Source organism: Pomacea canaliculata, linkage group LG7 (assembly GCF_003073045.1).
Source record: "Pomacea canaliculata isolate SZHN2017 linkage group LG7, ASM307304v1, whole genome shotgun sequence".
NCBI lineage: Eukaryota > Metazoa > Mollusca > Gastropoda > Architaenioglossa > Ampullariidae > Pomacea > Pomacea canaliculata.
Window position 1 is genome coordinate 8819854 of NC_037596.1, and position 72089 is coordinate 8891942.

Consider the following 72089-nt stretch of genomic DNA (forward strand, 5'->3'; position numbering starts at 1 on the left):
GTTACTGAAAGAATTAACAGTGTAATAAATTTTAGTAAATTAAGTCTGGTGTTAGATGTAAAATTTCGTAGCTAACAAAATTGTAACACATTCTTGCGGCGAAAAAAAATGCCATGGGAATGCCATGAAACAGTTAAAAAAAGGTGAGAAAACATACAAAAACAATAAAATAGATCATCTACCTCATTTAGACTACACAATGGACATGTTCTTATATCTCTTGATATCTCTTCATATCTAACCCTAAATACTTAACCTAAATTTATCAAGTGACCTCTCAAAGCAGGGGATACATCTATTGAATAGTTCTCAATTCCTAAATCTCTTATCAATATACGGTAAGTTACACAAGTATTGTTTGAAGACATATTTTGTTCACAGTCTTAAAAAGACTGAGTATTTAAACGCAGCACTACTATCTTTTAAAATTAACAGGAGACAAACAGCCAAGATGTCAGAACACTCCCAAATACAGTTCAAGCCACACCTGGTGGAGGCGGTGGAGGTGGCTGCGGAGCACCAACAGATGGTCCTGTAAATCACACACACACAATACAAACACACACACACAATACAAACACACACACACAAGGAATATCTGTGTTCATATACCAGTCTGTCAGGGCGTGCAATCAGGCATTAGTAAGCTATGTGTTATATGTAAATGGTAAAATCAAGAAACTGGAAAAAACTTACAGACGATTCAGTTTCAGTTGTATAGCGTTTAATCTGTTTCTTTTTTTGAAGTTTAATAGAATATTGACTATTTGTTATCCTTGTTAGTAAAAATGAATGAAGACCAATCGTGTCGGACTTACCTACGGCTCCAGCAACTGCCCGGATGTTGTATTGTTTATCTTTAGTCTTTCGTGAAGGAGATCCTCCTTCTAAAATGTATTGAACAATTTATAAAAATACAGTAATACATTAATTTTTACGTTTTTTTCCTTAATTTAAATAGTTTATTCTACGCAAAAGACACTTGGACAGGCAGACTCAAAAATTGTTATGCCCGCCCCCAAAGAACACACACATATAAACACGTATACACACACATTCTCTTTTTCTCTTTTCTATCTTTTAAATCGCACAAAGTAAAGGTGACATCAAAAGCCGAACAAATGAGGAAGAAGCTGGAGGTGCATGGCAATTGAAGAGCTGTTTGTCTGCAAACTTGTTGTTGAGATCGAATCAGATAACTATCAATGTAGCTTGCTGATGTCTTGAACTTGGAATGAAGCAGGAAATCATATACCACAGTATCGGTATGTGAAATATGCTGGGGAAGGAGGATGCCACAACAAAATTTGCGAGATTGGAATTCTTTTTCGTGGTTTTAGTCATACGAAAATTGCTTTTCATACATACCGTAGGTAATTGATAGCAAATAAAAGGAGAAGACTATAAAAATGTATCAACGATTAATACACTAAAACGAATTTGCTTTTAATAACAATGTGTTACACAAAAATTTTGACTAAATTTTATCAGTGTCTGTCGGAGAAAAATATAATGCGGATGTCTTCAGAAGGCAAACAAACAAAAAGAAGAAGAAAAAGAAAAAGAAGAAAAATTTCTCGTTGCTTCGTAGCTTCACATTTCCTGCCAACAGAGCTAAAGAGTGCTGTGAGAAATAAAACAAAGCATTTGACTGGAAGGTTAGATAAGAACACAGAGGCTAAGGTCATGCACAAGTTATTACCTGTTAGATAATGTGTTGTTAGTAATCCGACACTAGTGACATGATCATAGCTGTGTTATAAGCTACAAACTATAAATGAGAAAATAAATCTGTCAATATTTACACTACATGTGTAAAGAACAAATTGTGACACAGTAAAAGACTGGTAACAACGGTATTTTGTTTCTGCTGATTTGTTCACTACATGATATCCCTCAAAAGGAAGACAACAATAATAAGTATAAAACAACATTTAGACACAAGTATAAATATAAAATTATATTTCCGCATATACGATTGAATTGTTCACATGAACTGAGAAAAAAGACAAATAAAATATCCTCTGTAGGCTTAGTATAATGAATCGCTAGAGCGGCACCTGCGGTTGGAGAAAATTAAACAAGGTTACTTACCATCTTTACATGAAGCACAAGGAGGTAAGTATTATGTTGTGACGTGCCGGGAAGTCGCCATTCATAAGAAAGAGCCAACATTCATGTATTAATTTTCTCATTAATGTATAATAATATTGCTTTAATTAGCATTTTAAATTATTTTACATTCAATAAAATGCCAAATTACTGATAAAATGTAAGATATATGTACAGTTACCACATGGTATAACATCTCTATTTGTGTTAAGAAGAGCGGGGTGTTTAGAGAGGAGGAGGAGGCAGAGGACGAAAGAATGAAACGGATGGAAATGGTGATGTTAGAGAAAAGAACACTTACCGTCTATACACGAGGACCGAAGTATCATGTTGTAACGTGCAGGGAAGTCGCCATATAAAAAACAAGAAAAATTAAAATATTTAAACTTCTCTTTCAGATTGAAATGATGTTTCTGATTATCGTTTACGTCTTCAGTTACGGTATAGAATGTGAAAGGAAAGATAAACCGCAATCAACGTGTCAAATAAGAGTAAACAATAAATATATTAATATTTCTTTTCAATGTTGAAAGTGCTTTTGTTATTGTTACTTACCAACACTTTATTTACAGCAGAATTTCGAATTCAAGGAACTATAAAGCCAGTGACTAATCTAAAACAGTTCTGTACACCTTACATTATGATGTGTACACAGAAGAGCACAAGTCTCGTGATTCTAAAGTTTGTCAGGTGTTATTAATCATTCCCCAATATAAACGAAAAGGACAGCCACTTACACAATATCGTACTATTTACAGTATCAAGCCTTCAGACAAATCCAGATAACTATAAATGAGAAAATAAATCTGTCAATATTTACACTACATATGTAAAGAACAAATTGTGACACAGTAAAAGACTGGTAACAACGGTATTTTGGTTCTGCTGATTTGTTCACTACATGATATCCCTCAAAAGGAAGACAACAATAATAAGTATAAAACAACATTTAGACACAAGTATAAATATAAAATTATATTTCCGCATATACGATTGAATTGTTCACATGAACTGAGAAAAAAGACAAATAAAATATCCTCTGTAGGCTTAGTATAATGAATCGCTAATGTCTCAGGCAGATCATTGTTTTTATTAGTTTGTTTCTTGAAAGAATAGGTGGCATGTAGTTGTACCTCATGTCCCTGGTGTTTGTATGTGTGTGTGGTATATGGATTAATCAGGCAGTCAGACAGTCGTCCCTTGAGCGGGACCTGCGGTTGGAGAAAATTAAACAAGGTTACTTACCATCTTTACATGAAGCACAAGGAGGTAAGTATTATGTTGTGACGTGCCGGGAAGTCGCCATTCATAAGAGAGAGCCAACATTCATGTATTAATTTTTTCATTAATGTATAATAATATTGCTTAATTAACATTTAAAATTATTTTACATTCAATAAAATGCCAAATTACAGATAAAATGTAAGATATATGTACAGTTACCACATGGTATAACATCTCTATTTGTGTTAAGAAGAGCGAGGTGTTTAGAGAGAGAAGGAGGCAGAGGACAAAAGAATGAAACGGATGGAAATGGTGATGTTAGAGAAAAGAACACTTACCGGCTATACACGAGGACCGAAGTATCATGTTGTGATGTGCAGGGAAGACGCCATATAAAACAGAAGAAACATTAAAATATTTAAACTTCTCTTTCAGATTGAAATGATGTTCCTGATTATCGTTTACGTCTTCAGTTGCGGTATAGAATGTGAAAGGAAAGATAAACCGCAATCAACGTGTCAAATAAGAGTAAACAATAAATATATTAATATTTCTTTTCAATGTTGAAAGTGCTTTTGTTATTGTTACTTACCAACAGTTTATTTACAGCAGAATTTCGAATTCAAGGAACTATAAAGCCAGTGACTAATCTTAAATAGTTCTGTACACCTTACATTACGATGTGTACACAGAAGAGCACAAATCTTGTGATTCTAAAGTTTGTCAGGTGTTATTAATCATTCCCCAATATAAACGAAAAGGACAGCCACTTACACAATATCGTACTATTTACAGTATCAAGGCTTCAGACAAATCCAGATAATTCCATCATTCTATTGATACTTCAGTTTGGTCGAATGAATCCTACTACAGTCACAATGAAGTAAATGGAATACACGTCCAGCCGATAAAAAATTCCATAACATGCAATATCATCTCTTTACAATCGCTGGAATAAGACAAAAGTCTAGTGGGGGACGGACTGACTACCGTGTTTAAAGGTCATGTAGACTGCCAGACTGCCTATCCATTGTAATTGTAATTTTCTGACCTTGTGCTTTCTGAAGAGTATAATACTTCTGAAATGAATACACTTCCTTAAGAGGAGTGGAGTGCAAATAAATATGCACAAAAAGCAAACTGAAGAAAAAATTAAACTAAATATCAAGTGGGTGTTAAACGTCTACCACATTTGCAAAGCTTTAAAAAAATTAATGGAAAGTCTTCCAGCTATGTGTCAGTCATAAACTTTGGTATATACCATCGACGATGTGAATATTTTGTTATCTGTGGCTTCAAATAAGAAAATGTAAAAGAAACTTATTAATACATCAGCTAAGCATTGGTAATTTTTGCAAGACGCTATGTTCTGATGGTTTCTCTTTGTGTTTAACAGAGTAAGTCTTACACATACAGAACGAGAGAAAAGTAAACAAGGTTACTTACAATCTTTACATGAAGCACAAGGAGGTAAGTATCATGTTGTGACGTGCCGGGAAGTCGCCATTCATAAGAAAGAGTTAACATTCATGCATTAAATTTCTCATTTGTGTAAAATAATAATGCTTCAATTAGCATTTAAAATTAGTTTACATTCAATAAAATGCCAAATATTAAGATAAACGGAAGATACATTAAGATAAATGTAAAATTACTACATTGTATAACATCTCTATTTGTGTTTAGAAGAGCGGGTAGTTGAGAGAGACAAAGAGGCTGAAGACAAAAGAATGAAACGGATGGAAATGGTTATGTTAGAGAAAAGAACACTTACAGGCTATACACGAGGACCGAAGTATCATGTTGTGATGTGCAGGGAAGACGCCATATAAAAAAGAGCAAACATTAAAATATTAAAACTTTTCTTTTATTGTAAGAGCTAGTTTCTAACTGTCGTTTACGACTTCAGTTACAGCACAAAGAATGCGACAGGAAAGATAAACAGCATGAAACATGTCAAATAAGAGTAAACAATAAAGATATTAACATTTTTTAATGTTAAAATAGCTTTTGTTATTGTCACTTATCAACACTTTATTTACAACAGATAAAATGCGGGAATCACGAGAAACAGAAACATTGATTCCTCATAATTACGCTTTATACAATCTACATTTAATAAAACGGTGAAATACCTGTAAAAAGCAAAAGTAAATGAAACTTTCTGTATACAGTAAACAAGGGAAACATTTAAAATGAACTTGAATAAGATGGAATATGAGATTTCTATCTGTTGCGTGTGTTGTATGAGTTTTCCAGTTTCTCAAGATTTGTTAGAAATTGCTTTAATATAAAACAAATAGTTTCGAGTTAGAAAAAATAGTCAAGAAACGTTAAAAGTATTACTTGGAAAAATGCAGCTAGTAAATGTGTTTTTGTCTACAAGTGATCACTAGAGTTCCGTGCATCTCGTATCATCGTCAAGACTGACGAGGTGCTGACGAGGGTCACGTGAGTATTCTTTGCACCTAATTCCCACTCCCATCATGCTACAGATGACCGAATAACAACTTTACTGATAGATTTTTAAAGATCACAAAAACAGAGACAGATGTTGACGTGATTTCCTACGGTGTTAATGAACATTAAACGCCCTCAGTAGCACGCGTGACAACGTATATCGTAACTGACACAGGACACAGTCAGGTGGTCAGGGGGCAAACGAGGTCACTGAGCTTTATGGATGAGATTTTAGGGCCTGAAACATCACATTAAAACCACCAGAAAGACGGTAACAGGGGTTAGCGTGTTTGTACGTATGGCGCAAAAGTGCTTGTGTACTTGTACAAGAATACAAGTTAGAACAATGTGTGAGGAGAGACTAAATACATGGAATTCATTTTGAATTTAAGGATATATAAAGCCAGTGACTAATCTTAAATAATTCTATACACCTTACATTATGATGTGTACACAGAAGAGCACGAGTTTCGTTATTCAAAAGTTTGTAAGGTCTTATTAATCATTCCCCAATATAAACGAAAAGGACAGCCACTTACACAGTATCGTACTATTTACAGTATCAAGCCTTCAGACAAATCCAGATAACTATAAATGAGAAAATAAATCTGTCAATATTTACACTACATATGTAAAGAACAAATTGTGACACAGTAAAAGACTGGTAACAACGGTATTTTGGTTCTGCTGATTTGTTCACTACCTGATATCCCTCAAAAGGAAGACAACAATAATAAGTATAAAACAACATTTAGACACAAGTATAAATATAAAATTATTTTTCCGCATATACGATTGAATTGTTCACATGAACTGAGAAAAAAAGACAAATAAAATATCCTCTGTAGGCTTAGTATAATGAATCGCTAATGTCTCAGGCAGATCATTGTTTTTATTAGTTTGTTTCTTGAAAGAATAGGTGGCATGTAGTTGTACCTCATGTCCCTGGTGTTTGTATGTGTGTGTGGTATATGGATTAATCAGGCAGTCAGACAGTCGTCCCTTGAGCGGGACCTGCGGTTGGAGAAAATTAAACAAGGTTACTTACCATCTTTACATGAAGCACAAGGAGGTAAGTATTATGTTGTGAGGTGCCGGGAAGTCGCCATTCATAAGAGAGAGCCAACATTCATGTATTAATTTTCTCATTAATGTATAATAATATTGTTTAATTAACATTTAAAATTATTTTACATTCAATAAAATGCCAAATTACAGATAAAATGTAAGATATATGTACAGTTACCACATGGTATAACATCTCTATTTGTGTTAAGAAGAGCGGGGTGTTTAGAGAGAGGAGGAGGCAGAGGACAAAAGAATGAAATGGTGATGTTAGAGAAAAGAACACTTACCGTCTATACACGAGGACCGAAGTATCATGTTGTGATGTGCAGGGAAGACGCCATATAAAAAAGAAGAAACATTAAAATATTTAAACTTCTCTTTCAGATTGAAATGATGTTCCTGATTATCGTTTACGTCTTCAGTTGCGGTATAGAATGTGAAAGGAAAGATAAACCGCAATCAACGTGTCAAATAAGAGTAAACAATAAATATATTAATATTTCTTTTCAATGTTGAAAGTGCTTTTGTTATTGTTACTTACCAACAGTTTATTTACAGCAGAATTTCGAATTCAAGGAACTATAAAGCCAGTGACTAATCTTAAATAGTTCTGTACACCTTACATTACGATGTGTACACAGAAGAGCACAAGTCTCGTGATTCTAAAGTTTGTCAGGTGTTATTAATCATTCCCCAATATAAACAAAAAGGACAGCCACTTACACAATATCGTACTATTTACAGTATCAAGCCTTCAGATAAATCCAGATAATTCCATCATTGTATTGATACTTCAGTTTGGTCGAATGAATCCTACTACACCTTAAAGTGAAGTAAATGGAATACACGTCCAGCCGATAAGAAATTCCATAACATGCAATATCATCTCTTTACAATCGCTGGAATAAGACAAAAGTCTTGTGAGGGACGGACTGACTACCGTGTCTAAAGGTCATGTAGACTGCCAGACTGCCTATCCATTGTAATTGTAATTTTCTGACCTTGTGCTTTCTGAAGAGTATAATATTTCTCAAATGAATACACTTCCTTAAGAGGAGTGGAGTGCAAATAAATATGCACAAAAAGCAAACTGAAGAAAAAATTAAACTAAATATCAAGTGGGTGTTAAACGTCTACCACATTTGCAAAGCTTTAAAAAAATTAATGGAAAGTCTTCCAGCTATGTGTCAGTCATAAACTTTGGTATATACCATCGACGAGTGTGAAATATTTTTGTTATCTGTGGCTTCAAATAAGAAAATGTAAAAGAAACTTATTAATACATCATGCTAAGCACTATGGTAATTTTTGCAAGACGCTATGTTCTGATGGTTCTCTTTGTGTTTTAACAGAGTAAGTCTTACACATACAGAACGAAAGAAAAGTAAACAAGGTACTTACAATCTTACATTAAGCACAAGCGAGGTAAGTATCATGTTGTGACGTGCCGGGAAGTCGCATTCATAAAGAAAGAGTTAACATTCATGCATTAAATTTTCTCATTTGTGGTAAAATAATATGCTTTAATTAGCATTTAAAATTAGTTTGCATTTCAATAAAATGCCAAAATTAAGATAAACGGAAGATACATTAAGATAAATGTAAAAATTACTACATTGTATAACATCTCTATTTGTGTTTAGAAGACGGTAGTTGAGAGAGACAAAGAGGCTGAAGACAAAAGAATGAAAACGATGGAAATGGTTATGTTAGAGAAAAGAACACTTACCGTCTATACACGAGGACCGAAGTATCATGTGGTGATGTGCAGGGAAGACGCCATATAGAAAAGAGCAAACAAAAAATATTAAAACTTCTCTTTTATTGTAAGATTAGTTAGCTTTCTAAACTGTCGTTTACGAAATTCAGTTTACAGCACCCGTAGAATGCGACAGGAAAAGATAAACAGCATGAAAACAATGTCAAATAAGAGTAAAACAATAAAGTGATTAACATTTCTTTTTGATGTTAAAATAGCTATTTGTTATTGTCACTTATCAACACTGTGTATTTACAACAGATAAAATGCGGAAGCACAGAAACAGGAAACATTGATTCCTCATAATTACGTCTTTTATGACAATCTGACATTTAATAAAACGGTGAAATACCTGTAAAAAGCAAAAGTAAATGAAACTTTCTGTATACAGTAAACAAGGGAAAAATTTTAAATGAACTTGAATAAGATGGAATATGAGGCTTTCTATCTGCTGCGTGTGTTGTATGAGTTTTCCAGTTTCTCAAGATTTGTTAGAAATTGCTTTAAATATTTCAGAAACGTTAAAAGCAGGGTTGTCCATGGGACATATTTTTCTATCCCGTCCCATCCCGTCCCATGGCCAATTTATGCCTGTGTCCCAGCCCGTCCCATCCCACGGGATTTCCCATGGGATTTCCATGGTATTAACATCCTGATGGACAAACTTGAAAACCACTTTTTCGGCTTTTGTTCTTATAATTCCTGCTACTTCACATACAAATAGATGATTCAGAGGAAAGATTTAAATCCTTGATAGAATGAAATAACAGTAAATTTATTTTGCAATATCAAGTATCGACTACCATGGGAAATACAAATGTGTGCTGTCCCATCCCATCCCATCCCATGGGACGTTTCCCATGGGATTCCCATGGGATTCCCATTCCTATGGACAACACTGGTTAAAAGTATTACTTGGAAATATGCAGCTAGTAAATGTGTTTTTGTCTACAATCGATCACTAGTCACTAGAGTTCCGTGCATCTCGTATCATCGTCAAGACTGACGAGGAGCTGACGAGGGTCACGTGAGTATTCTTTGCACCTAATTCCCACTCCCATCATGCTACAGATGACCGAATAACAACTTTACTGATAGATTTTTAACGATCGTAATTACAGAGACAGGTCTTGACGTGATATCCTACGGTGTTAATGAACATTAAACGCCCTCAGTAGCACACGTGACAACGTATATCGTAACTGACACAGGACACGTCAGGTGGTCAGGGGGCAAACGAGGTCACTGAGCTTTATGGATGAGATTTTAGGGCCTTAAACATCACGTTAAAACCACCAGAAAGACAGTAACAGGGGTTAGCGTGTTTGTACGTATGCGGCAAAAGTGCTTGTGTACTTGTACAAGAATACAAGTTAAAACAATGTGTGAGGAGAGACTAAATAGATGGAATTCATTTTGAATTTAAGGAAATATAAAGCCAGTGACTAATCTTAAATAGTTCTGTACAGCTTACATTATGAAATGTACACAGAAGAGCACAAGTCTCGTTATTCAAAAGTTTGTAAGGTCTTATTAATCATTCCCCAATATAAACGAAAAATATTTAAACTTCTCTTTCAGATTGAAATGATGTTCCTGATTATCGTTTACGTCTTCAGTTACGGCACAGAGAATGTGAAAGGAAAGATAAACCGCAATCAACGTGTCAAATAAGAGTAAACAATAAATATATTAATATTTCTTTTCAATGTTGAAAGTGCTTTTGTTATTGTTACTTACCAACACTTTATTTACAGCAGAATTTCGAATTCAAGGAACTATAAAGCCAGTGACTAATCTTAAATAGTTCTGTACACCTTACATTATGATGTGTACACAGAAGAGCACAAATCTCGTGATTCTAAGTTTTGTCAGGTGTTATTAATCATTCCCCAATATAAACGAAAAAGGACAGCCATTTACACAATATCGTACTATTACCAGTATCAAGGCTTCAGACAAATCAGATAATTCCATCATTCTATTGATACTTCAGTTTGGTCGAATGAATGCCTTACTACAGTCACAATGAAGTAAATGGAATACACGTCCAGCCGATAAAAATTCCATAACATGCAAATATCATCTCTTTACAATCGCTGGATTAAGACAAAAAGTTCTTGTGAGGGACGGACTGACTACCGTGTTTAAAGGTCATGTAGACTGCCAGACTGCCTATCCATTGTAATTGTAATTTTTCTGACTTGTGCTTTCTGAAGAGTATATATTTCTCAAATGAATAACTTCCTTAAGAGGAGTGGAGTGCAAATAAATATGCCACAAAAAGCAAACTGAAGAAAAAATTAAACTAAATATCAAGTGGGTGTTAAACGTCTACCACATTTGCAAAGCTTTAAAAAAATTAATGGAAAGTCTTCCAGCTATGTGTCAGTCATAAACTTTGGTATATACCATCGACGATGTGAATATTTTGTTATCTGTGGCTTCAAATAAGAAAATGTAAAAGAAAACTTATTAATACATCAGCTAAGCATTGGTAATTTTTGCAAGACGCTATGTTCTGATTGGTTTCTCTTTGTGTTTATACAGAGTAGGCTTACACATACAGAACGAAAGAAAAAGTAAACAAGGTTACTTACAATCTTTACATGAAGCACAAGGAGGTAAGTATCATGTTGTGACGTGCGGGAAGTCGCCATTCATTAGAAAGAGTTAACATTCATGCATTAAATTTCTCATTTGTGTAAAAAAATAATGCTTTAATTAGCATTTAAAATTAGTTTACATTCAATAAAATTTCAAATATTAAGATAAACGGAAGATACATTAAGATAAATGTAAAATTACTACATTGTATAACATATCTATTTGTGTTTAGAAGAGCGGGTAGTTGAGAGAGACAAGGAGGCTGAAGACAAAAGAATGAAACGGATGGAAATGGTTATGTTAGAAAAAAGAACACTTACCGCCTATACACGAGGACCGAAGTATCATGTTGTGATGTGCAGGGACGACGCCATATAAAAATGAGCAAACATTAAAATATTAAAACTTCTCTGTTATTCTAAGAGTTTGCTTCTAGCTGTCGCTTACGACTTCAGTTACAGCACACAAAATGCGACAGGAAAGATAAACAGCATGAAACGTTTCAAATAAGAGTAAACAAAGGTATTAAAATTTCTTTTTAATGTTGAAAGTGCTTTTGTTATTGTCACTTACCAACACTTTATTTACAGCAGATAAAATGCGGAAATGACAAGAAACAGTAGCATTCATACGTGGTAGAAACATTTAATGAAGCTGTGATATACCTAGTAAAAAGGAAAAGTAAATGAAACTTTTTGTATACGGTAAAAAGGCAAAAGATAAAAATTCATTTAAATAAGAACATAAACTTTGTAAATGATTGTATTTTGTGATCTTGGTTTTCTAACGACGTAAGTACTACACATTAATTTCCGTTACTCGTTTAAGAGTGGAGTACTATTAAACATGTACAACTAGCAAACTGAATAGAAAAGTAAAAGAAAATATCACATCAGCACCATCAGGTGAACAAAGAAAACGCCAACGACACTGTAGCGGCTTTAACATAGGAGTGTGTGTGTGTGTGCTTGTTTGATGAAGTGTATTTGCGTGCATGCGTCTGTATATCTGCATCTGTGTGTATGTACAGAAAAATAAAGGTGGGAACAGTCGTGAAATTGAAATACATGTGAAGATATCCCGTCATTTCGTTACAAAAAAGAGTAACACTCACCTTCAAATCGGTGACCTGCAAGCCATTCTACATCATCGGCAAAAATAATAACAGGTATTTATTTACCTGTTTGTAGCTTAGTACATGTTATGAAAGGATAATATCACTCTGTATTATGTGCATGGAGTAAGGGATGTGCAATAAAAAGTGAAAAGCATTACATTGTGTGAAATGTGCTTGTAATATTTGCTGTAAATTCAAGATTCTTGTTCTGCGAGATTGTTTCTCCTGTGGAACCTCGGTTAACGAACACAATACGTTTTGGAAAGCTGTTTGTTATCCGAAGCAAATTTTTTCATAAGAAATAAAGGAAATAGATTTAATTGGTTCCCAGCCCCAGTTGGCTCGCTAATATTTGAAAGTTACAGGCTATATTAGTATATGGGTTTTTTTTTTTTTTTGATGAGAACAGTTACAATACAACATAAATGGAGTTAAATAAATATAAAAACATTAAAGCATTTCAACATCAGAAAACTTGCCCTTTTCATGTAGGGGGTGGATGGAGGTGTGGGGGGTAAGGGGTCAAATTACTGCTTGGATTCCCCCTCTATGAGCACGTGACAATGTAAAATTGGGGTTGACCTCCCTTTTCTGTCGCTTTGAGGTTGAAGAAAAAAATCTTGTCCAGTGTCTGCTCCTTCTGCCTTTTTGTAAAACTCTTCGGTAATACGACATCACATTATCATTGAAGATGTTTAGTCTCCTCTTGCCTATCGCACTGTTAGGGAAAGACATTTCTACAAACATTTGCAATTCCCTCCACTTCGCGTTAAAAAAATTCTCCCAGAAGTCCTTAAGAGTTAAGTTGGTATTATTCGTTACATCGATTGCTGGCCGCTTCCTTGTCATTACCTCCCTACTATTAATTGCTCTTAATCTTCTTTTGAGTCATGATTGAGGATTATCTTATTAAAATAAAGCACAAAAATCACTAAATAAGAAAGATGCACACAGATAAGGAACGACCGATCGTAACTGTGTCTCGAGCACGAGTGATGACATGCTGGTCGGTCACATGTAGTTCACGTGGCTGTTCGTTATCCGAAATTTTGTTCGTTATCCGAGACAAATTTGTAACGAAATTGTTGTTCGTTATCTGAAATATTCGCTATCCGAGGCGTTCGCTAACCGAGGTTCCACTGTGCTTCGAATAAAAAGTAAATAAGCGCTACCCTGAAATCATCAAGTTTACCAAAAAGAACCGCAGCCTTCAGTGTGTTAACTTGTTTGTGTGCATGAATTTGTCTGTGTGTTTGCGTGCGTACATACGTGTTTGTTTATGCGTTTTAGAGAAAAATAAATAACGAAAGAAGCCCTGCAGACTTGTAAATGAGAGGCCATCGTGTAATGTCGTCAATAAGTAGAGTAATACTTACGGCCACTGTCACTGTCACTGTCACTGTCACTGTCGCTATCACCTGCCAACACAGACAAAATGGTAAAAGCTAGAATTTATTTTTTACTTTCCCCTCCGAATACGCTATGTTTGTTTGCAATTTTATTTTATTAAAGTATTGTTTATCAAATTCGAAGCATAATCTTCTCCGTTATTGGTAATAATAACAACATACTTTTGAGACCTTGCGTTAGAGACCAAAAGAAACTATTAATGATAATTAATCTCATCGACAGCTTAGTGAAAACATTTTGTGGAGACATACGATGGAAGTAGATGCGAGTGTCATTAGCGACTAGCTGTTGTTGTGTTAGACAGTCTGTCCCTATTTGTGTTTAAGAGAGTAAGGTTTACACACACACACAGAACAAGAGAAAATTAATCAAGGTTACTTACGATCTTTATATGAAGCACGAGAAGGTATGTACACTGGCTCAGGTTGTAACGTGCCTGGAAGTCGCCATTCATAAGACAGATCAAACATTCATGTATTAAATTTCTCATTCGTTTAAAATAATAATGCTTTAATTAGCATTTAAAATTAATTTACATTCAATAAAATGCCAAATTAAAGATAAAGCGCAAGATAAATGTAATATTACTACATTGTATAACATCTCTATTTGTGTTAAGAAGAGAGAGGTGTTCAGAGAGAGAAGGAGGCAGAGGACAAAAGAATGAAACTGTGATGTTAGAGAAAAGAACATTTGCAGTCTATACACGAGGACCGAAGTATCATGTTGTGATGTGCAGGGTAGACGCCATATAAAACAGAGCAAACACTAAAATATTAAAACTTCTCTTTTAGTTTGAATGTTTCTGATTATCGCTTACGAATTAAGTTACGGCTAATAGAATGCGAAAGGAAAGATAAATTGGTAATGATAACAATATACTTTTGAGACCCTGCGTTAGAGACCAAAAGAAACTATTCATGATAATTAATCTCATCGACAGCTTAGTGAAAATATTTTGTGGAGACATACGATGGGAGTAGATGCGAGTGTCATTAGCGACTAGCTGTTGTTGTGTTAGTCTGTCGCTGTGTCCATATCTACGACAGTCGGTAGAGGAGGAATGTCTTTAGTTTGCGCAGATGGCAGAAGCAGTTGCAGATGAGAGCATTGACATATACAGGTCAATAAGATATCAACAAAACAATAACTAAACAACAAATAAAATACCCCATCTGGAAGATCGTGGGAGGACAACAGCGTTAGTCTGATCTGTGAAGTAATAAGACATCTTTTGAATAAACCTGTTTTCTTGAGGTTTATGACTAGATCAACAGACAACACCAAATCGAAGACATCTAACAAGAGTATTTATACAATTATTGTTGGCATGAAAGCAAACATAAAAACAAATACATTTCCACATCATCAAAATAAAAACCACACATGTTGTTTCTGTCATCACTTGTTTTCTTAGTAAGACCAAAAACTTTGTGTGTAAGGTTTTCTTGTGGTAGACAACTAAAATATTGATATAACACTGGCTATTTCTCATCCCTGTTACTGAAAATGACTGTAGAGCTGACACTTCAGACTCACCTGCCACTCGTTGAACCTTGTTGTTATCGTCTGTGTTAGGGTCCTTCAGACCTGTAGAAGAACAAGTAACTAGTATAGGTTTTATAGGTTTTGTACATCAACTTTAATGAATTTATTAATTTTTCTTGTACAATTTACGCAATTAAAGGCATCAAACGATGTAAAAGTACAAATTAATACAATAATTGAGAGAAAAATTGAAAGGTATGTGAGAACGACAGGAAACACGTGGCCTTTGTATGCACGTCCACAATACTCACTCTACATTGCAAGGTAGTCTTACGATATTTAACTGAAATGTTAGCTTTAACCACTCCTTCTATGGTTATAGTTCCTTCTCATAGATTTACTTCAGGTTAAGGTTTGAAATATCTGTTTTGGAAGTCAATCAAAGTTAAGACTAGGAAACTGACACAGAATATTGGTTGGGAAAGAAGAGAATTGAAGGTACATGTAGATTGACGTATGTAACTGAGTAGTAGGGTGTTGTACACCACGAGAGGCCTAAACCTTCTCCTATCCACTCACTGCCACAGTATTGTGTAATAGTTTCTCCGACTATTTTGACTAATAAACATTCAATGGTTTACAATGTCGTTATAATATTTCTTAAATGGTGTGTGTCTAACTGAAGCCAACCAGACTCTATTTCTATTGTTCTAGTTTTTACTAGAAACTGTTTTTCTAAACAATAAAGGCAGGTCACTAGGTCAATTAAAAGATTTCAAGATCAACGCTGAAAGGTTCGAGGACAAGATCAGTAACCAACCGAATCTAGTCAAAGGTCATCAACAATCAAATGCTGCTTCACCTGAAGGTGATTTTCTTCTTAAACTAACCTCAAGAAGTTGATGTAATTGTTCATGAGCTTAGTTCTCTCACTATCTCAGTAGTAACGTATTATCTAACTATAGTTTTACTTCTGCTTCTCCAATGACTAAACGTTACACACTAAGCTCACACGGGAATAATAACAACCAACCCTCAGTTTTCAATTACACTTTACACACACACAGACATGTTTATTTTACGTTCATAGTCCCGTACTTTAGACAGAGATTTCTACATAGCTATTGAGACCAGCCACTTACAAAATAGCAAATGAAGAAAGCAAAGAGATTATCACAGAAGGTAGTTGCTGTCTGTTGTTGAGCCTTTTACCTGTTTCCACTTCATCCCTGGTCTGTTCAGACTTTTGCCTGGCCATACACGAGTTGCCCATGTCGGACAGGAAGCTGCATCATAAAAAATAAACTTGATGATTTAGTAAGAACCAAGTGGCACTGGCTCTTTGTAGTCGCATTTACAGAAACATAATCAGAATCACTTTATTGAATAGGCCATCGGCGTATTTCAGTTTCTTCATCCTGACAGTAAGGGCACTTCACAATTATTTTCAGTATAGGAAAGTGGAGCTTATGGTAGTTCAAATCTGAAGCATCTAGCCGAAATCTTATCGGCGCATTTCTCTTATCAATATGTTTGATATTTTGAAGAAAACCACTCTGTATTATAAAATTGTATTCTATATTCTATAATCTGCATTATATTGTATAAATTATGGGGAAAGAATATTGGACTACACATCCCTTTGTTCTGCAATTTTTGAAGAAAGAATCCATTAATCGTAACTGAAATTCTCTTAAAAAGTGCTGGATACTGGCAACACCCTGTCTTTGTACAGTGTAGTACATGTGGTGTGTGTAGTTTATAGTTGTTAAGCCAAAGTAACCATGTTATTATAGTGTGAATTGCGTAATATTTCATAGACCTTTTAAAGGATGCTTACGTGGCATCTGAAGTATCTTGAACACGTTTGGTAATATGTCTAGCAGATGAATTAGTGTAGAAGGCATGTATACTTATATTAGTAATCTTGCATAGTAACTTGCCACACTACTTGTAGCGGTATATGTTTTAATAATTTATTATTCAATATTTAAAAAGATGTAATAATAGTCCACCTTGGGTTTGTCTCAGTAATATTCTGTGAACCTTATCTTGAAAGAAATCATCATTTTGTCTTAATGCTTAATTTATATTCTGTAGTTAAAGTTTTTTATCTATTTATTTTTTTTTGACAGTTTGGTCTGAAATCTTTGCAGAAGAAAGAGTAGTGTTCATAATCTTGAAAGATAAACCAGATAATTATGTATAAATTAAAAGTATAAAATTGCATGTGTGTCACGGACCGTCCTCAGACACCCGCATTCTTTCCACAAAAAGAAATAAAGAGATCGCTTGAGGGCGTCCCTCTTTACAGGCACCAATAATTATTAAGAACAAACACAAGTTTAAAATGGGACAAAGTATCAACAGTAATCCACCCGTCAATAGAAACAACAATCAATCACGTTCACACCAACAAAGTTTAACATGTCACTCTGCCGGAATCCACACGGCATCAATTAAAGAGTTACAACAATAATCTTTGACGCAGTCCGACAATTTATGTCAACAGTGTTATCATCATACATAAGACATGTACGTCTATGACGAAATCCAACAAGTTAATAAACGTCTAGTCCCTGCAGCTCTCCAGTCCCCGGTTTTATGTAGTCAACTCTAATCCACTTTTCTACAGTTCAATAAATGGTAATAAAAGAGTGTTTTGACGATACCGATAAGTTGCTGTCAGGTGGGTGGGTAGAGCAAGATGTAGCTGAGACGAAACTAAGAGGAAGCCTCCCCTCCTCCGGTGGGTTAGTCTCAGCTGTCCTGGCACCCTCCCTGGTGGTGGTCGGTGCGTCAGCGTAAGGAAGGGCAGGGCAGCCCCCTCCTTACTCTCTCCGAGTCCACTGCTCCTGCTCCCCAACGTCAGTGTGCAGTTTCTTGGCCCACAAGACTTTGCACGGCGTGTTGCTCACACCATAGAGCTCCCACGGCGATGACGCGGACTACAGAAACACGACCAGTGATGTACATCCACTGTAGTACATACACAGTATTACTCCCGCGGTAATACGTCCTCCGAGGTCGCAGCAGCAGCGAATTGGTGCAGAAAAACCACAAATCCACCAATTTGTGTTCCGCTGTTTTCTTGCCGCTTACCGATCTTCCTAACGTTCTTCTCCTCTATTTTTGTCGTCACCTTTTTGCCGTCACGTTATTTTGACGTCACAACTTATGTCATTTGCTCAAAGACTTCCCAAATAAGATCCAGTCCACTACCCTAGACCAGATCAACCACGGTTGTCTACCTTCCCGCCATACCCCCTCTACTACGTACTTATCCGCTACATTGTGCGAAACCATTGAAATATTATAAACATAAAATTAGAATAACAACATCTTCTGTGATGATCTTTCTGTGTATTGCGATATCTTCGTCTGTTTTTCTGTAAAGTGTCTTCATCATCAAACTGGTTTAGCGATGTTCTTCATAAATAGAAACACGGCTTGAGTCAACTGTATTGGTAGAGGTGGGCCTTGTACTTAATGATGTAACTAGCACGAGAAGAATTAAAAATTAAATTGGATGTAATGACAAAGGCCGAAAGGAAAAAGGATGTCAAAGGAATAAGAAACGATTTGTGTATTTTGCTGTTGAGATCAAACAAAAGAGGACAGAGCATAAAAAGAGTTTATAGAGGCCTTGAAAAAGTAGCAAATGACAGTACTTTTTTTTAATAATGTTTAAGTTGCAGTAACTGACTGTCTCATCGGTTTGGCTCTGAACGTGCAAAGACCATCAGTTGAGAAATTGCGGGCAAGAAAGACAACAGACTGCAATGTGCTGATGGTAAGTGTAAGTATGAAAGGCAGTGGCCATGAGAGTGGTACACACCACACAACACCAGGCAATGTGTGAGAGAACAAAAATATCCAGGTAAGGTTAGAATCGTGATTTCGAGCAATATTTGGGAGAAATATTCCTTCATCTTTGCCTCTCTGTCCTTTCCACTAGGCCTCTACTCTGTACTTAGCTCCCATGACTTGACACAGGTTTGTATAAAGCACGGTATGCACGTGTGTTTGTTCTCACGCATGTATGTAACATACAGTGTGTGTATGTGCTCGGGTATAGGTGTATATTATATAACAGCTACTAACATGAAAATGATTATTGACTAGCAGACGTGGAGATATCCTGTCGTTTCTGTTTCCGTCTCTTGCAGTCTTCTGACCGGAATGCACACTATACCAGTAGATGTCGCTTAGGTAAAGTCTGTATTGGGATAGTGATAATACAGCTAATAACGGGAAAACCAACTTGAGTCCCAAAAGAGTTGTTGCTCGAAATAGCACGAGCTCTGAGGTACCCAGACACATAACTAGGTGAATGAAACAATGGAAACATGAAGGGCGGGAGCCATGGTTTAAGAAATAAAGAGTGAGTCAGTGTGGGTGAGACAGAAATAGTGCACATCATGTGTACAGGTTCATCAAGTGTACGAACTGCTCATATCAACTTAATAAGGAGGAAGCTGCATTACATACAATGTAAACTGGTGTTTGGTAAGATGCACCACATTGGCTCTTTGTCGTCGCACTTACAGCTAAAAGACCGACTACGGAGTACAGTGATTCAATAGAATTCAGACTTGAAGTCAATGAGTACAACATTCGAGTGTATGTCATGTAATGCAAATATAAGTGTAAGCGATAGGTCACAGGGTGTCTTTCAGATCAACATTTGTCTGACCCATGTTGAAAAAAGAAGCCAATACAAATTCACATACTAAATTGACTAAATTTACTGCATTTTTGTGCTAAGCTTATTTATTACAGGATGAAGCTCATCGGCGTCACTTCTTCAAAGTTTAGTACAAATATTTTCCTTCAGGATTTTCCCAGATTATTTGAATACAGTGTTCCCTCGCTACTTCGCGGTTCATATATCGCGGATTCACTACTTCGCGGTTTTTTTTGAGTGAAGTAGCGATCGATATTTTTGTGCTGGGAATTATACTTCTACAAAATACCATAGATACTTCAACAGGAAAAAGACGAAAAATGTAGCTATATTTGTATTTCTATTAAAATACCATGGTTATTTTGTAGATAGAAAGAAAGAAACAATTGTGTAACAGAAATCCATTGCTATGCGTAAGCGACGAGCCATGATTGTTATCTCCCATCTCGCATCAGTTTTTTTGGGTTTCTCTGAGTACAATTATTTTTTTTTTACACTAATTTGTTATTGTAGTGTATTAATACCATGATTAATATATGACTTTACACTCACATGATATTGTTTTACATGTATATATTATTATTGCATGTATGTCCCTACTTCGCGAAAATTCGTTTATCGCGGCTGATCATAGCACCTATCCCCCGCGATAAACGAGGGAACACTGTACACTTTACTCAGTGATGGGTCAGTCATGACGGCGTTTGTTTGTTTGTCTGTCTGTATGTCTCCTTATTTATATCTGATCCCTGAGACTGGCCGGTTATTCATACGCTACCCTGTATAGTAAAGTAACTTTGCTGAACTGATTCCCTGTGTATGGGAAGGGGGATGAGGTGGTGGGGCTGTATTTTCTCTCTACCTTTACAATGGAAGCTGCTTCTGCTATCTTCAAAATTCATTTCCCTCAGATTTATATGTATCTGCCAGTCTGGCAGTAAAGTATGAAACAGTCTATGTTTTGAGTAGTCTCTACTCTTTCAAAATTTATTTGACGTATTCGCCATTTCTCATTGAGGCGTTTATTATAACTCATTACTAATTTTGTACGATCTGTATACAGGCTGAGTTCACTAGCTGACCTTTTATAACCCTGTCCACAGAAGTCACACAGACGGTTAGTGGAGTAGGGCGTGTAAATCAGAAACACAAACTAAGCTGACCAGACACATGAGCCACCAACCAGTAAAAACTTTCATAATTACTTGTTTTCTGTTCATTACTAGAAGTAATTAGCCACTATAGGTTATGAGCAACTGAACAGTGTGATACTGACCTGAGACAGTCGTCTGCGCGAGTACTGGCAACTACACTGTAGTAACGAGAGCTTTTCTTTAACACACAAAGGTGAGACGAGAAGATGGATCTAGGCCACTAGAGGTCGCTTCTGAAACTGACTGGCACCTGAATGTCATGGAAACTTTTAGGGGAATCCCCTTCTGTATACATTGAAGATAACATTCCTTCAGCTTTACTCCTGACAAGAGCGAACATGGTCCTAAACTTTTTCACTACACCACTTCCTCTTTTCCGTTGTTTTACTTCCTTTTAAATACATACATTTCCCTAACAGTATATTTAGTGAACTTCTGGAAAACGTTTACTCGACTTTTTGTGATAGTGATTGTATATCACACTAGACGGATTCACTTTGTTCTTGTTGAGCGATCTACTTGACGATCTGTCAGACTTTCAGGTTAACCACCAACAGTATGTTTAGTTTTTCCGTATGTGTTACTCCTTACACCAGTCAACACAGTTGTCAATAATTGTGATTATAGTCAAATGATTAGTCCGTCTGCTCGTCTTCCGTTGCAGATTTATGACACTCTCCATCCTTACTGGTTTTTCTCTGCTCTTCTATGCTTTATTTCTTGGCATTGCTATTGACCATGAATAGACAAGAATGGCCAATTAAGAGAGCATTTAAATATTTGTTAATAACTGATGTGTTCAACGGCATTGAAACTTGGATTAATAATAATAATGCAAAATTTGTAAAGCACATACACTCCTTAGCGCTTCAGAACAAGAGGGAAACGTGTACAGCATACGAGGGACAGGAAAACAAGTAGATTATGAACTATAAAAAAATATAAACAATAATACATACAAAGCTGCGATACATCATCATCATCATCATCATCATCATCATCATCATCATCATCATCATCATCATCATAATAATAATAATAATAATAATAATAATAATAATAATAATAATAATAATAATAATAATAATAATAATAAATACAAACATAATATTTTAAACTGAAATAATTACAATAGATTAATTGAACACCACATCCCAAGAAAGTCACATAATACTAAAAACAAAGAAGTTTAAAGTTACTGAAAAAATGAAGAATGTAATAAATTTTCGTAAATTAAATCTGGTGTTAGATTTATTATTTATTAGCTAACACAATTGCACACATTCTGGAGGCGAAAAAATGCCAGGGTAGCAGCTCTTTACATAAGAGAGTTAACAAAGGGTGAGAAAATACAGTAAAATATATCACCTACCTCATTCAGACTACACAATGGACATGTTCTGATATCTCTTGATATTGCATCATATCTAAACTTAACCTAAATAGTTTTAATGCAGCTTAACCCAAATTTAATTAAGTGACCTCTAAGAGCAGGGGATACATTTATTGAGTAGTTCTCAATTCCTAAATCTCTTTTAAATATACGGTAAGTTACACAGCTATTGTTTGAAGACATATTTTGGTCTCAAACAGACTGAGTATTTAAAGGTAGCATGATTATCTTTTAAAACTGACACGGAGACAAACAGCCAAGATGTCAGAACACTCCCAAATACAATTCAAGCCACACCTGGTGGAGGCGGTGGAGGTGGCCGCGGAGCACCAACAGACGGTCCTGCAAAGCACACACACACACATACACACACACAATACAAATACAACACACACACACACACACACACGCACGCGCACGCACCCGCACACGCACACGCACACGCACACACACACACACACACACACGCACACACACACACACACACAAGGAATGTCTGTGTACATATACCAGTCTGTCAATTCGTATAATCAAGCATTAATAAGCTATTGTGTGATATGTAAAATCATTCTAAGAAATTGAAAAAATACAGATACTTCAGTTTCAGCTGTAAAACGTTTATCTACTTTCTACTTTTTAAACGTTTAATAGAATATTGACTATTATCCTTGTTTATTATCCTTGACTATCCGTGTTAGTAAACATGAATGTAGACCAGTCCAGTCGGACTTACCTACGGCTGCTGCAACTGCCTGGATGTTATATTGTTTAGCTTTAGTCTGTCGCTCAGGAGGTCCTCCTGCTAAAATGGATTTAACGATTATTAAAATACAGTAATACATTAATTTTTACTTTTTTCCCTTATTTTAAATAATTTCACTTACGTAAAAGACACTTAGACATGCAGACAGACAAGCAAAATATAAGAAATCCGTCTATTATGAAACACCGGATTATTGTTAGCAAACACACACACATTATCTTTTTCCTTTTTCTATTTATTTTTAAACTCGCACAAAGAAAAGTTGACATAAAAATTAAAACACAAAAACAAGAAGTTGGAGGTGCATGGCAATTGTTAGAGCCGTTTGTCTGCAAAATTGTTGTTGAGAGCGAATCAGAAAACTATCAATGTAGTTTGTTTATGTCTTGAACTTGGAATAAATCACGAAACCATGCACCACAGTATCGGTATGTGAAATGTACTAGAGTTCAGTTCAACTCATATCATCGTCAAGAATGACGAGATGTCGACGGGATTCAGCTGGGTATTTTTCACCCCTTTCCGCACTCACATCATGCTACAGATGACCGAGTAACAACGTTAGTGAGAGATTTATAAAGATCGTAATTACAGACATGATTTCCTAAGCAAAAAAAAAAAAAAAGATACAAACAGAAAAGAAAATAACCAAAATCAACAACGAACAAGTCACTAACACACATAAACACAGAAGTCCTCGAAATTCACATAGAAAAGTAAAATGGCATTAGTGTATCTGAGTGATAATTTCTCAAACGCTAATCTTTGAACCCGCTTTTCTCAAAATGGCCGCCATCGTACTTTCACACTTCAAACGTTTATAACTCAGTTTTAAGGCAAGAAGAACAACTTTTGTATCAAAAAAAGTTTAGAACCTCTACTTTTTAAAAATATGCAATTTAGCAAATCTGAAATTGGAGACTTAAGACTTATTTTGTCGTGGAAGGTCACATTTTTGTTATCTGTGGCTTCAAATAAGAAAATGTAAAAGAAACTTATTAATAAATCAGCTAAGCATTGGAAATTTTTGCAACACGCTAACTTTTGATGGTTTATTTTTGTGGTTAAGAGAGTAAGGCTTACACATACAGAACGAGAGAAAATTAAACAAGGTTACTTACAAACTTTACATGAAGCACAAGGAGGTAAGTATCATGTTGTGACAGGGAAGTCGGCATTTATTAAAAAAGATCAAACATTCATGTATTAAATTTCTCATTTGTGTAAAATAATAATGCTTTAATTAGCAGTTTAAATTATTTTACATTCAATAAAATACCAAATTTAAGATAAACGGAAGATACACGTAAAATTACTACATTGTATAACATCTCTGTTTGTCTAAAGAAGAGCGAATAGTTGAGAGAGACAAGGAGGCAGATGACAAAAGAATGAAATGGAGATGAGAGAAAAGAACACTTACGGACTATACACGAGGACCGAAGTATCATGTTGTGATGTGTAGGGAAGACGCCATATAAAGAAAAGAGCAAACATTAAAATATTAAAATTTCTAGTCTGTTCTAAGAGTTTGCTTCTAACCGTCGTTTACGAATTCAGTTACAGCACATAGAATGCGACAGGAAAGATAAACAGCAAGAAAACTGTCAAATAAGAGTAAACAATAAAGTATTAACGTTTCTTTTTTGATTTTAAAATTGGTTTTGATATTGTTACTTATCAACACTTTCTTTACAACAGATAAAATGCGGGAATGACAAGAAACAGTAACATTCATGCCTGGTTTATACGCTTTATACAATCTACATTTAATGAAATGGTTAAATACCTGTAAAAAGCAAAAGTAAAGTAAACTTTTTGTATACAGTAAAAAAAAATTAAAAATGAATTGGAATAAGATAGAATATTAGGCTTTTTTTATCTGCTGTATGAAATCTGTATGAAATTTCCAGTTTCTGAAGATTTGTTAGAAATTGCTTTAATATAAAACAAATATTTTCGAGTCAGAAAAAATAGTCAAGAAACGTTAAAAGTATTACTTGGAAAAATGCAGCTAATAAATGTGTTTTTGTCTACAAGTGATCACTAGTCACTACAGTTCCGTGCATCTCGTATCATCGTCAAGACTGACGAGGTGCTGACGACGGTCCGGTCGGAATTCTTTGCCCCTTTTCCTCATCCCCATCATGCTACAGATGACCGAGAAAGACCTTTACTGATAGAGTTTTAAAGATCGTAAACACAGAGACAGGTTTGAACTTGATTTCCTACGGTGTTAATGAACATTAAATGCCCCGAGTGGCACACGTGACAACGTATATCGTAACTGACACAGGACACGGTCAGGTGGTCAGGTGACAGACGAGGTCACTGAGCTTTAAGGATGAGATTTAAGGGCCTTCAATATCACATTAAAAACTGCTAGAAAGGTCGACCAAACCATACAAGTCTGTTGCTGATAAAAGGACAAACACAACAGGGAGGGCGAGGTGGGAGTAACGGTAATATAGGTTAGTGTGTTTGTACGTATGGCACAAAAGTTCTTGTGTACGTGTGGGTTTATGGACAAAAGCTCAAGTTAGAACAATCGTTTCCTCTCTGTGTGTATATATATACATGACATAAAACATAAAAATTTAATCAAAAAAAAAAAAAAAAAAATAAAGAAAGAAAAAGAAAGATGCAAACATAAAAGGAAATAACCAAAATAACCAGCGAAAAAGTCACTTACACACATAAAATAAGAAGTCCTCAAAACTCTGATAGAAAAGTAAAGTGGCATTAGGGACTAGCAACCGAAACATTTAAAAAGGAAGTGTATCCGCGTGATCATTTCTAAAACGATGAATACTTTAAAACACTATGACTATACTACTGACAGGACAATATGACAAAAGAATGAAATGGAGATGAGAGAAAAGAACACTTACTGACTATACACGAGGACCGAAGTAGCAGGTTGTGATGTGCAGGGAAGACGCCATATAAAAAAAGAGCAAACATTAAAATATATAAATTTCTTTTTCAGTTTGAAATGATGTTTCTGATTATCGTTTACGAATTAAGTTACGGCACATAGAATGTGAAATGAAAGATAAACCGAAAGAAACGTGATAAATAATGTTTAATGATGAAACTGCTTTTGTTATTGCTACTTACCAAGACTTTATTTACAGCAGATAAAATGCGGAATGACAAGAAACAGTAACATCCATACGTGGTATAAGTGCTTTACAAAACCTACATTTAATGAAACTGTGATATACCTAGTAAAAAGCAAAGCTAAATGAAACTTTTTGTATAGAGTAAAAAAGGCAAAAGATAAAAATGCATTTAAATAAGAAAGAATATGAGGCTTTCTATCTGCTCTGTGTGTTATGACAGAGCATAAAAAGTTCTTATCATACCCCAATACAACGGCGACTAAAGGACTTGAAGACTGCGGTGCTGCCCGCCATGAAGTAGTGTCAGACTTACAAGAACTGAAACTTTGATTGTATTTTGTGATCTTGCTTTTCTAACGGAGTAAGTACTACACATCCATTTCCGTTACTCGCTTATGAGTGGAGTACTAGTAAACATGTACAACTAGCAAACAGAATAGAAAAGTAAAAGAAAATATCACATCAGCACCATCAGGTAAAAAAAGAAAACTCCAACGACACTGTAGCGAGTTTAAAGTTTAAAATAGATGTGTGTGTGTGTGTTCGTTTGATGATGATGATGATGATGATGATGATGATGATGATGATGATGATGATGATGATGATGATGATGATGATTGAAACATAGCGATTTCTATTACTTAGAAATATGGATGGGATAATACCAAATGATAAAAAAACCAAACAAACAAATTGAATAGAAAGGTGTGCAGTAAATAAGCGCTACACTGAAATCATCAAGTTTACCAAAAAGAACCGCAGCCTTTAGTGTGTGAGCTTGTTTATGTACATGCATTTGTCTGTGTGTGTTTGCGTGCTTACATACGTGTTTGTTTATGTGTTTTAGAGAAAAATAAAATAACGAAAGAACACCTGCAAACTTGTAAATGACAGGTCATTGTGTAATGTCGTCAGTAAATAGAGTAATACTTACTGCCCCTGTAGACATCATCTGCCAACAAAGACAAAATGGTAAAATCTAGAATTTATTATTTTACTTTTCGCCCCGAATACTAGAAAGTAAGCAAAGTACGATGAAAACGATATGCACTAGAATCAGAGACGAATGATAGTAAGTGTGATGTGTTTGTAATATTTTATTAAACTCTTGTTTATCAAATTCGAAGCATGTTCTTCTCCGTTATTGGTAATAATACCATAATACTTTTGAGACCTTGCGTTAGAGACCAAAAGAAACTATTAATGGTAATTAATCTCATCGACAGCTTAGTGAAAACATTTTGTAGAGACATACGGTGGAAGTATATGCGAGTGTCATTAGCGACTAGCTGTTGTTGTGTTAGACAGTCTGTCCCTGTGTCCATATCTACGACAGTCGATGGCAGTAACAGTTGCAGATGAGAGCATTGACATATACAAGTAAATAATATATCACGAAACAATAACTAAACAGCAAATACATTACTCCAGCTGGAAGATCGTGGGAGGGCATGAGCTTTTGTCTGACCTGTGAAGTAATAAGACCTGTTGAATGAACCTGTTCTATTCTTGAGGTTTATGACTAGACCAACAGACAACACCGAATCTACGACATCTAAAAAGAGTATTTATACAATTATTGTTGGCAGGAAAGGAAACATAAGGACAGATACATTGATAAATTTTAATATTAAATTTAGTATCATATTAAAAATATTAAATATAATGTGTGTATTCATTGAAGCACTGTATTAAATGTATAACTTAGCAAAGTTTTATATAATATTTTGGTGTATAAATGTCTACGTGTAATGTAGTAGATGTTTTGCAGTAGATATGTTGGCCTAATTGTATAGACTGCACTCACTTTACACTTCAGTAAGATAGTAGTCTAGTTGTGTCAAGAGAGCTGAATAAGTAGGAAACTTCGCTACAACACTGGTGACGTCTGCAAATCATCAAAATTAAAACCTCACATGCTGTTGACAATTAAAATATTGATAGAACACTGGCTTATTCTCAACACTATTAGTGAAAATGACTGTAAAGCTGACCCTTCAGACTCACCTGCCGCTCGTTGAACAGTGTTGTTGTCGTCTGTTTTAGGGTCCTTCAGACCTTTAGGAGGACAAGCAAATAATTTGGATTTGTACATACACTTTAACAAATTAATTAATTTTTCTTATACAAGTTACGCAATTAAAGGGGTGCAAAAGATCTAAAAGTATAAATAGGCACAATAAATGAATGACAAATTAGAAGCTGTGTTCGAACGACAGGAAACTCGTAACCTTTGTATTGACGTCCACGATACTCACTCTACATTGCAAGGTAGCCTTACAATATTTAACTTGAATTGTGGAGAAATTTTACCCAAGCTTTCTAATAAGAATCTGATAGAATACTGGAAATCTTTTGATGTTATTGGTGAATTGCAGAATCATATATCGAAAACTTTATACAGTTTGCTTTTCTCTACAAATCCCAGTGGTATTTAGTCCGGTGCGATTGTAGTCATGATGACGGTAGTGATTGGCGTTTTACGCCGAGCCAGCAACTAAGGCTATATCATAGCAAGGCAGCGATCCCTGTCAACAGATGCCACTTGCAGAAAAAGAACAGTGTGTTCGAGACGAGAGCTGAACCAGGACAGTCAACCTTCACTGCATTGGTTACAGGCGTTAATCGTTACACCTCCGGACCGCTCTAGGTCATAGTGAGAAAACACCTGAACGATTCCATAGAACATATAACTATTGCCTACGATCAAATAGTGGTACTTAATATAAAAAGAAAAGTAAGGAATGTGAAGAAAATAATGCTATTTTAATAAAGGTCTTACTTAGAGATCTTACACTAAAAGGACTAAATGGTTTCAAGAAGACATTAAGTGAACCTCACAGTAAATTCATCAATACCTGGACTTTTATATACTTTTCATCTTTTAGCAGCCTGAAGCACTTCTTCCAATGTTATAGTTCCTTCTCATAGATTTACTTCAGGTTGTGTAAGGTTTTTGAAATATTTGTTTTGCATATCAATCAAGTTAAAGACCAGGAAAGATGACACATAACATAGGTTGGGAAAGAATAGAATTAATTGAAGGTACATGTAGATTGACATATGTAACCGAGTAGTAGATTGTTGTTCGCCACGTGAGGCGGAAACCTCCTCTATCCACTCACTGCCTGAGTGTCGTGTGATAATTTCTCCGACTATTTTGATTAAAAATTCATTGGTTTACAATGTCATTATAATATTTCTTAAAAAAGGGTGTATGTCTAGCTGATGCCAATCTTTCTCTATTATCAGTAATGATAACAATTATTGTTCGAATTTTTACGAGAAACTGCTTTTTTTCTAAACAATAAAGGTATGTCACTAGGTCAATCAAAAGATTTCTAGAAGTTCAAGGCTGAAATGCTCGAGGACAACATCAAAGATCAAAGATCAGCCGAATCTTGTCAAAGGTCAGCAACAATCAAATGCTGCTTCACGTGAAGGTGATTTTCTTCTTAAACTAACCTCAAGCAGTTGATGTAATTGTTCATGAGCTTAGTTCTCTCACTACCTCAGTAGCGGATAATAATTTCTCTTTCTCTTTTGGTTTTACATCTCTGTCATAAACATTTCATTAAACTAAGCTCAGGGAAGTATAAACATTACAGTACTGCTTCTATTGTGACTTGGCACTCAAAGTAACTGGAATTTCTGTATTAACTTCATAACCCTGACATAATGCAGTCTAGTCTATTCCTTTTACTCTCTCGCCTAAATAATCTTTTTGTTTATACATACGCAGAAATGATGCTCTACCTTTTACAATTACAAAAATTATTATAATTGTTAATGACATCTTCTTTGCAAGATTTCTTACATAACCAGATATAAAGAATGTCCATTAACACACTTTTGGGCAAAGAATAATTTTAATAAAAATTAAAATTGCAAATGGCAAAGACACAAAATAAAGAAATCTTTTTTTACTCCACATTCAGCTATTCCTCTTTTGTAGAGAGACGAATGCAGAGAGAATCTCTTTGCTTTCTTCGCTTGCTATTCTAATAAGTTTCTGGTCTCAATAACTATGTTGATCTCTCTGTCTAAAGTATGGGGCTATAAACGTGACATAAACATGTCTGTGTGTGTGAAGTGTAATTATAAAATGAGGGTAGTTTGCCACAGGGTAGTGTGTACCTGTAGTCATTGGAGAAGCAGAAGCTAAACTATGGTTAGGGAATAAGTAACTACCATTTAAAGGGTAAACTTACATTTCTTGATCAACGCATGAACCTCTTTTAAAGGCCGAAGTTTTCCTATCTGAAGGAATTGAGTGGTATCGCCCGTGCGAGGGAAGGTAGGAATACAGGTAGGAGTACACGCGGTGCGGACTGCCAGCGGCCAGTCGTCTTCAATTACAACCCGGACAAAAGGCGGGTGGACATCACAGGCACCACCGAGTAGCTTGGCCATAACACCCGACCATTGTACTTGCCGTAGGGTCTGAGCGCTGAGGCGAAACGACTTCTATCTGAACACACTGTCAGGGTTAGGACTGAGTGTATTCTCCACAAACAAGCAAAACTAGAATATATGAAGGAGAGAAGAATGAACAGCGCAACTGACACAAACATAAAAACAACTGAATTTTCAAACTTTCATTTTATTGCTTTTTTATCTGTCTTTTTATCTCTTATCTTTCTTTCCTCATAAGCGGGGATATCAATAGTCGGCTTGCCAAGTTTTGAGTGCGACGTGCATGTACACTAGTGTTCACACTGTAGTATTATTATTTTATTTTCCGGTTGCTATGTACACATTGTTTCTTACACTCTCCATCTGGAAAATGACAGTCGTGTCCATCTCATGAGTTCCACGTCCTTTCTACTACACCATTTTCTTACCACACTCTGCACTTACGTGTACACACCGCTGTTAGTTTGGCTCTGGTGTGCATGGTTTGTTTCCTTTTGGAAAACCCAACGAGTAAGAGAGTGGGAAAAGAGCAACAATAATAACAACAAAATGTAGTTTGCAACTGAAATTCATTTAATTAATTTGCACAGTTGCAAACACCTCCTCCCTTCATCTCATGATTTACGTAACATGACAAGGAATTCAACATTTCTTATTGGCAGGTGAAGTACAGGTATGCAAACAAAATTAGTGGCTGGAGGCACTGTCATACAGATTGATACATAACAAACAAAATCACCAGATTAACAATTGAAACACCAAATTTAACACTACTGCTGATGATTCTACAATTGATATCACAGAATAACAAACATGTAAAGTGCACAAGATAAAAATCCGTTATAACATGCGAGTGGGCCTTGCCGTTTTAGACTGGAATGAATATGTCTATATAGACAATACTTTTATCGGTGTGGAGCTGTACCGTGGTAACAACAATTCAGTTTTGAAAATACAAATTGATGGTAAATTATTATCTCATTAATGAATGATGGTTGAAATTTGTTATTTAAATTATATTATTAATTTCCAAATCTTCATCCGAACTACTGTCTGTTTCAATTAACATATTTTCCTCATGTTCGGAATCAAATTTGTATTGCTCAACGACACATCTCCAGATATCCTCTACTAAATTATAAGTTTTCTTTTTTAATGTGCGTTGTCCAAGCTGTCTCCGATTGTGCTGTACACTTGCTTTGTTGTAATTTGAAGTAGAGTCTCTATCAACATGTTCATTCCAGTCTAAAACAGCGAGACCCATGCGCATGTCATAGTGCATCGGGCTTTTTATATGAACACGCTTAGGCAGATACATCAGACATATATTATTAAAACTTTCAACATAAAATGTGTCCCTAGACATCACGTAATCCTCAGGATGTTTATACAAAACATGGCCATGTAGAAAGTCGCTCAGCAGCTTGACAGCAGCAGGATCAGTCAGCACTATTAGAGATGGTATATAGAGCGATTGCCTGCAAGGTGAGGCTTGGTTACACTTGTCGTGGATGTTTTGGAAGTGTGTAATACATCCATCCAACAAGTGCCTAAGTCTCACAGGGTCGCCATCGCAATGATCTATACACCAGTACACATGATCTCTGACCGCTGCTGTCTTGTCGCTGAGCTGAGGATGCCACGTCTTGCCGATGTTGCCTTTACTACCTTGCGCCAGTTTTTTCATCCCAGCTTTGATACTCTTAGCGACGTGCCACCTCTCGTTGATGTTTCTAACACCTTTATTTTTTACTAACTTATTTATTGTCACGTTACGATCGTGAACGTGTTCTTGAATTCTAACGCCTGACTCATTCATACTTGCATACATCCTCTCGCATCCCACTGCCTCGTGCCGCTGGGTGCACACGTCGTCCTCTTTGGTGATATGCTGGAGGTTTACAACCTTGTGAGTCGACAGTCCTAAAGTAACATGATCAGTGTGATACGAATTTTTCCGACAAGCATGCCTTGCATCTGTCATCACACTGATCCCGTCGGTCACAGGAGACTGTTCTGCTGCAAGTGCAGCTGCGACGGACTGGCGCTTCAAGAAGTCAACGACTGCAGAAAACCGTGGCAGCCGTTTTCTCAAAAATGTATCGTTCACATATCCCAAATTGGCAAAATTAGAAAATTTTTTATATTGAATGGGGATGATCCCCGACGTAATGTACGCAAGGTACATTCTTTCGTTAGCAAAATAACTGTCACCTAGTGGGGACGACGAGCTCCAGATGACAGTATGTCTGTTGGCACAGCCCAAAGTGATGGTCAGCACATGACCTCCACAATGGTCGGGTTAGATAAGAAGAGAAAAGATCGTGGGGGCACTATGTTGCAGTCGTGAATTGTTGGCCATTTGTAAAAGTTCGAACATTGCACTCAAACCGAGGTGTACTTTAGGTCAGTCATCAGGAGGAATGAACTGAAAGTATTAAATATTATTATCCCCTCTTATGAGTAAAGAAAGATGTAAGGAAAGACAGTATGTTCAGATAGAAGCCGTTTCGCCTCACTTTGTCTGGTAGGACAACCCTAACCCTGACAGTATGTTCAGTTGCAACCCGTTTCACTTCAGCTTTCTCACCGCCAACACCAGTACTCAGCTGAGAAAGACGGTTTATCGCTTGCGATCTCAACTTTGCCTCGGGGCCAGGGTAGCAATTAGGGAAGATTGACCGCCGGTACTGACCCCGTGTACTCCTACCTTCCCTCGCACGGGCGAAACCATTTGAAAACACGCCCATTTCGACTTCGGCCTTTAAATGATCAAAGAAAACTAACAAGTAACGGCAAAGTAGGTGCACGTGGGATGAGGACGTGGATAGAATATCCTGCAGCAGAAGCATACAGTTGTTTATATAAGACAACAGGGCCTTGGGATAGACCTGCACTTCTTCTTCTTCGTTCCTATTCGCCCCTAGTGGAGCATAGATAGACCTGCACTGGAATTAGTTTTTATGATAAGGTAAAATAGACCTTAGCATCCTAAAAACTAATAAGTACTAGAATAGCAAGCGAAGAAAGCAAAGAGATTATCACAGAAGTTTATTTAGCCTTTTACCTGTTTCCACTTCCTCTCTGGTCTGTCCAGACTTTAGCCAGGTCATAAGCCAGTTGCCCATGTCGGCTTAAACAGGAAGCTGCATCATAAAAAATATAATTTGATGGGTTAGTAAGAAGCACGTGGCACTGGCTCTTTGTAGTCGCATTTACAGAATCACAATCAGAATCACTTTATTGAATAGGCCATCTGCGCATTTTGGTTTCTTCATCCTGACAATAAGGGCAATGTACATCTTATTTTCAGCACAGGAAAGAGGAGCTTATGGTAGTTCAAATCTGAAGCACCTAGCCGAAATCTTATCACAGCATCAATATGTTTGATATTTACAAAAAAACCACTCTGTATTATAGAAGATTTGTATAAATTATGGGAACGAATCTTGAACTACAAATCCCCTTGTTCCGCAATTCTCGATAAGATAAATCCATTAATCGTAACTGAAATTCTCTCAAAAAGTGTTGGATACTGGCAACACCCTGTCTTTGTACAGTGTAGTACATGAGGTGTGTGTAGTTTATAGTTGCTAAGCCCATGTAACCATGTCATTATAGTGTGAATTGTGTAGACATTTTGTAGACTTTTGAAAGGATGTTAACATGGCATCTGAAGTATCTTCAACAAGTATTGTAATATGTCTAACAGATGAATTAGTGTAGAAGGCATATATACTTATTTGAGTAATCTTGCATAGTAACTTACTACACTACTTATAGCGGTATATGTTTTAATAATTTATTATTCAAAATTTTAAAAGATTTAATAAGTTAGTCCACTTTGGGTTTGTCTCTTAGTAATATGCTGTGAACGTGATCTTGAAAGAAATCATCATTTTGTCTTATTGCTTATTTTTATATTTTGTAGTTTAAAGTTTTTTATGTATGTATTTTGTTTTTTTTGACAGTTTGGTCTGAAATCGTTGCAGAAGAACGAGTAGTGTTCATAATCTTGAAAGAAAAACCAGAAAAGTAAGTATAAATTAAAAGTATAAAACTGCATGTGCAAAACCTTTTAAAAATTATAAACATAAAATAAGAACAACAGCATCTTCTGTGATGATCTTTCTGTGTATTGCTCTGTCTTCGTCTGTTTTTCTGTGAAGTGTTTTCATCATCAAACCGGTATAATGATGTTGTTGATAAATCTTGATAAATAGAAACTCGGCTTGAGTCATCTGTATTGCTAGAGGTGGGCGTTGCACCTAATGATGTAGCTAGCACGAGAAGAATTAAAAATTAAATTGAATGTGATGACAGAAACCGAAAGGAAAAAGGTGTCAAAGGAATAAGAAACGATTTGTGTATTTTCCTGTTAAGATCAAACAAAAGATGACAGAGCATGAAAAGTACTTTCTTAAAGTGCCAAGTACTATTTCAGTATACTTACAAAAAATAATGTTTAAGGTACAGTAACTGACTGTCACATTGGAGTGGATCTGAAGGTGCAAAGACCATCAGTTGAGAAATTGCGGGCAAGAAAGACAACAGACTGCAACGTGCTGACGGTAAAAGTAAGTATGAAAGGCAGTGGCCATGAGAGTGGTACACACCACACAACACCAGGCAATGTGTGAGAGAACAAAAATATCCAGGTAAGGTTATAATCGGGATTTCGAAGACTTTTTGGGATCTTTGCTTCTCTATCCTTTCCACTAGGCCTCTACTCTGTACTTAGCTTCCATGACTTGACACAGGTTTGTATGCACGTGTGTTCGTGTTCATGCATGAATGTAACATACAGTGTGTGTGTGTGTGTACTCAGGTATAGGTATATATAAATAACAGCTAACATGAAAATGATTATTGACGAGCAGACGGAGATATCCTGTCTTTTTTGTTTCCGTCTCTTGCAGTCTTCTGACCGGAAAGCACACTATACCAGTAGATGGGTGATGTCTATATCAGGATAGTAAAGATACAGCTAATAACGGGAAAACGAACCTGAGTCCCAAATGAGTTGTTGCCCAAAATAGCACTAGCTCGATGATAACCAGGTATTTCAGTGTTGTCGGATTATTTACATACACTTTACTCAGTGATAGGTCAGTCGTGACGGCGTCTGTTTGTTTGTATGTATTTTTCCGTATGTGTATCTGTTCCCTGAGACTGGCCAGTTATACATACACAACCCTGTATAGTAAAGTAACTTTGTTGAACTGATTCCCTGTGTATGGGAAGGGGGGTGAGGTGATAGGGCTGTATTTTCTCTCTACCTTTACAGTGGAAGCTGCTTCTGCTATCTTCAAATGTGTTGAGTAGCCTCTATCCTGTCAAAATTTATTTGAAGTATTTGCCAATTCTCGTTGAGCAGTTTACCTATAACTCATTACTAAATTTGTACGATCTGTATAGAGGCTGATTTCACTAGCTGACCTTTCATAACCCTGTCCACAGAAGTCACACAGATGGTTAGTTGAGTAGGGCGTGTAAATCAGAAACACAAACTAAGCTGACCAGACACGTGAGCCACCAAACAGTAAAAACGTTAATAATTACTTGTTTTCTGTTAATTACTAGAATTATCCACTACATGTTATGAGCAACTGAACAATGTGATACTGACCTGAGACACAGTCGTATGCGCGAGTACTGGCCGCTATCCTGTAATAACGAGAGCTTTTCTTTTTACACACAAAGGTGAGACGATAAGATGGATCTAGGCCACTAGAGGTCGCTTGTGTAACTGTATCTCGCACGTGAATGTCAGGGAAACTTTAGGATACATTGAAGATCTTTTTCAATACACCATTTCCTCTTATCCGTTTTCTTTACTTCCTTTTAAATACATAAATTTCCCCTAGGAGTATATTCAGTGAACTTTGGGAAAATTTTCTCTCGACTTTTTTGTGATAGACATTGTACATCAGACAAGACGGATTCACGTTGCTCTTGTTGAGCGATCTACTCGACGATCTGTCAGACTTTCAGGTTAACTGCTCGTCTTCAGTTGCAGATTTATGACACTCTCCATCCTTACTGTTTTTTCTCTGCTCTTCTGTGCTTTATTTCTTGGCATTGCTATTGACCATGAATAGACAAGAATGTTCAATTAACAGAGCATTTAAATATTTGTTTGTAACCGAAGTGTTCAACGCCATTGGATTAATAATAATAAATGCAAGATTTGTAAAGCACATACACTCATAAGGAGCATACTCTTAGAGCTTAAGAACAAGAGGGAAACGTGGACAGCATACGAGGGACAGGAAAACAAGTTACATATGAACTATAAAAGAATATAAACAATAATACATACAAAGCAGAGGTACATATCAATAACAATATATATATACACACAAACAAACTGCAACAATTACAATAGATTAATTGAACACCACATTCTTGTCACACGACCTTCACATTATACTAAAACACAAAGAAGTTTAAAGTTACTGAAAGAATGAAGAATGTAATAAATTTTCGTAAATTAAGTCTGGTGTAAGATTTATTATTTATTAGCTAACACAATTGTACACATTCTGGTGGCGAAAAAATGCAAGGGAAGCAGCTCTGTACATGAGACAGTTAACAAAGGGTGAGAAAACATACGAATACAATAAAATACATCATCTGCCTCATTTAGACTACACAATGGACATGTTCTCGTATCTCTTGATATCTCTTCGTATCTAACCTTAACCTAAATAGTTTTAATGCAGCTTAACCTAAATTTAATTAAGAGACCTCTAAGAGCAGGGGATACATTTATTGAGTAGTTCTCAATTCCTAAATCTCTTTTAAATATACGGTAAGTTACACAGGTATTGTTTGATGACATATTATGTTAACATTCTTAAATAGACTGAGTTTTTGAAAGTAGCATGACTATCATATTAAATTGACAGGAAAACAAACAGCCAAGTTGTCAGAACACTCCCAAATACAATTCAAGCCACACCTGGTTGAGGCGGTGGAGGTGGCCGCGGAGCACCAACAGACGGTCCTGTAAAGCACACACACACAATACAGCACACATACACACACAAAGGACATCTCTGTATATATACCAGTCTGTCGGTTCTTACAATCAAACACTAGTACTCTATGTGTTATATGTAAAGGGTAAAATCATTGAAATCAAATCAAATTGAAAAAAAAAATTACAGATACTTCTGTTTCTGTTGTATAGCGTTTAATTACTTTCTATTTTTTAAAGTTGTATAAAATATTGACTATTTGTTATCCTTGTTAGTAAACATGAATGTAGACCAGTCCAGTTGGACTTACCTACGGCTCCTGCAACTCCCTGGATGTCGTCTTCTTTCGCTTTAGTCTTTCGTGAAGGAGGTCCTCCTACTAAAATGGATTTAACGATTTCTTAGAAAACAGTAATACATATTTTTTACGTTTATTTCTTTATTTTAAATGATTTAACTTTCGAAAAAGACACCTAGAAATGCATACAGACACGAAAAAAAAAAAAGAAATCAGTCTATTATTTAACACCTGCAAATTGTTATGCCCGCCCCGAATGAAAACACACACACAAACACACATATTTTTTTTCTCTTCTTTTTAAATCGCACAAAGAAAAGGTGACATCAATACCAAATACATAAACAAGAAGTCGGAGGTGCATGGCAATTGAAGGGCAGTTTGTCTGCAAGCAGGAATTGGATGGAAATGATGAGCAGCAGACAAAGTTACTTACACGCTTCATCCGACACACGAGGAACGACGTATCATGTCACGTGCAGCGTAGACGCAGTGCAAAAAAAAAAAAAAAAAAGCAGACATTCATGATATTTTCTCCTTCAAGCTAAAACTACCTATGCTAGCATTTCCAAAATAATGTTGAACATAATACGAAAAAGTCAAATCGCAAGAAACATCAAAATATTATTTGTATAAACTGTCTAGTCAATGATACGGTGATACTGATTGCGGAAAAAAGTAAAAGGAAATAATGCTTTCCTGTAAAAGTAAAATAGAAAGGTAAATCTTTAAAGAGAGTAAAATAGTTCAATGTTTTCTAATGATTACGAGGCATGTCTCAGCTGAAAGTGAATTTCAGAAAGATTGGAAAGCGAAATCAAACACAAACCTCGCGAAATAATCGGATAGACAAGCAGCGATTATCAGTGGAAGACAGAAAGAGAATTCGAGAAGGGAAATAGTTGGGCGGAGTCTCAAAAAAAGGGTGGATGAGTGCATTGCTAGACTTGTAATTTGATGTTACATACAGAAATTCGCTAACACCCAATGAAGTTCCATGAACAAAGATGCAATGTGCTCATAGAAAACGAGGCGTGGAAAATTGTTCTGAACACTTTACAAGTGGACATCATTGTCAACAGATGAACCGTACAGAACACAACTACAGTTGTAAGTCACAAAGTGACCAACAGACACAAGTCTCACAGTACATGTACTTTCCCTCAGGTACCACTGAATGGTCCAAGTCTCAGAAAGATGCAAGAAAGGTGTTCGGAAGGTGGAACTAACATGTCCTGTCGTCTGTTTTGCCTCTGATGGTAATAAGCAGTACAAATGTGAACATTACGGTAAAATATTATATTTTCTATGAGTGTTAAAGAGAGTGAGTAATACAAGGAGTGAGAGAGACAGAGGCCTAAAGGATGAAATCGCTGGAAATGGCGCCGCAGTGGACAGGGTTACTTACCCTCTTCATGTGATGCACCAGGAACGAAGTGTGGGATGTGCAGGGAAGACACCATGCGAAAAAGAAAGTTAAAATTAAGATATTAAAACTTCTCTTTCGTTCTGAAATGATGTTTCTCATTAGCATTTAATGAAGATTTCTGTAAAACATAAATTAGACAGACAAGTTTTTGTCAGCATGTAGACATTAATAGAGAGGTTAGTTTTTGTAAGAATATCTTTCGTGTAAAATATCTTTTAGTCAGAATTTGGATTAGTTTATATTTCTTCGCTTCATCCTTATTTATTCCGTTGTAAGATGTTACTGAGAACTTTAAAATAAAGAAACACATTTTACACAACATTGACTAACATCTTGTAAACATATCGATGTTTGAAATATCTATAATTTAAGATGGTTCGCTATGAGAGAGAGAGACAGGAGACAGAGACAGGGGAATGATAAGAATGTAAATGAATTAACAGGACAGGGTACTTACGAAGCTCTTCAATTGGATAAAGTGGAACATAGCATTCTGTTGTGACGAGCAGGGAAGACGCCATGCAAACAAGAGCCAACAATAAATGTATTAACACTTCACTTCCAAAGTGCTTTTTTATTGGCATTTACCAATAAATTTACATCATATAAAACGCGGGAATCCAATAAACAGTAATATGTATATCAGATAATTACCGTTTGTACAATTTACATTTAATAATACGGTAATAGTAATTGAAAAAGACAAAAGTAAAAAAAACCTTTTTCTCGATTTCTCAGGACTTATCAAGAATTGTTTAAATAAAATGCAAACGGATTTTTAGTCAGAACAAAATATGCTAGGAACGTTATCAATATTATTTGCAAAGATGCAGCTGTTAAATGTGGGTTTTTTTTTCTACAAGTGATCACTAGTCAATGGAGTTTCGTGCATCTCGTATCATCGCCAAGACTGACGAGCTGCTGACGACTGAGTTTGACGAGGGTCCTGAAGGTATTCTTAGCCAGTCTTTCCCCATCCCATGATGTTACAGATGACTGAGTAACAATGCTAGTGCTAGTTTTCTAAAGATTGTAAACACAGAGACAGCTTATGATGTGATTTCCTACTGAGTTTATGAACATTGAACGCCCGAGTGGCACATGTGACAAAGTATATTATGACTGAGCTTTCTTGCAATATTTGGCTCAATGGCTTAATTAGAGAGCATTCACGACCGCTAACAGCAGAAGCTTTAAATATTTATAATACTATTGCCGATTAGTAAAAATAAATAGAAGCAAAAATATTCACATAATATTCTCTTGTATTATTATGTTAACGTGGGTGCCGAGAGCTACAAGATTTAACGAGAAAGTAGTATACACATAGACATATCTCATGACATACACAATTACAGGAAATCCGCGGTGTCGCTAGGTGTGCAGGAACTTAAAATAATTCTAACATAAAAGAAAATAAAAAGAAAACCTTTTTATTGCATCAAACAATTCAGTCAGGAAGAAAATGTATGTTTTGTGGACTTAACTAAAGTGTAGCTTATCACTGAGGCAAATCTCTTTATTTTGTTGTTTGAAAGAACAGGTGGCGTGTACTGTGCTACGTGTCCCTGGTTTGCAGAATAGAATGTCAGGAAATAACCGCGTGGATTGTTAGTCTGACGAGCCGCCAGCTAAACGACTGTAACATCAACATCAAAGTGAGGGCAGACAACTCCTTCACAACTCGGTGAAGAGTTACGGGGTAAGGGACATAACCTAGCGTCACCACATACAAGTGGTCTGAGGGTGGAAATACCAAATGTTTTGCATTAAATGTTGTCTACTATAGTCCCGACTTTCCTTGTAGAAAATGTGGTTATTACCACTAGAATGAGACTGTATTAGATATGAAAACACGAATGAGGACAAACATATTTTCAAGATTTAAATGTCAATATTTTAATGGCAGTCAACGAAAACTAAATCGCTCAACACTTACTTTTGCCTTGATCACTGCTCTCTGAGGGGAGACACAAAACATTGTATTCAGTCAAATTAGCTGTGTCAGCTCTTATTTAACACAACAGACAAGTAAATGTCGGTAATTCTTCAAACATGAACTACAAAACATTCATAGCCACAGAAGTTCATTGTTCAAATAAATAGATGGTGTTTATACTATCATGTCTTATGAAGGCATAAACATGTGAAGATAGAATCCTAATAAATCAGTTTGCGTCTCACTTAGTAAAGTGCCTGTTAACATGTATAAGTAATGTACAGAATCGTTTATTTATTGTAGCATGCATGATTGACTTCTATGTTAAATTCAATGTGTTTGGTGATTGAAGTATTGTATCAAATATATCTAGTAGCAAAATTTTATGCAGTTTTATTTTGTGCTTAAATCTCTGTAGTAATTTCTTGCTGGCGAAATTTTATTAACTGTATTGCTTTTCATTTTATTAAGAATTTGTCTATTTCGTGTCAAGAGAGTAGATGAAGGAAACTGGTGAGGTTTCCATTGTCTTCAATGTAAAAAATCTGACCTGTTGTTTCTGTCTCCACTTGTTTTCTTACTAACATCAAAAGATGTGCATCTAGGTTTTTTTGTGGTTGACTATCAAATAATATAGAACACTGGCTATATCTCATCATTATAAGTAAGAATGACTGCGTTAACCATTCAGACTCACCTGGCGCTCGACGAACGGGATCCTTGACCTCTGTTTTAGGATGTGTCGGACCTTTCGAAGAACAAGCAACTAACATGGAGTTGGTTTTGTGCAGAAACATTAATGAAGTCTAATAATTTTTCTTGTACATATCTCGATTCCTATACGGATTACCTATCTTGTTTCCCTGAGCAACATTGAGAAAGAAGTGTGTGTGTGTGTGGGAGATGGGGTGGTGTGGGGTAGGGGTGCTGTGACAGTTGTTCGCAATAAACTTAGAAGAGTCCAGATCTTCAAGCGTAGAATTACAAATTAAATTAGGGACTGAACTTCGACTATTAAATGACAAAGGATGGTGTCGCATCAGATGTCAGGAAAGGAATAGCAGATTGTTATGTAATAGCAAAGTTATATTCGAGGTGTGTGACTAAATGTGTTAATCATTATTTGTAAAAGAGGCTTTGCATACTCTGTTGGAAGAGTTGTTCTAGCTGGTCATTTGTCATCATGACATTGAAATATGTCTAGTTATTACATTCGTTACTTATAATGGCATATAGTCAAAGACACAGAGATCATTGATAAGCTAAGAAAACAAACTATTCTGTTAGAATGATTAAATGATAGAAATAGTTTCATACATCTTTAAGGGTATATTGGTGGTATTACCATGGTTATGGAGTATCGTGTTGTGACCGCAGTGTTAGTGTGAAAATGTTTCTAAAGCATGTATAACGACTCCCAGAAGATTATGGAAGTTTTCTCTCCTTTTAAACGCAGAGTTTAGTATCAATATACATGTAGACAGATATAGACAGTTTAAAAGACCTCCAAATTACAAGAATGACCAATGGAGAAGGCAAAGAGATTATCATAGAAGGTGGTTGCTGTCTACTATTTAGTCTTTTACCTGTTTCCACTTTCGCCCTTTTCTGCCCACTCTGCCTCCTGTGGTTATACACGAGTTGCCCATGTCCACTACAAGAAGAAGCTGCATCACAAAAAAGTAAATTTAATGTTTTTAAGTAAGAGACAAGTCGCACTACAGTACAAATCGGAAACATCTAGCCTGAATCTTATCAGGGCATTTATCATACCAATATGTTTAATATCTTTTAATATCATAAATTTTAAGAACCTTGGGCTTGAATTCGCCTTGTTACGCCATTTCTAATAAGAACGATTCATCAGTCGTAATTTGAATTCTCTCAAAAAGTGTTTGATATTGGGAACACCTTGGTTTTCACAAACAAAACCATAACCGTATTTGTTCAATGTAGTTAATATGTGGTAATCCCAATAACTTTTTTTATAGTGTAAATTGAGTAACATTTCATGGGCATTTTGGAAAGCGATCACGTGGCTTCTGAAGTATCTTAAGCAAGTATGGTGATATGTCTTACATATAAATTAAGACACATCGTGCACATGAACTATAGAGATTCTATATGTTATCCTAAGACATTTTGCACACACCCAATGTTTGCTGAATCCTTTCTCTGTGAGGATCGTGCTGTGGAGTGGAAACAGATGATGACACTCGGATACACCCGGAACTTCCGTTTCCTGAGTAGAAACTACAGCCACTCACTGTTGGCTGTGAATGGCTCTCACTTAGCGACTGCTCACCGCAGTGTCCTCAGTCTGTGTGGCCTGTCTTCTCTACACTCGTCTCCCAGCAGATTGTCTTACTAGACGGCGACTGTAATCACAAACTTCGATAGTTTTGCACGCAACTTGATTGGCCAAAGTTTTTAGAAACTTGAAAAATATTTTTTTAGCCGCTCACCCGTAACATCAAGAAATCGAAATTGTAACTCAAAGGTATAGACTGGTGTTTTATGCTTACATAAGCAGTTTTTATCTTTGTGTCTGTAGTAATGTGCTTAGCTCTGTGCATAACCGTGACTTCATAACATAGCCGTGATAGCTGCATAACATACATAACATAACCGTGTAAGTGGCTGTGCCTTTCTCTATTCATGCTGATTACAGTCAGAAATGAAGGCAACATATGCTTTTGAAAGTAGCCTAGGAGACTGGTCATAAGTCAGTATGGGAGCATCTCAGGGAATGTTGCCAGGTATGTACACAAAGTGCAGCTTGCCTGTCGAGGTGTTAGAGATCCCTCTGTGGATGGTCAGTCCTGCTGCAGCCAAACACGCTCTACCCGCCGCCGACTGGACTTTAGGTCATGGAGTCCCACACGGATGTGCGAATACCGGGGTGTACATTCGGACTGACCTATCAGACCTCTAGACACCGAGGTATGCTCATTTTAGGCAGGACACAGTTTACTTGATCGACAGATACTCGCTGGTGCAGCTCCTTGCAACTGCTACGAGCGCAGTGGTTAAAGTGGCTGAAGTGGTTGAAGTGGCCTTTGCATGTTCGAGCAACACAAGGTCTGCATGGCACGATTACATAATGCCAAGGAGAGCTGGCGAGGAAATCACACGATTGTCGTTCTCGTGGCCACTAGACACGTCGAAACGTTTTGAATAAACTTGGTTTTAGCATTAAACAGACTTGAAATAAAGACCACCTAATAATTCGTAATCAAAAGCCATGTACATGTACAGGGGAAATATTACACTAACCCCTGTTTCTATTTGCTTTCTCCTAGGTCACTAATCTTTACTTGAACCTAATTACCTGACACAGATTCATGTATAACACAGTGTGTACGTGTGTGCTCGTGTGTTGTGGATGATGCTTGTTTAAATGCATATGGGTCAAGCAAATTATACAGGTTGGTGAGACAAGTTCAAGTACTGTGCAATATTTACATGACATACAAATTACACAGGTTGGTAACAAACAAATATGAGATGCGTACACAATGTGCAAAATTAGTCACATGAGAGACGCAAGACTGTTAGGATTTGTATTGACTTTGGATGCTGATAGCTGACTTTTCCCTCTGGTTAAGGCTGGAATGTTGGCCTCTGTTCCCTTCCTTTGCAACGATATGTTCATTGTCAAACCATCTATCTGCAAGGACCAAGTCATGGGAAGGTTTTCCAAATCACCAATAGTATCCCGTGTGATATATTTATTACTCACCTAAAAATCCATCCCCTTTGACACAAGAGAATTGTGTCCCTGTGGCCTGTCTTGGGATCGAGCTGATAAAAAATGTTATATGTGTGAAAATCCCAATACGAAATGCTGGTCGCATATGGTTGAGTTTGCCGTCAGCACAAAGTTCCTTCTTCATAGCGCGTACAACATAAGTGGCCACAATCTCTCATATTTTTAGGTATTTACAATATGGAAAGCAGATTATATACTGCCTTTTTAAAATTTACTGAATCATTGCCTATTTTTAAATGTACCAAAATACTTGATTAGCTAACTTTCACTGCTTTCTAAGGGAAGTAATGCATAGTAAACCAATTCCTAAAGGTATCAAGAGTTCCTTCCCTTACATTGTCATTTATTTACGCATGGTTGTCGTGACGCTAACCTACTGGCGAGAAACGTCTCGCGCAGTTGGGCGATACGCCAAGAGTGACCCAGGGTCAATTCTTCCTTTCTCAGCTCCCAAGCCTTAAATTTATCGCTTAAAATCATCAAACTACACTTTGTGATGCGGGGTCTTCTTTAACAGATTTCTGTCCCACTCCGAGTGCACCTTTAGCACGCGCTAGTTACGTGACCGGTTTTGTAACGTCTGCTCTAAATCACTTCGCACGTCCAGGAGCATCGCAGAAAGTTCAGTCCTGTGATGATATGTAAGGGTAGAGCTGCCACGGGACTGAAAGGACAGGAAGCGGGTAGAAGAGCGACTCACGAAGCTGAGGCTCCTCTAACGATGCGACGACGTTCACAAGATTACAACTTGTTCACGGTTGTTACATGAGATGCTGTAATGCAGGGGGTGTTTGTGCGGTTTTTGTTAACATGAATTGACGAAAGGCAAGAAAACAAACATGCTTATCATACATCGTGCTGTCAGGAACCCTATATTCTGGTCTACAAAGTCACACACAAACACAATTTATAGTTTCATTTTGTGGCAGTGGTATCAAAGCCAACCGCCAGTAAGGTGTAATCAACCTCTTAAAACTATTTACAGCTTTATCCAGATGTAATTTATCTGTAACACAATATATTAGGATGTGAGGACCAATCACCTAATACACATGTTTAACACTATAGCGTGTATAATCTAATGATTGCTGTATATTTCACAATCCTAATATTTTTAAGTTTGTTGCGAAATCTCGTGATGAAACATAATGTTGTTAACGCCCATTCCTTAGGACCTTGTCACTCAATATTCTTTCTCACAATTATGTTCACTTACTAAATTTCTTCTCGTCTCTATGACAAAGTCAACACTTTTATTATGATTTTAATATTTCAGTGTTATTAAAGCTGTTTGTCTCATAAGGAAACCTTTCATACAAAGTCAACATCTCTTTCCTGATAACATAATTTGTTTCTTTGTATTTAGAAACTGCTTTTGTTTCTCTTCAAGCCATGCCCGCGATTTACCACTTGACCAGTAGTGTTTCAATAATTATTTATACCTGTTAGCTACAATAAAGACAGCCATCAGTTACACATTTTTAAAGAAGAGTTTTTAAAGATTTAAGTCGTTTGATTCTAAGATAAATAGCTTTTGGTTTTTTGTACTAAATTAAAATGAAAGATGGTAACTGAACGAGTCGGGAAACTGTAGATTGCAGTTAAATCTCCCCCTGCCACCAAGCTATCTATGGGAGGTAATCCCCTGTTGACCAATTCCTTAATGTACCAACAGTTCCTTCCCTTACACTGTCATTTATTGATGCTCGGTTGTCGTGCTTTCTGACATTACCATACTGGCGAAAAACGCTGTGCGGGGTTGGACGATACTCCAAGAGTGACCCACGGTTAATTCTTGTGTCCTCAGCTCCCAAACCTCAAATTTACCTTTTAAAATAATCAAACTACACTTTGTGTTGCAGGGTCTTCTTTTAACGAAGATATTGTCACACTCCGAGTGCATCATCAGCACGCGCTACTGACATGACCGGTCTTGTGATGTCTGTAGACAAGAAGGATCTCAGCGAATTAACAGAAGTACTCGCGTTTCAACCTAATTTTACATGACACAAATCTAAATGTAAAATATTGTATCTTTTCTGTAAGATAGTAAACACAGTTTCAAAAGTCATTGGTTTTCATTTCTTATCGGTGGTAAAAGCATTCACTTTAATTTCGAATAAAGGTGACCCCGTACATCTAGATACAATTATGACCTTTGTCTAGAATATAAAAGTACTTGGGACTCCCATACTGAGTTTTTGAACCACGAGTACAATAGTAAATTTGACTTGTGACAAAGAAAGAAATTAGTCGTGAGAGGTTTCTATCTCAAGCACGTCGGCGCATCAAGCGACCATGGATTTCCAAGCAGCCACGCATAAACAAGACAAGCAAGGTCTGGTCATGCATCAGTTGTGACGATAACTTGACAAAATACGCAGGCAGATATTAATATGAGCAGAATGTGCAAGAAATAATGTCCTCTATACAAAGTTAATGTCCATTATACATAGTTTTCTATATTATATACACAGCGTAATTTAGTGATGAGCTAAAAAAATTAAAATTGTGATCCTGTGTACACAAATGCACATGTACGAAGTCTAATAGACAGAGAAGAGCTGAATACATAGACAAATACATAGCAGCGGTGCAAATACAACAATGCTCCGAGGCAGGAAGATGATTATTTAAAATGCAGACCATGACAGGAACAGAGAATTAGCCAAATAAATAGATTATTTATCAGTGCTCGTATGTGTTTCACTTGAACCAAAAATTTTAGAAAGTAGAGAAAAACATTTACTAGTATTGCCTTTCCAGAGGGCAGTTCCTGTACACAAGATCTAGTCTTCACTTGTTCTTGCCGATAGAGTTGTCAGCCAGCACAGTCATGTCAGATTATTAACAACACACATGATGTCATATAGCAACTGATACTTCATGGGTGACCCTAGCCTGTCTCTCTATCAGTGCTCCTATCTCCGATCAACAACATGGTGCTAGTTATTTTCTCTGACCGCTCTAAGTACTGTTTAGTCTCGCCGACGGTAGACGTTTTGCCATGAAGCCTCGAGAAATAATTTTTATTTATTCTGAAGATATAAATAACTATACTTCCCCCGTCAAACCCATAGAAGATAAAACCCAACTCTCTCTCTCTCTCCACTAAGTTCGCGGTCGTGTGAAGGTGTCCTGCTAGGTAGTGTCCTACAACACATGGCGCGATGCTTAAATGAATAGAAATAGGAGGGAGAAAACTCTTGGAACATTAAGGATTTGTTCTAGCATGAATTACTTCCCTTTAACAGCAGCCCGACAGAGAGAGAGAGAGAGGGGGGGGGGGGGAAGTCAACAAATCAATAAAGGTTATTAGTTATAAATATTCAACACATTTGATCGCGGGCTTTTCAGCGCAAAGTCATGCGTAGCCAAAAGCAAATTCCATTTCTGTTTTTGCTGCCGATAACAATTGCAAATCACCAATAGTATCCCGTGTGATATATTTATTACTCACCTGAAAATCCATCCCCTTTGACACAAGAGAATTGTGTCCCTGTGGCCTGTCTTGGGATCGAGCTGATAAAAAATGTTATATGTGTGAAAATCCCAATACGAAATGCTGGTCGCATACGGTTGAGTTTGCCGTCAGCACAAAGTTCCCTCTTCATATCGCGTACAACATAAGTGGCCACAATTTTCGTCTCTCAAGTTTTAGGTATTTACCATATGGAAAGCAGATCATATGCTGCCTTTTTAAAATTTACTGAATCATTGCCTATTTTTAAATATACCAAAATACTTGATTAGCTAACTTTCAAAACTTGCTAAGGGCTATAGTAAACCAATTCCTAAAGGTATCAAGAGTTCCTTCCCTTACACTGTCATTTATTTACAACCTGTTGTCGTGACGCTGACCTACTAGCGAGAAACGTCTCTGGCAGTTGGGCGATACGCCAAGAGTGACCCAGGGTCAATTCTTCCTTTCTCAGCTCCCAAGCCTTAAATTTATCGTTTAAAATCATCAAACTACACTTTGTGATGCGGGGTCTTCTTTAACAGATTTCTGTCCCACTCCGAGTGCACCTTTAGCACGCGCTAGTTACGTGACCGGTTTTGTAACGTCTGCTCTAAATCACTTCGCACGTCCAGGAGCATCGCAGAAAGTTCAGTCCTGTGATGATATGTAAGGGTAGAGCTGCCACGGGACTGAAAGGACAGGAAGCGGGTAGAAGAGCGACTCACGAAGCTGAGGCTCCTCTAACGATGCGACGACGTTCACAAGATTACAACTTGTTCACGGTTGTTACATGAGATGCTGTAATGCAGGGGGTGTTTGTGCGGTTATTGTTAACATGAATTGACGAAAGACAAGAAAACAAACATGCTTATCATACATCGTGCTGTCAGGAACCCTATATTCTGGTCTACAAAGTCACACACAAACACAATTTATAGTTTCATTTTGTGGCAGTGGTATCAAAGCCAACCGCCAGTAAGGTGTAATCAACCTCTTAAAACTATTTACAGCTTTATCCAGATGTAATTTATCTGTAACACAATATATTAGGATGTGAGGACCAATCACCTAATACACATGTTTAACACTATAGCGTGTATAATCTAATGATTGCGGTATATTTCACAATCCTAATATTTTTAAGTTTGTTGCGAAATCTCGTGAAAACATAATGTTGTTAACGCCCATTCCTTAGGACCTTGTCACTCAACATTCTTTCTCACCATTATGTTCACTTACTAAATTTGGACATTACTTTCTTCTCGTCTCTATGACAAAGTCAACACTTTTATTATGATTTTAATATTTCAGTGTTATTAAAGCTGTTTGTCTCATAAGGAAACCTTTCATACAAAGTCAACATCTCTTTCCTGATAACATAATTTGTTTCTTTGTATTTAGAAACTGCTTTTGTTTCTCTTCAAGCCATGCCCGCGATTTACCACTTGACCAGTAGTGTTTCAATAATTATTTATACCTGTTAGCCTACAATAAAGACAGCCATCAGTTACACATTTTTAAAGAAGAGTTTTTAAAGATTTAAGTCGTTTGATTCTAAGATAAATAGCTTTTGGTCTTTTTGTACTAAATTAAAATGAAAGATGGTAACTGAACGAGTCGGGAAAATGTAGATTGCAGTTAAATCTCCCCCTGCCACCAAGCTTTCTATGGGAGGTAATCCCCTGTTGACCAATTCCTTAATGTACCAACAGTTCCTTCCCTTACAGTCATTTATTGACGCTCGGTTGTCGTGCTTTGTGACATTACCATACTGGCGAAAAACGCTGTGCGGGGTTGGACGATACTCCAAGAGTGACCCACGGTTAATTCTTGTGTCCTCAGCTCCCAAACCTCAAATTTACCTTTTAAAATAATCAAACTACACTTTGTGTTGCAGGGTCTTCTTTTAACGAAGATTTTGTCACACTCCGAGTTCATCATCAACACGCGCTACTGACATGACCGGTCTTGTGATGTCTGTAGACAAGAAGGATCTCAGCGAATTAACAGAAGTACTCGCGTTTCAACCTAATTTTACATGACACAAATCTAAATGTAAAATATTGTATCTTTTCTGTAAGATAGTAAACACAGTTTCAAAAGTCATTGGTTTTCATTTCTTATCGGTGATAAAAGCATTCACTTTAATTTCGAATAAAGGTGACCCCGTACATCTAGATACAATTATGACCTTTGTCTAGAATATAAAAGTACTTGGGACTCCCATACTGAGTTTTTGAACCACGAGTACAATAGAAAATTTGACTTGTGACAAAGAAAGAAATTAGTCGCGAGAGGTTTCTATCTCAGGCACGTCGGCGCATCAAGCGACCATGGATTTCCAATCAGCCACGCATAAACAAGACAAGCAAGGTCTGGTCATGCATCAGTTGTGACGATAACTTGACAAAATACGCAGGCAGATATTAATATGAGCAGAATGTGCAAGAAATAATGTCCTCTATACAAAGTTAATGTCAATTATACATAGTTTTCTATATTATATACACAGCGTAATTTAGTGATGAGCTAAGAAAAATAAAATGTGATCCTGTGTACACAAATGCACATGTACGAAGTCTAATAGACAGAGAAGAGCTGAATACACAGACAAATACATAGCAGCGCTGCAAATACATCAATGCTCCGAGGGAGGAAGATGATTATTTAAAATGCAGTCCATGACAGGAACAGAGAATTGGCCAAATAAATAGATTATTTATGAGTGCTCGTATGTGTATCACTTGAACCAAAAATTTTAGAAAGTAGAGAAAAACATTTACTAGTATTGCCTTTCCAGAGGGCAGTTCCTGTACACAAGATCTAGTCTTCACTTGTTCTTGCCGATAGAGTTGTCAGCCAGCACAGTCATGTCAGATTATTAACAACACACATGATGTCATATAGCAACTGATACTTCATGGGTGACCCTAGCTTGTCTCTCTATCAGTGCTCCTATCTCCGATCGACAAGATGGTGCTAGTTATTTTCTCGTACCGCTCTAAGTACTGCTTAGTCTCTCCGACGGTAGACGTTTTGCCATGAAGCCTCGAGAAATATTTTTTATTTATTCTGAAGATATAAATAACTATACTTCCCCCGCCAAACCCATAGAAGATAAAACCTAACTCTCTCTCTCTACTAAGTTTGCGGTCGTGAGAAGGTGTCCTGCTAGGTAGTGTCCTACAACACATGACGCGATGCTTAAATGAATAGAAGTAGAAGGGAAAAAACTCTTGGAACATTAAGGATTTGTTCTAGCATGAATTACTTCCCTTCAACAGCAGCGCTACAGAGAGAGGGAAAAAGTCAACCAATCAATAAAGGTTATTAGTTATAAATATTCAAGAACATTCGATAGCGGGCTTTTCAGCGCAAAGTCATGCGTAGCCAAAAGCAAATTCCATTTCTGTTTTTGCTGCCGATAACAATTGCAAAAGAAACACTTATTATGAAGCTTTAATTGTTTTGTTCCTGTTTTCCCCTTGATGTCACCTTTCTGCGTGTGATTTAAAAGAAAGTAGTAAGGAGAATGTGGGGGAGAGAGAGAGAATGTCTCGTGTCGCCGAATGCACACTCTTAGACACTCACACAGCCGGCACGAACACAGACCCACTCCCTCGGCCAGCTCATCGAGCCTCTAATAACGCCAGACCAGGTACAAATAATAACTTTTAATCACACTTGAAGAGAAATTTTGAAAATGTGAAAATGCATTACACATACTCATATATGCAAGAAAATACAAATACCGTGCGCCCAAGCAAAAGATAATAAACTTTAGTAAGGCAAAGAAAAAAAAAAACCACACCAAAAACAATCAAACATCCGCACACACTGTGGTTTAGTACTGTTAGTGCTCTAAGAGTTCTCTTCCTTGAAGACTTCAGGCGCAGCGTTATATTTAGAACACTTTGTACTTTATTCTGTCTCTCCTTCCTTTTCTGTGACCTTGGGCTACGTTCTCGCACTGACCACTACCTCACTGTCCGTCTGGCGCACACAGAGAACCTCTGTTGGTCCTCAGTCAAGGGTTTCCACTCGCTACTGGTGGTCACTCCTGGCTGCTGTGTAAGCACGGCACCCTGCCTACCCAGCCTCTCACCTTTCACACCCACCCGCTCCTCTCAGCGCCTCAGGAAGATGCCCCGAGGGACGCTACGCTGTGGGGTTCGCTACATTGTCTCCCAGGGGCTGCAACCCATGGCCAACGCCCACATGACGCTATAGCACGTGAAAGCTTTTGGTGCCAAATCTGCGGACAGGGTTGGGAGGGGCGATTAACAGCGAACCCCCATTGTTACAACAAGCAGCAGACTCAGCATCAAGCAGACGACGCGTGACGTAGCATGGGCATGACGTCAGGCGTTGCTACAGTCAGCATATAAGACGATGTCATGATGACAGCGTGAAGAATGCATGCTAAGCTAAGCTCATATAAACAGGTTGGAGGTAACCCAGATTAAGTCCTTAAAAATATGTATATATATATAGGGAAAAACTGCAAGTCGGGTGATTGACCATCGGCACTAGAACCAAACTAAACTTTTAAAAAAAGCAGCATAAGCATAATACCTTAAATTAAATAAAAGCCTAGGATATAGAAATAGGGCAACAAAAAAGAATCTGGCAACCTGGACAATACACCATCACTGCGGACTTGGCAGACCTCCACGACATCATGAGCGCAGCACCTCCAATGGTAAAGGGCACCAGTAGACAACACATGCGGCGACAACGAACGGCAACCCTTCTCCCTTCCCTTCCCCTCCTTACCACCTGCTCCTCCCCTTCACAAAATCTTCTCCTCTCCTAAACTTCCTTGCCCCCTTCCCCACAGTGCGAAATCGCCTTAAGGTAGAAGCATTTTCCCCTTTCAAACACAACAAATCGTGAAAACTTGTGGGACGTTGAGGCTAAGCAGTGGAACTCTCTTCTACATCACACTCGCCACTCGGACTCCAGGTGTACATTCACACGCTCTCTGAAAACATCTGTTCACAAAGTGCTACAACTTTTTATAAAACTAAAAATCGTCTTAAATCGCTGATTATACGCTGATTATACAAAGGTATTGATTACATGAACTGAAAATGTATATAAAGCAACTAACCAATAAGAAAAATATATGGAAGTGAATCGTCTTTTTAACATTTTTAACACACAGCTTATGGAAGACGGATTCCAACCTATTTTCAGTCTTCATTACCTCCCCTGAATAAATCAGACACTCACTCATAAAGTCTGAGTAGCTTTTGGGCAGGGGGAATAATCGAGGCACAGCCAGACCAGAAAACGAATGATTGACATTTTGCTCCGTAGTCAAGGGCTTCAACTACTGGTCTCTCTCTATCTTCATCCTCCGCTCTCTCTCTTATATATACATCAACTCATGACAGGGATAGTGAACAAAGAAATATTTCATCAAATCTAATGTGCCTTTAACGTTGACGATCCCCCAATGGCTTGCTCCAATGTCATTCTATCATCATTGAAAATAATTATTGTTTGATCCTCCATCTTTCTTAAAACCTCCTTCCATTCTCTCCATTATGCCTGACAACCTTTCCGCACTTTCTAGAAACTCGCCTTCACAACATGGCGTTGAACTCGGTTCTAACTGTAGATCATTGTGTGCCAAAAATTTTCTCGCGCGATGGCCGCACTGGACATGATATAAAATCTGGCGGGCCAGCACATGGTGGTTTTGCCAAAATCATGATGTTAAAAACGAAATAATTTTAGTCTGGTTAAACTGAGCAGGCCGGATGTGGCTCGCGAGCCGTAGGTTGGGCATCCCTGGTGTAGATAAACGTCAATCTAGGAAGCCAGAATAATAATAATAACCGAACAAGCAGTGAAAATTATATTTTAAACAGACATTCTAAATAAACATATTAATATAATCACAAATACTAAAGAAGAACTAAAAATTCCCAAGCAATTAAAAGCAAATACTCTCAATATAAGAAATATATAACCATGTCAAGAGAGACCCAGAAGAAAAATGTCACACATCGACAACATGAAGACCATATAAAGAACCATAAAAAGAAAAGGACATTTATCAACGAAAAATCAAACTTTACGTAAAGAGAATTAGTCTTAGTCTATATATATATGTTTGTGTGTGTTTTTAGAACTAGGCAAGTAAATAGCAAGTAAAACAGAACATTACACTTTATAACATTTTCTTTTAAGACATTTAGTTAAACACATAGAAACTTTAAATGTTTGCTCCCATTTTTAGGAATTAACACTAATGTGGTATGATGCTCACTTGAGTAAAGAAGCAAGATGTAATACAAATTTGGTTTCTCCTCGGGAGTACAGCTCACCCTCTGTGTATGTTCGTGTTTGTTAGATGTCATGAACTGTCCTTCTGACACATCTTTTAGCTTGAACGTGTGTGTGTGTGTGTGTGTGAGATTATCAGTGTTACATCAAAATTTAAATCGACATCTGGTCTTGTTCGCCTACAGCACAGAACCCAAGTGTCCAGTCTGTATCATCATGGCCACAAATACCGAAGCAATAACAAAGAGAATGATGTGGTCAGTGAGGATACCAGTGGCTGAATTATAGCCTGGAAATAAAAATGATTTCGAACATTAAAATTAATGTAAAATATTTTTGGAAATAGAACGTCCCACACTAATACTTGGTAAGATATATCACCTGTAGACCAACCCTAGTTTATATAAATATTATACACATGGCAATAGATTACCAACACTACTTGCGAAAGAGATTTACGTTAAAGAACACTACTGGAAAAAATACCTCTATTTATTTCATAACTTTAAACAAATGCTAATGGAAATAACTAATATATCTATACTTAAACATAACAAAGTTTTACAAAATATATGTACACAAATAAAGGAGTGTCGCAGAAATATGCTACGTCTAATCAGATTTGTTTTAAATCGAGAGCTAAGAAAACATAGAAGTAAAGAGAATAAATATCCCAATGGATCGATGCATTGATCTGTTTATGTACTTACAGAAAAATCGTGCTAGGAGATTTACTATCAAAACAATTAGCAGAAGATAAATATACAATTAACATTGAATATTTTGAAAAGAATAAAAGCCTATTGACCGAATAATATGAATGGCATTTACAGTAGTGTCCCCTTATTTACCTGATGGTGTTGTCGTTATCGTTCCTGATGAGACAGACATAATGAAGAAATATTTATGGCATATTTATTAAAAAATACCAATGAAGATAGATCGCTATATTTATTACAAGTTTTCCTTATTGACAATTTTAGAAATTTATCACAGAGTGACTGATTAATAGCATTAAGTATGACTAATTAATGTGCATGTGTTCTGGGGAACAGCTGTAGGTGTTGGTGTGGCGGTAAGCTTATACTAATCTCTGCCAGTTTGATATTTAGGTTTTATATAGAATGCCTTGGAAATTTATAAAATATGATTTATGTTATACTTTGACGTCCCACTTTTGGCATTCTATACATGGGCTAGGTATTATATAGAATGAGGTTTTAAATATTGCCGATAATATATATATAATCTCTATTCCTCGCTTTCTCTATCCTCTCCCTTTCTTTCTATATATATATATAGTGTTGAAGGAAGCAGACTATTACAAGACTATTCAGACTTCTATAGAGCAAGTACTATCCATAATATAATTTATTGATCCATGTATTGATTTACGTATGTACTTACAGAAATTATATGCTCAGAGAATTACTATCAAAACGATTCGTAGACTAGAAACAAAAGTTTGACATTAATGAATTTTAAAAGAAGCAACCCCGACAGAAAGAAAGATAACAGTAGAAGACGGAGAAGGTCCGGACTAACACATTAATGATTACTGTAACTTCAACATCAACAGTACCGACATAAAAGTACAATAGACCAGTAACTCACAGGTCAATGACAAGTACTGACCAGATGTGGACGCAGACTGCGGAAGACTGACCTCGTAGGTCAGATTGAAGCCTGAGTTGACCTTATTGTAGTCGGTGTGAAAGTGGAGGAGCAAGTACTGTCCTGAACTGTTGTAGGAGGCCGGCGCTGCTAAGGTGCCGCTGATCCCAGCAAGTAAGTTGGATGAATTCGACATACCTATGGCAGACATGTCTTTTAAATCAAATGTAAAACATAGGTATTTAAACAGATTGTGTTGAATTATCGGTATAGTTTTCACAAGCTTAAAAACACAAGTATCTAATTTACTTTAATCCGAAAAACACTGTAAATGAGCATTATTTTACTTAAGCTAACAGCAGAGGATCAATTAATAGTTTATATAATAGAAAGTACGCTGAAATATATAAAAAACAAAATCCTTAGATAATGTCACAGCGTGAACACAAAGTGTCTACCATCATATATATTAAGGTAGTCGTATCTTTGCTCGAAAGCGGCGTACAGAACAGTCACTTTGATAACATCACCGTTAGGGGCGATGATCAGTCGCCAGCAGTCGAGGTTACTGTAAGAGATTACCAATAATATATTTAAAACATTATAAATGTGTCATAACTTTTTGTAGTTATTACAATGTAAATTATTTCCCTTTGAGTGAGTTTCTCGTCTGTTAGATGTTGGCCCATCTCATGCTGTGCTCCAGGCTCACCATCCAAACTTTCTTGAGAACAATGAGATAACTGGATGATACACTCTCCAGCTCCCTGAACTGTTTTCACGGAATCATTTCGTTTTGCAAATCTTCTGAGCTTATTGAAAATAATATAAATAAGTTAAAATTTGTAATATTAATATTTTTCTGCTGTCGCGAAGACTTTACACTTAGCTTTAAGACTAAGAAGAGGATATATGTATGTAATACAAGTAAATATAATCCTGGTCTTTTCAAAACATCAACTCACTTGTCATAATCAGACGGGTAGTTCGGAGAAGTCAGGTAGCGGACTTCCCCAGCAGAGAGAGTCGTAGTGTTGGTAACATCATACACTGCGCAGAAAAATCAAGGAATTATAAAATAGTTGTTATACAAAAACTATTGCTACAAAGGTTGCTTTGAATCCATAAACATAAATTCAAAAACTATTAAAAAATCAAATAACCAGGCAATTTGAGTCTTACGACCCTTGTGTAATTATCTGGAAGAGGGGATTGAAGGAACCTAAGGTTTCGTTTTTGTTTCTAAAATAAATGCAACCTAGAAAAATCATAGTCGTAAAAGTGTCCCATAAATCACAGTGGCATCATGTGAAACGAACTAATGTTATTGACCAGGCCAGTTGCCCATTCGAAGGAATAAGTGGTTTTGCAAGTAAACAAATAGAAAGTAGACACTATAATGGGTAATTATATATATATTTTCAAATATACTTATTTTTTAAATGAAACAGGTATATACCAAACCTAATGATATTTCTTTAGAATGAGCGCTACAAAGACATCTGCAGAGACAACAGCTATCCCGACATGGATTTATATATGTATGTACTCAGAAAAAGTGTGCTCGCAGAGGTACTATCGAAACAATTCGTAGACAAGTGATTAACATGTAATAATGTTTTTAAAGAAAACAATCGTAGACTGTAAGAGTGACAGTTAAAGTGATGTCCATTGTTTACCTGATGACGATGTCGTTATCGTTGCTGATGAGAGTTTCTGAGCTAAAAATAAAACAATTATCGATAGGTTTAAGAAGGATCTCAACGCATAAACAATAGCAATTACATATTCAACAATACTAATAATAAAATAGCTATTTATTATATCTATATTTGTTATAAAATAGCATATGAACTTACTTGAAGTAGTGTGGTTGTGGAAGAATGAAAAAAAACCAACAAATTTTAAAGAATTAATTCACAAGAAACATCAGCAAAATAACAGCAGCTTGAGAACGTTTACTCGAAGGGAAATAATTAAACTTGACAATATCAGTACAGAAAGGAGAATTCTACGAGAAACTTACTGAACTGGATCGTAGAGGTTGTCGCTGCTTCAGTAGTCGTGACTTGAAAACAAAACACGAGAGGTTACATTTTCATAGGTTCATACTCGTAATCTTTGTCACCTTCAGTCATTTGTTGTTTAACGACATCAATACATCTTACATATAATCCAACTTTTTGTTAGTTGCTAAAATACATCATTAAAAGTATTTATCATACCCTCTGCACAGGGGGATCCAAACAAGTGAAAAGAAATGATAAGCTAAGGTGGAGCGTCGACGAGCTGAGAGGTAATGAGGTAGGTCTGGGTTGACAGTCTATAAACAGATGCCAAACGCTGCCATGCATGCGGTCATCCACCTTGTTTATTCTCCCAAAGCTGATTTCCTCCGTGCTCACATCAGTACTTGTTTCTCGAGTAGGAGCCTATTTAGGACAAGTAACCACCTGTTTGGCCGCATAAACAGGCCGCAACTGCCTACAGACATTGCACCTGCCTTACTGCCTGAGACCTTCAGCGAGGTTTTTGTCCACATGATCCTTGACATCCAGTCTACATGAACTCCCTGTGCTCCCTTTAGGTCTTGCTAACCAAGTTTAAGATCTCTCAAAGCCAAAGTGCTCCTTTGCTTCCTTTCTGTCGATCTTGTACCGTGAAGTTAGGACCATCGTACTTCTAACCCACAACTTGTCCACTGGACCCAGTTCCCATCCCACTACTAGTAGACTAGTCTCGACTTCCTACTCCCTGTTCTCACAGAAATAGTTGATGCTAGCTTGTCCTCCGGCATTCTCCCAACTGCTTTAAAAATAGCCTGAGTGAAACCACTGTTAAACGATCCTACCATCGACATTAATGACTAAACAATTATCACCCGGTCTAAAATTTTACAGAATCCTTGAAAAAGTAGTTCTTAAACAACCTTTTTTCTATCGTAACTCTGAAAATTTGACTCCATCACAGTCTGCTTATCGCCCTTTTCATAGCACTAAGGCTGCCTTGACAAACGACATTTTGTCAGCTGTGGATAGAGGTGACATCTCATTTCTCACCATGTTAGACCTCTCTGCCATCTTTGATACCGTGTACCACACCTCTGTCATTCATAGACTAAGTACTCTCTGTGACATCTCAGGTTCCCCACTCCACTGGTTTCAGATCTCTCACATACAACTCAGTCAATTATAGTGGATGGTTGTGTGTCTCCACCACTCTCCATACGCGCAGGAGTCCCCTAAGGGTTTGTTCCATAATGTCTGTTGACATGTCTCTGGATGTTTTTCACATCTGTCGTTCTGCGTACTATGAGCTCCGGAAGATCAGCTCCACTCGCCATACTCTGTCCATCTCAACCACCAAAATTATAGTTTAAAGAACACCGATACCTTTCCGTTGATGTACTGACCGAAGTTACTACCTAGGAAATCATTAAACACCGCAAAAACTGGTAGACAAGCATTGGTCCTTGTTAGGCGCTGTTAAGCTCCAGACAGCAGACCGGCCTGGAGGGACGTGAGAGACACGCGGTGACACACGGCGGTGCCAGAGTCTCCGCAGTTGTGAAGGAGGCCGATAAGATCGACGAAGGGACATCAACGAATTCTTGGACGTTGATCAACGGAGGGCCCTCCATGTGGCAAAGCGACTTTGGTGTGACGAGATAAGTGGCGATTGTGTGCTAGACAAATGAGAATGCGGTGTGCTGTAGTTAGTGTTAGTGATATATAGGTAATAGCTCACGATAACTGAACTAGGGATAGATAATAACGGGACACCTAAAAAAACGACCATATTTGTAAATTGTAACATTTTGTAAATTGTTGAATTCATTCGATAATTAATAACTTTCTTTAATACACTAAATTGCCTTGTGCTGTTTATTAGCTTTAAAAGTACTGGGGGCTAGAGTCAATTAAAGTGTAATTAGCAATTTAGTGTAAGTGGAGGCGAACGGTAAATTTCGGCGTGAGTTGGTGGAGGTGTCGAGAGTGTGATCAGACCAAGGCGACGGCAACAGCAACCTCTGACCATCTTCACGTGCTCAGTCCCCGGAGTTAACGACACACCCTAATACAGTAGTTAAAAATCGTGAACTAACAGATAAAAGGGTGGAGATTAATGCATCTGCTCTTCTTGTCGACGCTCCGGAAAGTAGGTTTTGAGCTGTATTTACCTCCATATAATTAAAGAATTTAAAACATTACAAAATTAAACACAGCGTACAAATGTTTTGACCATAAATAGAAAACGAAAGCTGGAACCCTAAAAGAAGATCAAGTAACATACCTGATGTAGCTACAGTTGTGGCTGCAGTTGTCAAAACTAGAGATAAAAATTGGACAAATATTATGTGTGTTAATAAGGAGGCACAGTACACATTTAATTTGTACATAGAGAGATAATAGGTTTAGAAAGAACAGTACATGACTTCTCCCATATATATATCTCTTTAAAAAATAAGTGTCTAATACAACATGCATATTTTATATCCAATTTATATATACACACATATAAATAGAATTTAAAATCAGATACATGATACTACCATATATATAAATATATCTGTGTAAAATAAGTGTCTCATAAAACAGGTGTATTACATATTTAATTTGTATTGATATTTAAAAGATTAATAAATAACAGGTACATGATTACTTCAATATAAACATATATGTGCGTTCACGAGTGTTTGTGTGTGTGTATAAATGAGTGTCTAATAAAACAGGCATATACCAAACTTAGTTATATTTCTTTACAGAAAGCTATGCAAAACAAATACTTCGAGAAAATAAGTGTATAGATATTGATTTACGTTTTGATCTGCTTGTTTACTTACAGAAAAATGTGCTTCGACAGATACTTTCCAGCTTTGCAAAATTACAAAACCAGTGTATTTAATTAAAAATTTTTTTTAACGAAAACAAACCAATGCTGTCGGTATTAATGTAAAATATTACAGTAAGGCCCCCTTCTTTACCTGAAGACGTTGTCATTGTCCTTGAGGATGGAAATGTTTGATCTAAAAAAAAACCCCAACAGTTATCCAAAGGTTTAGGGTCGATTTTAACTAATACATAAAAAAATTAATTTATTTGATTTACAGCGTATTTTATTCTTGCCTTATCTTTTGTGTTACATCTTCTAAAGAAACCCCACACAAAGACTCTGTCATAGTTATTAATCTTTGAAGGAACATGAATCGATGTGCTATTAACATTTCAGCGCTTTTGAAGTTTGTTGTTTTCTACACTGGCTTCCCATCCGTTCTGGCATCCAGTACAAACTGTCCGTGCCGTGTTTTCTTTGCAGGCACCTGCCCTGATTATTTCTCTGAACTGCTCTTCTCTTACGTCCCAGCTAGACAACTCCTCTCTTCGTCTGATGATCGTCTCCTTACTCTTTCTGTCACCACGACAACATCATATGGACACAGGAGTTTTATTATTGTGCAGGAACAACAGAACTCTCTCCCTTTTCCTTTCCGCCACCTACCCACTATTGAATAATTTACACGCGCACTGAAAACACACCTCTTCCGTAAACATGACTCCTAACAACATTTCCCATAATGCTAGTCTTTTGTCACATCTTTCCCTGCTCGTCATCCGTTTTTAATATTAGGATACTCTCGGGTTTTGTTATTTGGTTCCTCTTTGTAATTTAGGAATTTGTTTATATTCATCATAAGTCCTGTTGTTTATTCTTTCATAGCTATGTTTTTTGTTTGTTTTCCTGTCCCTAGCATAATGTCCATTTCTCGTTCTTGTTCGTAGGCGCTGAGAACATTAGGAGTGTGAGTATTCGCGTTACAAATTTTGCAATACTGATTGTTTTTTTAAAAATCATATTATTATTATTATTATTATTATTATTATTATTATTATTATTATTGAATCCGATATTTCTTGGTCTTGATGACGCACGTACAAATTATCAATATTATTAATTGCATTCAGTTACAACGTATAAAAATATAAAGTTATAGATAAATGTATATTTCCGGGTCTAAAAAGTAACACATCTCTCTCCTTTCCGACTCTCTTTCTTACACACACTACAACACATGCAAACATATGTATAAAGAAACAGACATTTTACAAGTCATATATATATACAGCACTTCAACACAGATCTGACTTGTACATTTACATCAACTTGTGTCTAAATAAACAGATACATACTAAGCCGAATCAGATTTCCTAGCGCTGCAAAAAGCATATATGCAATGAGAATAATTATCCCGATATAGATTGATGAAGTGACCCGTGGATTCATCTATGTATATATTTCCAAGAAAATGTCGAAATTAAAAACAGCAATACACCCAAATAATGTAGTTAGAAAATCGCAAAACAACAGAGATAGAAGGGTGGACACTAATGCACCTGCTATTCTTGTCGGTGTTCCGGAAAGTAGGTTATGAGCTTTGTTTACCTCCTTATAATTAAAGAATTTAAAACATTACAAAAAAAAACAAAAAAACACAGCATACAAACATTTTGATCATAAATAGAAAACGAAAGACCGAACCCTAAATAAAGATCAAGTAACATACCTGATGTAGCTACATTTGTCGATGCTGGTGTCAAAACTAGAGATAAAAAGTGGACAAATACTATTTAATTTAGAGATATATATATATACAAGTTTAAAAAAGAACAGGTACAAGACTACTCTCATATATGTATATGTGTAAAATGACTGTCTACCATACAATTTATATATGTATAATTACAAGAAGTTCAAAAACAGGTACATAGCTTAAAATATATATATGTAAAAATGAGTGTGTTAAAAAGGCATATTACACATTTGATTTATATATATATATCAAGTTAGAACAGAACAAGTACATTACTACTCTCATATATCTATATATCTGTGTATATACTACACATCTTATATATTATAAAGCAGGTTTAAAGAAGAGGTACATGACTGCTTCCATATAGATACACAGGTAGTCCTCGACTTACGACGTTGATACATTCTTACGCAGCGTCGTAAACCGAATTTCGACGTAAGTCGGATCATACATTCATACAGTACTGTACCATAGTAATAATACAGTACTGCAAGCACTTAGCCTATCCAAACACCTATCCTAACACAGCACCCTACATAATTATCAATAAACATAAGTACAGTACAATATTGTGCAGTACAGTACGCTTTGTTATCACTGTCGCTTTCATAGGAACAGATCCTGTCACGTGTTCAAGGATGCGATCTTTATCCTTGGTAATCGTAGCGACAGTCGAACGACTAAGTCCTAAAGACCTGCCGATTTCTGTTGCTGTTTCCCCTTCTCAGGTTGCCTTATGACTTCCGCCGCACGTGGAATGAGGCGCACGTACAGTTCGACTTACGACGCTAAACCTCGTAAGTCGGAATGAGCGTCGTATAAAGCGTCGTAACCACGAAACGACGTAACTCGATACAGTCGTAACCCGAGCACTACCTGTATATATGTGTGTGTAAAATAAGTGTCTAATAAAACAGGCATATACCAAACTTGTGCAGCTAAACATTTTTTACCAAAAACTTCGGAACACGCTGGACAGAAATAGAGACAAAACTTTTCGGGCTATTTATTTTAACTATTTCAACTAGTGTGTTATGATTGTTTTCACCCTCCTCAATTTCACGAAAATGTAGAATATGACAAAAGATATTTCGACTCTCAATACAGTTAGAAAACACACTTAAGCGAAATCAAGTAACTTACCTGATGTTGTTGCAGTTGTGGATGTAGTTATGGAAGCTGCAAATAAGCAATGTAAAACAAGCAATGCGGAGAATACACACAATTGTCTGCGTTTATTAAACACTGCCACTGACCGATAAAAACACACCTGACACTATGTGTATTGGATTGTTGGAACTTGTACTTTTACACATTATCCTGGGGTGTCCAGTCACTTAATCCCCAGACACTTCATCCCCGACACTTCATCCCATAGACTTTTAATCCCCGACACTTCCTCCCCGACACTTAATCCCCGACACTTCATCCCCGACACTTCATCCCCAGACATTTAATCCTTTATAAAGCATTATGTAATGCTTCTGTCAAAGCATTGAATTAGAATACGTCATCCCCACACACTTATTCCTGTACAGAGCAATGTGTGATTTCTAATCACTGATTCTTCTATAAAGCATTGTTTAAAGCCTCTATAAAAGTGTTGAGTTAGTAAGATATTTTTATTCTTCGTTGAACGAGAGTTCTGTGAGCTTGAAATATAACCGTAAGAGAAATTGCCTCTGGAGTTCATAAAAGTGGTACAGGTAGATCTATACTAGTTCAATGATGGATATGAAATTCTGGCTCAAGAAGAAGGCGCTAAACGGGAAACATGAACTTGGAGATGTTACCAAGCAACAATCACTGAAGTGTCCGGTCACGTTAGTGACAGCTGAAAATGAAATCGTCAAGCAGTTATCTGCTCACAATCATGAGTGCAAACAAAGAGAAGGCGATGGCAAAAGAATGTAGTGGGGAAAAATGAAGGAGAAGAACGACTGAATCAAACAACAACGGCGGGGGCTTGTCAAGCTGCAGTAAACGTCAACTTACCTCCATCTGTTCTCAATGGCTCTAACCAAGTAAAAGTCCTATAAACAGGAACTCTTAACCGACATCGTGAGAGACTCAGAAACAAAGATGCTGGCGGAGCTTTGCCACCTATTCTTCCTGCTGATGCAATGTTTGAAGTACCAGCATTCTATCAAGGAGTTTCTATTATACGACTCCATGTGGACAAGCAACAATAGTCGCTTTCTAGTTTTCGGTGACAGACAATTACTAGATTGGCTCGGACGCAGCAACTGCTGGTTCGCCGATGGTACTTTCAAAGTTGTCCCCAGTTTATTCTACCAACTCCACACAATTCATTTCCAATTCGCGCAAGGAGTGATTCCGCCGGTGCTGTACTGCTTGCTTCAGGACAAATCAAGTGCAACCTATAATAGAATGTTGGATGCAGTTAGAGAGCTAATGCCTAATGCAGCTCCAGAGACTTATATATCGTAACAGACTTTGAGAAAGCTGCGATGACCGCTTTTAGAGAGAAGTTTCAGTCCTGTAGAGTAACGGGCTGTTACTGTCACTTAAGTCAAAGTCACTGAACTGGGGATGAGAAGTGACGATGATGAAGACGACGAGTTACGTGGAATGGTCAGATGCCTCCCAGCACTTGCCTATGTACGTGAGGAAGACATTGTCGATTCCTTCGAATTGCTTGTAGAGTCAATGCCACAACATGATCGCATGCCGGAACTTCTATCCTACTTCTAGCATGCGTACTTACGGGGCCGCAGACTGCGCGGTAGAGGTGATAACTACGCGTCAGCTTTATTCCCTCCAGACACTTGGAACAAATACCTGACGTCATCGGCGGTGTTGCACGAACAAACAACTCTGTGGAGGGTTGGCATCACGCCCTTCAATCAATGGTCTACGTAAGGATTGTCAGCTACACAAGCGTCTGTTCTACAATCATGCGCCGGCACAGAGAAACGTCCAAAGAGGAAATACGCGGAATTAGCCAGGAGAATTGCCAATATTGTAGAGAGATATGAGTCAATGGATCGTCTTCTGTACCTCCGATCATTACTTTACCTGTCATATTGATTAACAGCAATTACCTCGGGAACACTCAAGAACAGTTTTCATATCATATTGTTGAAGAACATTACATTTACTAACTTATATGAACTTTAACTAATGTTGTAGATGTTCAAATGTCGTTGAAGTTAAAAGCATGATTTGAATTTTAATTATTTGAATTTCAATTAATAAATTTCAATTAAACTTTTCGCTGACTTCATAATTTTTATAGTTAAGGATTTAGTTTAGGGATTAAGTGTCTGGGGATTAAGTGCTTAGGGATTAAAAGTCTAGGGGATGAAGTGTCGGGGATGAAGTGTCGGGGATTAAGTGTCTGGGGATTAAGTGACTGGGAACCTTATCCTGGGACTGAAACTCGAAGAAGTCATTTTGTGCATACAGATGATGCTGGAATAATTTTATTTTAGAAGAAAATGGATTGAAACTGAAAGCAATAAATATAGCTGCTTGAGATATCGAAGTCAATGTTTACAGAAAACTCAAGCACTGGACAACTGTGTGATTAAAGTATAGAATGGGATTATGGTAACTGATCAGAAGTAAATGAAGTGTACTGACCAAACGAGGCAGCAGACTTCAAATAGACCTCGTAGGTCAGATTGAAGCCTAAAGTACCACTCTCTCCAAAAGTCAAAAACTCGATGAACATGAATCGACCAGAGCTGTTGTAGGTGACTGGCGCCCCTAGGGTGCCGGTAATCATAACCGGTTCGACGAATTCTGTGGGGGAACCTACGGCAAACATGTTTTAAAGCAAAAATGAACCAAAACTTTTGGGAAAGATTCTGTCACATTATCGGTATACTTTTCACATGTTTAAAAAACAAGTTTCTAATATACTTTTACCCGAACAGCACTTTTAATCTACATAAACAGCAGAAAGTCAGTTGACCCAACTAATAGTAACAATCGTATTCAGGTAGTCCTCGACTTACGACGGGGATCCGTTCTTAACGCGGCGTCGTAAACCGAATTTCGACGTAAGTCAGATCATACGTTCATACAGTACTGTACCATACACTTAGCCTATCCAAACACCTATCCTAACACAGCAACCTACATAATTCTCGATAAACATAAGTACAGTAACATATTGTGCAGTACAGTACGCTTTGTTATCACTGTCGCTTTCAAAGAAGCAGATCCTAAGTCGGAATGAGCGTCGTTTACAGCGTCGTAACCACGAAACGACGTAAGTCGAGACCGTCATAACCCGAGGACTACCTGTATAGTATATATTATGATTTAAGATTTATTTCATCTTTATCTGTACTGGAGCGATGACAGTGACAATAATACTATGAAATATAGAAAAAATCCTTCGATCTTGTTATGATCTAAATAAAAAATTTCTACCGTCATATATTTTGAGGTAGTCTGAGTTTTCGAGACTTGCGTTCCAAACAGTCACTTTGATGAAAGCATCACTCGGTGCAAGAATTATCCGCCAACAGTCGAGGTGACTGTAGAAGATTATTATTAATGTTAAAACATTATAAATAATTTATTGCTTTACTGGTGTTACTACAATGTAGTAGAATCTAGAGAGGTGCCATTTCAAGAACTCACCTGTGTTATCAACAGCATTGCAGTGATTATTATAAAGCAGAAGCGAGCAGCATAGACGTATACATCTAGCTTATCATATTAGCTACTTGCTAAACGTTTGTGTTCACTGAATTCGTATTGACCTGACAATATATATATATAAAAGTCGGCACCAGTGTTTCTATATTTGTCCAAAGTCTTCATGAGATTATTTCCTATAGCTGAGGCGACAGCTTTGTCCTGTAAGCATCTTTAGCCCGTTCTTCGGTAGTTGCTCCATCTTCTGTGAATATTTTCCTGCCACCATGCTAGCATTGCAATCGTTGACTGTTCTTAAGAGTAGAATTCGCTATTTATTTTAGACGATTTTTCCTGTTGTATTGACCATCCTCTCGTGGTCCAGCTCTCTACCATTCATGCGACTATTGTTTAACGCCACTTACACGCTCTAGGCCAGAGTAAGTTACATTCCATTCTTTCCTGTCTGTTTGACTGCCCAGCCCTTCATCGGTCTGTGAGGTAGGAAGAGAGAGTACAAAAGATAACACGTATTCCAACCTCATGAGTCATGTGACCTTCAGCTAGTCGCCGATACCAAGCGTGTTCGACAATAATTTTTTTTTGTACCGGCTATTCTTGTTGAAGTCTGTTTTAACGGCAGGTATTTGGTTTGTTTTAAAGTATGTTTAAACTCTACCATTAGAGGAAAGGTTTTATTTACTTCAAAAACTTGTTTTTCATTTGAAGACAAAAAAAAATTCTAACACATTACATATCCATTATCATTGTATATTTCCTTTACTTGGTGTTATTTTTTAATAGAGGTCTTCAACAATTCACAAACGTGTCTATCTTTAGCACAGCTATTGGCACAGAGAAAAACAGACAAACAATCACAAGCTTTTTCTTTTTTTAGTCAACTCTGCTGCCTCTCTTACAACCTTCGAGCGCTAAGATCGTTGCTAAAGGCGTACAGCATGTTGAAAATGCAGGTTATTAACATCTGGGGTAGTATGTTCTTTTTAGTGAAAATTTTTCTCACAAGTTCTTTTTCAAGTTTATGTCTGGTACAGGTGAATAACACTATTGAGTCTCGCTTTCTCTGTTTCGCTTACTTAAACTGGCTTTCAGCGGCCATATTACTTACAGAAGTTGTTTATTGGAACTTCACCCAACTGTATCTTTGCTACAGATGTCTCTATCACTGTGCTCTCTAGCCTCACTCTCCAGACTTTCATCTTCATCCCTGTGACCCTCCCCATGCGCGCAAGATTGTGGCAGATACTTCCCACCCGGTCAACACCCTGTTCTATCTCGGAGGTCAGATATAGACTCGTCAGGGGCAGAATTTCCCGGTTGAGATAAAGTTTCTTTGTTAAAGCATATTTCCTTTCTGAACCTTAAACAATTTTAAAAATTATTGTTTGTGTTATTAAAATAAAGTTTGAAGTATTAAATTTCTTTTGATGTCGTAAAGGCTTTACTTCTAGCTTTAAGATTAGGGAGCGAAGATAGTTTGTCACACAAGTAGAAATGCTCACGGTCTTTTAAAATATAAACTCACCTGGAATAATTAGAGGGAAAATTTGGCGAAGTCAGGTAGTAGACTTTCCCTAGAGAGAGAATGGTGGGGAGGACAGCATCACACACTGTGTAGAAAAGTCAAGACATTAGTAACAATCGTTAAAAATGAACTCTTACTAAAAACCTCAATTACAAACAACGAAGTAAAAGTAAAAACGTAAAAACAATCACGAAACCACCAGACAATTTGAGTCTCACGATTCCTTGGGTAATTAGCTGGATACAGGGACTCAACGTTTTGTGTCTATTTATAAAAAATGCTAACTAAACAAGTCAAGGTGGAATAAATGTGATATAAAACATAATGGCATAAAATAAAACGAACGCACTTTATTGAATAACTCAACGGCCCATTTAAAGGGGTTAGTAGTTTTACAGGTAGATAAAAAGTAAGCTGTAATGTCATGAATAGAACTACTAGCAACTATATATATATATTAAACTCTCTCTTACAATGCAGAAGACAATAATCTCATTCACTAAACTTCCACACGAATTGAAAATGACTTCATTAAGAAGTAAATCATCCATTGGTAGTGCTAGTTAACAAAACTAACTTTAAACTAGATTGCTATCACGACAGAATATGTAGTTTACGATCCAAAGCAGAGAGGTTAATGACATGTCTCATGGCGTGTAGCTTTATAGGTGAGACCAATGGTCTACATTAGTCACTGAGCAAACTAAAATTGTTTCTTTATGCGATTCTGGTTTTCCGATTCATCCAACTTGTCTACCTTGTCATTTTTTTTACAGGAATTTATTTAGCCTGACTGACATTTTCTCACTGTACAAGTTGTTTAATTTGAAACTTTTCTTGCACTTAACTGAAATCTTATAGATGCACAACTTGTTACTCACAAGTGCACTAACAGTGTCTTAGAAAGAACTTAGTCGCTTCTTCAAGGAGCTTAAGTCAACCATCACCTGTTCTTGTTTCTGATAAAACATCTCAGCTTTATTTCACTGTTAGAATCAAGGCCGACACAACTAGTCCTAGAATTCTCTGAGCGTTGATCGAGTCTCGGGTTAAGCTCTATGACCACCGACTGTTACAATGGCTTGTAGAACACTTTGTAAACTTAAGATCCTTGACATACAGCGATAGAGACGGGTTGCTGCACCGGATTGTCTAAACAAAAACATTTTCTCTTCTTGTTTTAGCTGTTACACCAACATTTCATTTTCTGACTGACATCACAACACTCGATTCATTACACTGCGCCACGATGTCAAGTTGTTGTCAAACCTACAGGAGAAGCAAAGATACGCGCCTGTTGTTTTGTTTGGTAAATTTACGCATTTAGAGTATCCCAACGCCTTTTTCATCTTCAAACACAGATCTTTACCTTGAGGCCAGTGGCTACCCGTGAACATGACCGGGTAGAAATTATTCTCGTCATAAAATCTCTTTGTAGTCAAGAAGTCTCAACAGCCAAAGACAAGTGATGTTAATGTTATTGCGGACAGAGTGTGTTGCTGTCTATCTAGTACATTAGAAAAGTCCTTTGTATGATTTGATGGGTACACGGATGAGTACAAACACTTATTTGACTGTCTGTGTTTTATGGAAGACGTCAGCGTTTATGTATTTTCGTCGCATGATGTTTGACTCCTCTTCCTAGTCCTATTTTTCTTTTTTACGTTTACTTATTTTTTCCTTTCAATGACAAGGAACATTTTACAAAAAAAGACCTACGTGGGTGTCAAAGGCATTTTCACTGACCTAGGTCACCAGTGCAAATAGTGCAGGGGAAGAGGGGTGAAGTAGCGAAACACGTGACATACACGTGAGTATAGAGTAGCTCGACTATGAGCGACATCTTGAAGCAAGTGACGAAAACGTAAACCTGCTTCGAAAAGGTATGTAGACAGCAAATAATTCTTATTACAGTGATACCTCGGTTCTCGAACATAATTCGTTCCGGGAGGACGGTCGAGAACCAAATTGTTCGAGAACCGAAGCAATGAAACCCAAAGGAAATAATGGAAACTGGATTAATTCGTTCCAAGCCCCAGAAAATGCCTATTTACTGGCCTAATTTGTATATAATATGTAGAAAAACATGAGTCTCAACAAGAATAAGAAATAAAAGTGTATTTATTAAAACAAAACAAAACAAAAATAAAATGTACTGTACAGTACAGTACAGTAAATTGTTTTCATTTACTGTAACCTGTACCAAACTTTATGGCAGGAGGGAATGAATGTGGAGGGAGGAGGGAAGGGGGATGGTTATTGTCACTGATGACGCAAGCAAGGCGCGCTGGGCCGAATGAACGCCATTCGGCTCAACTCGGCTCATCTCGGACGTTCGGATGTTCGAGTTCCAAATATTTGTTCGGATTCCAAGACAAAATTTTCTCGAATTTCCTGGTCGAATACCGATTTGGTCGAAAGTCAAGGCGTTCGAGAACCGAGGTATCACTGTATACTTTTTAAAAATTAACATAAATCATTTGCCTAGTTCTTTAAGCACTACTTTCAAAGATCTGAAGAAATATCGTGCTTTCCATTTCTAGGTCACATCTAGAAACCATTCACAAAATAGGTTCTCAATGCATGCACAATAACAATTCAACATCACTCTATATATTCAAAAATGCGCTGAACAAAACCATTTATGTATTGGTTGAGAATTAAAAGAATATTTTCATTTGACGAAAAAAGAACAGAAAAGTGTCTCTGTGTGTGTGTTTTAGAGAGAGAAATAGAGATGGGGATGGGGAGACAGGGCC

The 72089-nt window shown here is 36.9% G+C and overlaps 2 long non-coding RNA genes across 2 annotated transcripts; both read right to left on the minus strand.

The window, feature by feature from the left end:
• Positions 1 to 27540: 27540 nt before the first annotated feature.
• LOC112569070 lies at positions 27541 to 36575 on the minus strand. Its single transcript, XR_003100290.1, has 3 exons — positions 36413 to 36575; positions 33851 to 33929; positions 27541 to 27835 (listed from the first exon to the last, which is right to left on the minus strand). It is a non-coding gene; the product is annotated as an uncharacterized LOC112569070 (long non-coding RNA).
• Positions 36576 to 37150: 575 nt separating this feature from the next.
• LOC112569071 lies at positions 37151 to 45324 on the minus strand. The gene is made up of 10 exons (XR_003100291.1): positions 45175 to 45324; positions 43585 to 43810; positions 43019 to 43099; positions 42130 to 42180; positions 41433 to 41453; positions 39951 to 39986; positions 39473 to 39475; positions 38501 to 38503; positions 38077 to 38145; positions 37151 to 37792 (listed from the first exon to the last, which is right to left on the minus strand). It is a non-coding gene; the product is annotated as an uncharacterized LOC112569071 (long non-coding RNA).
• Between the last annotated feature and the right edge of the window lie 26765 nt (positions 45325 to 72089).